Source organism: Buteo buteo, chromosome 13, assembly GCF_964188355.1.
Source record: "Buteo buteo chromosome 13, bButBut1.hap1.1, whole genome shotgun sequence".
NCBI classification, from domain to species: domain Eukaryota; kingdom Metazoa; phylum Chordata; class Aves; order Accipitriformes; family Accipitridae; genus Buteo; species Buteo buteo.
Window position 1 is genome coordinate 11,189,451 of NC_134183.1, and position 69,882 is coordinate 11,259,332.

At 56.9% G+C, this 69,882-nt stretch overlaps 1 protein-coding gene across 7 annotated transcripts; it reads right to left on the bottom strand.

Moving 5' to 3' along the window:
• Positions 1-7,459: 7,459 nt before the first annotated feature.
• On the bottom strand, positions 7,460-37,973 carry TLE3 (TLE family member 3, transcriptional corepressor). Of its 7 annotated transcripts, none has more exons than XM_075044700.1 (21): positions 37,627-37,973; positions 37,011-37,144; positions 36,809-36,909; positions 36,627-36,690; positions 35,565-35,609; positions 27,153-27,215; positions 26,592-26,666; positions 19,508-19,709; positions 18,107-18,123; positions 15,638-15,757; positions 15,312-15,362; positions 14,977-15,132; positions 14,705-14,837; positions 14,247-14,428; positions 13,521-13,597; positions 13,021-13,270; positions 12,598-12,845; positions 12,113-12,260; positions 10,652-10,802; positions 10,099-10,175; positions 7,460-9,843 (listed from the first exon to the last, which is right to left on the bottom strand). In XM_075044700.1, the coding sequence occupies exons 2-21, from the start codon at positions 37,032-37,034 to the stop codon at positions 9,736-9,738; spliced, it is 2,292 nt and encodes a 763-aa protein (XP_074900801.1). In that variant the 5' UTR covers positions 37,035-37,144; positions 37,627-37,973; the 3' UTR covers positions 7,460-9,735. The 7 variants fall into 7 exon arrangements, with proteins under 7 accessions (XP_074900801.1, XP_074900799.1, XP_074900800.1 ...); XM_075044698.1 differs by having other exon boundaries at positions 14,232-14,428; XM_075044699.1 differs by having other exon boundaries at positions 19,508-19,712.
• Positions 37,974-69,882: the final 31,909 nt, after the last annotated feature.

The following is a 69,882-nucleotide window of genomic DNA, read 5'->3' on the forward strand; positions in this document are numbered from 1 at the left end:
TGAGGTTATCCTGGGGGGCCGGCTGGGCTGGGTGGGAGCTCCCCGGCTGGGACAGCAGCATGGGGGAGCTTGCGAGGGAGCACACGGCAGGGACTGCCCCAGATGTTGCTTCCACAGCTGTTTTGAGCTCTCGGATACTGCGCAGAGCAAAGCAGCCGTGGGTGGGATTGAGTCAGCCCCAACGAGGGCTTTGATGCCTACGAACCCGCAGCGCTGCCGGGCCCCGCAGCAGCATGTTCCCCCCTCCCTGGGCAGGGTGCCCGCTGTGTGTGCAGAGCCCAGGGCAGCACTGCTGGCCCCCCCCAGCCTCATCCCCCCCCACCCCAGCCCTCCGTGGCAGCCGTGGGACGGCCACCCCCCACGGCACGAGCCACCCCGGGAGCCGGAGCCGCTGGCCGTCCGGGCTGTGATGCTGCAGTTTGACCTTGCTGGCTCTGATCTTTATCTTTCTTTGAAACTCTTGTGTTTTCAGAAACATACTGACTTTTACAATTTTGCCTCCTACAGAAGAGCAAGCTGAAGGCAGCCGGTTGCTTCGCCGTTTGTCCAGCGGCGATCAGGAGAGCACGACCGCCGCCAGCGTGCGGTGCCGTGCTGTACCGTGCCGTGCCGTGCCGCACCGTGCCGTGCCGTGCCTGCTGGCCTCGCAAGGGCCGGGCAGGGGCTCCCAGACCTGCTCTCGGTGCGTCTGATGAAGCAACATCGCGCTCACACGGTCCCCTCTCCTGCTGACCTCGTGAAGAAGATGGACTCATCCCTGCTTTGAAATTTTGCACTTTTGCATTTATTTCTAATATCCGAACTATCAGAGAAGTGTTACGTGTATGAATTTAGCAGCATCGGTGGAAGACTGCCCCAGCCCATCTCCTCCCCCTCCACTGCACTTGGCAGGAGGGTGGAGGGCTTAAAGCTGTTATTTCACAAAAATGAGTGGTCAAGCACAGAAGAGAGAGACCCATTGCACGTGCGGGACCAGCTACCCCGCGGGGAGGGCAGGGCCAGTGGGAGCAGCTCTGGCCGGTCCCCCTGTGCCTGTGCCCGGCCCCCTCGGCTCCCCACGGTACCCGAGGCTGCGTGACCCTCCGCCAAGGGCGGCTGGGACAGCAAGGATGTGTCCCCACCACACTGGGATCAGAGTAACAAGCATTCATAAATACCGCATCTCTCAGCACGTTGTGGGCTCGCTGGCTCCCCCAGATAGGCTGTACTGGGGGATAATATATTTATCTGCAAGTAAGGTATAAGGCCACAAGTCCAAAGCTACAAATCCTCACAAGTGAGTATTAATGGATTATGCCTCTGCAATCCATTGCATGTTCTAGTTATACAACAAAAATTGGGATAATAAAACAGCTCTTAGTGTCAAAATGTAATTAAACTGCTTCAATACGCCTTGAGAACAGCACAGCTGCTTTGTGCCGCCATAAAGCATTTTAAAACTGCTGGGCCATTTGCTTGGGTGCCTAAATGAGAGCTCCTGGATTCAGCCATGGCTCCTGCACCACGGCATCTGTGGGGAGGCGAACCTCTCCTCCAATAAATCAGCCCTGATGTGCCTGTGCCTGTAAACACGGGTCCCAACGTCCCGCTGATGGATGCGCTCCCCCGCGACCGCTGCAGAGAGCAGGGGCCGAGCCCCGCTGCCGTGTCCCGCCAGCAGCAAAGCTTTGGTCCCTGCCGTGGGGAAGGTGTTGTGTGTGCTGGAGGGGGATCCCCCCCACCCCAAATTGTGCCCAGGAGGGGCTGCTGCTGTTTATCCCTCTGCTGCCAGTGCCGGTCAGAAGGCAAATGCCGAGTGAACAAGACCTGTCGATAGACTCTTGTTTAGTACTTCTGGGGGATAAATGAACCATTAATTAACCTCCCAGCAGAAGCTATCAAACCTGCATGCATGAAATACCAATTATCAGTCAGTCACAGCGTTTATTCTCATCAGCCTCGTTAGTGTCCCAGGTGTGTCCAGGGCCCACGGTGCAGCTCCCAGGGGTAGCACGAGGTGCTGCCCACGCTGCCACACACCCCGGGGGTCCCGCCATGTCCCCGTCCCCGATCCCATCATGGTCACTCATGGGACCAGCCCTGCTAAGCAGCCCCACCTCGGACGGTTCCCGCTCTGCAGACGAGGGCGGTTACTCCAGCAAGCGTGGAAGTTGTGCTCGTCTCGCAGGGCAATGCCAGCCGTCGCACGCAATGCACGGTTCTGCCCGGGGGGGGCTGCAGGCAAAGGGGTAGGGTGCATCCAGCTCCCCAAAATCCCACTGGTTCCCTGGAGACCTCTCCTTGGCAGGTGCACACTGACCTTGTGGGTCCCCAAGGCTGCCCCACACCAGCCACTGATGCTGCAGGGTCCGGTCCCGCTGCCAAACCTGCTCTGGGGGTCTGTATTTGTTTTAAATCTCAAACTCCGTAACACGCGACCTCCCTCCCCAGCGCCCAAGCCACCGCGGGCGGGATGCCCAGGCTGAGCCACCCAGTGCTCCTGCATCCTGCTGAAACTGGGGCATCCCTGCCCCATTGCCTGGGAAAAAAGGGCTTTTCCTCATGGCACGGCCCATCCAGAGTTCAGGAATGACAGGATAATTATACCGGGCTGGGGGGGGCACCTTCCTCAGACAGCCCTGGGGGGGCAGCCGCATCCCAGGGGCTGCAGAGGAGCGTGTATGTGTGTATGTGTGTGCACACACGCACGTGCGCCCGTGCACGCAGTTACCTTTATCATCTCACCCATCTTCTCCCCAGGGGTGCTGGGGGGTTTTGACTTTTATGTGTAACAATAAAAACTTTCATTGTAGCAAAACATTGGCTGGTCAAAATTAGACTAGTTAATTCCAGAGAATTGTTTCATCTCAGCTCAACAGTAATAATGAATCTTTTTTACAAGATGAATTGGTGAACAGCCAACTTCCTCCAGGGCAATTCCTGTGTAGTGTTGATCCCGCTGGAATTTACCTTGGAAAAAAAAAAAAAAAAAAAAAGAAAAGAAAAAAGAAAAGGTTTAAAACTATCAAATGCTACTATTCATAACAACATGTTATTTAGCTCAGTCATTTACTGACAGTGTACAGATGGAGCCAAGTCTTTTACAAAAAACGCTCACACAACACTTTTCTCCTAAGCCAGCCACAGCCTAAAAGAAATATTAGGTGCACACAAGCACGTTATTATCCTCGCAGAAGCCAAGAAGCACGATGGGTGCTTGCAGAATGCAGAGCTGCCTTTAAAAATTAATATGATCTTGGCCTCTACCTCAGAAATAAAAAAGGGTTCGTTCCCACTCGAACGCTGTGTTTTCAGTGGGCTCAATGCTCCCATGTCTCCCTCTGGAGCCGTGCCTCTTGGTCACGGCTTGAGATCCCCAGATTTGCAGGATTGGTCCTTGGGGGCACAGGGCTGGGCTCATCCACGTGGCCAAACACTTGGAAGGTATTTATCAGAAAAGAGATAAATCTCATTAAAGAGGGGTGTCGGTGGTGCAGCAGTGCTTTAATGAGATTTTTGGGACTTTTCATGCTTTAATAAGACTTTCCATGCATTTTAGGGCCAGGAGAGCATGCAGCTGCCACCTCACTCAAGATGTTCACAACAGAGGGGGTGGCACGTCACCTGGCACCGTGTCTCCTTTCGTTTCCCCCTGGGTTGCTTCGCAGGGGACAGGCACGGTACCTGCGGGCACTTGCAGCAAACGGCCGTGAGTGAGGCTGGCAGCTCGCCTCTGCCGGCCCTGCGCCGTGCTGCTGACGGGTCGGCAGGGCCAGAGGTGGTTTGGGGAGGCTGTAAATGGGGCGGCTGGGCGATCAGAAGCACAGAGCTTCCACTTGGGAGCTGGCACCAGCGCCTCGCCGGCACCCATGCACCCTCGGCAGGGCCGGGAGAGAGCATCGCGTCTCGCCCCAGCCTGCTGTCTGCATCCCACCCACGGGAAACATTGGCTGGGAAGGGCCAGAGTGCCCCAGGTGAATAATATCCCTTTCCTAGAGCAGCAGAGCCCCTCGAAGCTATGGTGAGTCTCCAGGCTGAAGCTGGCCCTTCAGGTGCTGCGTAAGCACCAGCACGGAGGAGTCCGGCTGGTTGCAGCGGGGTTTAGCTGTATCGGGGGCTTTGCAAACATCCCAGGTCAGTGTTGAGATGTCACCATCAGAACACAGGCTGGGTTTGGGCTGTCCCCAGGCTGGGGCTGTGACACTTTCTCGTGCCGCTGTCCCCCAGCCCCGCAGCCGCCGCGCCAGGAGCAGCCTCTCCCCCGGCAGCAAAGGCGAGGGCGGCTGCGAGCGTCGTGCACCGGCACCGAACGGTGGGCATGGGCATGGGCAGAGCAGGGCCAGGCGCCTTTCCCAGGGCTCCAGGTGCCCGTGTCACCTGCAGAAGGGACAGGCCGGCAGCCACAAGCCGCCCGGTGCGGCGAGCGGCGGCTGGCAGGGGCGAGCCCCCTCCGGGAGAGGCTCTCGGCAATCCCTCGTGCCGTGGGCGGTGTGTGTCAACCAGTGCTAATGATTTTTTCAGCGGCCAAAAGCTCTGCAGCGTTTTTTTTTTTTGCTGTTGTGGTGTTTTGGTTTTTTGTGTTGGGTTTGTTTTTTGGGTTTTGGTTGTTGTTTTTTTTTTAAGAGGGATTAAGCCAAATTAGTTTTTATCTGTTTCTGCAGTTTTCCGCTGGGATTCAGAGAAGCACCAGTGCCTGAGAACAGAAAAACGATAAACATCTAAACGCAGACACTCTGAGTACTGTTTTATCTCTGCCATTTGAAGTGATGACACCCTTCAACCAGATAAACAAAGCAACGAGGAGGGGCATGTTGTTAGATGGAGTGTGTAACGAACAGAATACTCCCTGCCACATTACAGACAATGGTAATGCACAATCATTCATTATAACTCAATTACAGTAATTAAAACTGGTGGGATGCAGAGGCAGAACAGACGAAGGGAGTAGTGCCAACAGAATTTACACTCCGTGTCATCAGCTAGCGATAACAACAGCTGATGGTGTCCCAGAGCCTCCTCCTGCCATCTGTTCGGAGAGCCGGCGACGAGGGATGGCATTAGGTGCCGCAGCAACCGAGCGGGTGGTGGATGGAAAGGGGGTAGGAAAGGGCTCTCGGCCCTCCCCGGCACGGCACCCGGCCCAGTGGGTGCAATGGGTGCCGTGCTGCGGGGAGGTGCTGCCCCGTGCACCCCGAAGGGTGAGCCACCCCTCCGAACTGCGCGCAGAGCCTGGGAAAACGAAGGGGGGAAGGGTCACCCCGTTATCCCAGCTCCCTGCGGTGCAAATGGCACGGCCGCCTGCCTGGGCAGCCCAGCCTGCAGAAGTCTGCTTCGCTCCTGGGGTGGGCACGGCACGGCACGGCACGGCACGGCACGGCACGGCTCTGCTATGACTGTCGTTTAGGGATGAGACACAGAGCGTGGGAAAAGCTGCTCGGCCAGGTCGGCTCCTCGGGGCAGGCATTCCCGGGGGGTCACCATCCCAATTCTCTGCCTGCTTGGGGCAGGGGACACTCGTGCACCCCACCGACTGCGCAGGACCCCCAAGGTGGCTCTGCCAAAGCCCTCGGTACAGGGAGGGAGTCGGGGCAACCGGCACGGCGGCAGCCGGAGCAGCCACCCTGCACCTTGATCAGTTCAGTTAGTTATTTCATGGCAAGCTCACAACCTCTGCCTCAGCGCCAGGACCTACGCACTGTAATTTGATAATTGTTGGTTACTCAAAGTGCAATTTGGACTGACTGCCGCCTCGGAGAGCTGGGCTGGGAAGGGGGAGAGGTGCCCAGCCCAGGCGGCTGCTGGAGCGGTGACCTGCGTGCCAAACCACCCACCCTCGCGGTGCAACCTTCGCCCTCACCTGCAAGGGCTCCAGGAATGGCACCAGTGCTGAAAACCAGCCAGGAGCAACGTCAGGGTGCAGCCAAAAGGGTAAGGGCTATAGGGTGCACCCAAAAGGGTAACAGCTCAGTTTTGATGCCCAGCAGCTACCAGGATCAAACATCCCGCACGCTTCCATGGGAGCCCTTCCTTGCAGGAGCGCGATGCTCATGGAAGGAAATCACTAATGAAAAGTGGGTAATACAAGCCAAAAGGCACCGTTTGCCGGGTGTGCTGAGCCATGGCCCACCGGCCGCGTGGCGCAGCCTCAGGATGGGCGAGCACCGGCGCGGGTGAATCCTGGTGCCCCCCTGCAACGCCCACCCCATTTGCCAGCTGAAGCGTGAGGTCTCTGCCTTCACGCCCTGCTGTGTCACAGCAGCATCAGCCAAGGCTGAACTAAAAGCATGTTAAAAAAAAAGCCTTTATGAATATATAATAAAAAAAAATTAGCGTATGAGGCTCAGAATACTTTAATTACAAAGTCCAGGCATTCGGCGCCTGGCTGATAGCATAAATGGGAATCAGAGAGACTGCGCGCGGCTCTAACACCTCCTCCATCAGCACTTTCGGAAAGGTTGTAGTCAAACCAAATTAATTGCAAAGGGCAACAGTTTGCTGGGAACTGTTGAAAGCAGAAGCCACAGCAGATCAGGTGCCCAAAGGGGCAGCGCCGGGGGCTGCCGGGGGGGATGCCAAGCCCTGCCGAACCCTTCCGCTCCCCTGCACCGGGCTCTCCAAAATCTTACAACAAAGGATTTCTTGCAATTTTTATCTTTTAATGGTCCCCCGTGTAAGCCCCTCATTCCATCCAGCTTAAAATCAGATTTAAATGCACTCATAACCATTTACCGCTGTACATTATCGGGAAACCAAGCAGTTAGAGTGCTGCTCCTGCTTTTTATTTCTCCCTCGCAGCAGGCTCTGTCATGTTCAATACATCACAGGGAAGCCCCCGTAGGACGGTACATATGTCCTAGTTCAACGAAAGTGCTTTGTCTCTGTCAGGGGCGCTCGGGCTGAGAGCGCAGGAATGCGGGTGCTCACGTCCCGTGGTTTCGGAGCCACCCGACCCCATCCCTGAGCCATGGTGAGCATTCCGCCTGCAGCCACGGGCACCCCGAGGGCTGGCACCCCGCTTCGGCATCCCCCCGAGGTGCAGGGTCCCCTGCTCCCAGCCCTTTCTCTGCATCCCTAAGTCCTCCCTGCAGGCTTGCAGCAGTAGAAACGAAGCAGCTGGGTGATGCCTTCGGAAAGAAAAAAGAACCGATGGGGTCCCGGGTGCCAGTGGGCTCGCTTGCTCCGAGGGTGATGGGGAGACATCCAAGGAGGAAGGAGCACGTCCCGCGGCAGCACATCCTGGGCAGGAGGGCACGGCCAGCCCCCCACAACCAGGGGAACGGGGAGAAGCCGAGGGCTGGGGGCTGCAGTCGGCTGCTCCCATCAGTCCTGCGCGTGGTTCCTCCTCCAGCTGACCTCCGCCGTCATTCCCACGGGTGAAGGGGTCCCTGGGCGAGGGGCGTCCTGTGCCCTCCGGCCCCGCCGCACAGGAACAACGGGCCCTCTCTCGCTTTGCTTGCTTTTATTAACAACTCAGTGCAGGTTTTCAGAGATCAAATGGTTTATAGACACTTTGCTTTCATTTGAGCTTCATTACATTTGCTTTTTATTCTTTTTTTTTCTTTTTTTCTCCCTTTTTTACAAAAACCAGTTGTAGTTATTAACAGCTGTACATATTCTGCTACATACTTTGGTGTAAAGTTGAGAAGTCTGACTCAGTAACCCTCCGCCAGCTCCGGTACATGCAGTTCCTCTATTTTTTTTTAGGGGGGGGGGGGGGGGGGGGGAGGAAAACAAAGCACCGACTTGCAAACCAGTGACCATGCAGGACACGATCTAGGGCTGACCTTACTGCTGGAGGAGTTTGCCATGGGGACAGTTCAAAGCCCCCCAGCCCTTTCCAAGGCACCCCCCCATCAATGCAAAGAGGGGGGATGCTCCAAGCGCCCAGGTCTGGGGGTGCAGGGGGACGGGCAGAGCTGCCCCTGCGCAGATCCGCGCCAGCCCCAGGGACGAGCCCCGAAACACACGCAGGGCATCGCTGAACGCCCCAGCAGGCGCCAGTGTGGGTCCATTGGCACTGGGGGCATTTTCAGAGTCATTTTTCTGAGCCAAACCGCCCTCAGAACCACTCTCCCTAAATGCAGTTTTAAAGAGCTTGCTTTTTCCTTCGCTGGATAATTAGTGCACAAGATCGATCCCATCTCCTCCCTGGCCAAGGCAGCAAGCCGTGAGCACTAACGAGCCGCACAGAACAGACAGCATTTGCCTGGGACATCCCCCTTAATTTTTCTTTTGAACAGAAAAGGGCAAAAATCTCAAAAACCTCTTATTTCAATGGGGAAAAAAAAAAAATCATTTCCCATGAGATCTCCTTCCAACCCCAACTCGTCTCTCCCCGCTCCAGAGCAGCTGCTGAGAAGGATGCGATGCTGACCGTGCGCCCCAGAACAGCCGGGTACCGACCACCTCTGCTTCGTCCTCCTCTCCCCCATCTGTAAACCAGGCAGTTCTCACCTGAACCCTAAGCATTATTATTTTTGACCAGATTAAAATCAAAAATTAAAAAATAATCCATAAAAATGTAGTATAAAAATTCTCTTCCATATGCTACAATACAGGGTGAGCGCTTCTGCTACACAAATACTTTTATTTCCCATTATGTCTTTTTTTTTTCTTTTTTTTCTTTTTTTCCCCTTTAGTACAAAACGCTGAAACGCAGGCCTGTGCGGGGAGGGGGTTTGCTTCATCGGAACCTATATACCAGAAGACACAAGACCATATATAGCCCACAGGACCCTACCAAAGCCAGCCCCTTCCCCCCACCACACACAAACCCTACTTGTTAGTAAACTTTGCTTTTAAAAAAACTGTATTTTAAAGGTTATCAATTCTAATTCTTTACTTTCATTTGAATACAAAACACATAAGTTGCTATTATCTTTCGTGGCTCCCTGAGCTGAATTTACTATGCTTTCTTTGAAATCACTCCTCATTGCTTCTGTCCGAAGACCAAGAAGGGCTTGCGCAGACGATCCCGCAGCGTGGGCTTCCCCTTTTCTTCAAACATACGAGCACAAAAAAATCCATATATAAAAAAAGGTGATTGTGTTGCTGATGTCCCGTCAGTAGCTGAGGATCTGACCGAGTCCCCTGCGGTCCCAGCAGCGTCCCACCATCACTAACACACCGAACAACGCACGGGTACGACAGTAGGAACAACTTTCACCAGTGGACATCTTTGCTCAGCCTGGTTACGCGCTGCACGGCAAAGTCACGTCCCAACGGACGCTTCGGGGGAGGGTAAGGAAAAAAAAAAAATTGCCACCACCAAAACCATCAGTGGAATACAATTACAGCAGACGAAAAATACACAACTAGTGTACCGGGAGGGGTCCCCCACCCTTCCAATGCTATTTACTAGTCCATTATTTACATTTTTCACAAGTCTTATGCAGGATGCACAAAAAAAAAGTCACAATAAAAAATAAGTCCTTTATAGTGCCACCAAAGCGCAGACGGAAAGAACCAGAAAACCAAAAAAAAAAAAAAATCAAAATAAAACCCAAAACCCTAAAACCAAACAAAAATTTGTTTAGGGCTTCAATGTGTGCCATATTTGCAGACCTCCAAATAAATCCGTGTGTGTTGTACGCTGGGCCCTCGAGGCAGAGCCCCGCTGGAGCGTGCCGGTCCGTAGCCGAGCCCCGGGGGCCGCCCCGCAGCAGCCCCCCCGAGCCCCCGGCCACTCCCCGCCGGCCGCCCGAGTCCTGCCACCACCGGTGCTGGGAGTTGCCAGCCCTGCTATAAAATCCGCGGTTAGTAGATGACCTCGTAGACTGTGGCCTTCTTGTCACCAGAGCCCGTGACGATGTACTTGTCATCCGCTGAAATGTCACAACTTAAGACGGACGAGGATTCCTTGGACTGGAAAGTGGGGGGGCGGGGAAGAGAGAAAAATTAAAACCATCAGTTTGGTTTCCCCGATGAGGCTACCACAGCCATGTTTCACCGAGCAGCATCCACGTTGGTGGCATCACCACATCCCACACGCTGGGTACCGAATCCAGCCACCCCAAAATGATTTCCCCCTCCCCAGAGCTGGCAGCCCCCCGGCTGATGCCAAGGGGGGGCTCCAGGCGCTGCCCACCTCCATGCCCTGCCTGAGAAGCAGCCTCCTACCTGGAAGATGCTCGCTCCGTAGGGCGTCCTCCAGGCATTGAGCAGGTTGTCTTTTCCAGTACTCACAAACCATTTACCTGCACCCGGGAAACACGGCGTCAGTAGCCGAAAGCTGCCGCTGCCGACTCCCTGCCCCGTGGCCGGCAGCACCGAAGCCACCGGCCGGACCCTGCAACCGGCCTCTCCCTGGCCCTGGAGGCTTCTGGCTGTTTACCCTCAGAAATTGGAGATTTTGGAGAAACTGGAAAATCTGGAGATTTCCCAGAGATGGCTATCCCAGCCTCTCTCCTGGTGGGACAAGTCCCACCACTGCCCCGCACCCGACCAGGGCCAGGCATCGGGTCGCCTCCTGCGACGCGGCAATTTGCAACCGCAACTAGGATTGTTTTACAGGGATAAACCCCAACGGCACCATCCGCGGGACGGATCCTGCCGGAAGCCTCCCCGCTCAGCCCCCCGCCACCGCGCCACGCATCGTCCCTTCCTGCCGCCGTCCTCGTGCGCGTCCCCAGCTGTCACCGAAGGAGCCGAGTTTAGGGCCGGAGCCGCTTACCGCAGTAGGCAAACTTGAGGGAGAGGACGCAGCTCTCGTGGAGGTGCAGCTGGTACTTGTCGGGTTTCGTGTGGTGCAGCACTTCCACGTTGCTGCTCTCCATTCCCACCGCCAGCCACTCGCCCGTCGGGCAGTATCCCAGCGAGAAGATCTGCGGAGGGGGACGGAGGGGTGCTCAGGGAGGGGGATTTGCACCCACCAGCTCTGCCTGCAGCCCCCTGCCCGAGCAGGCACCAGCCACCTCGGTGTCCCCAGCAATTCCTCATCGCAGAGAGACGCCGATCGCCTGGGCACGAGCTGAGCTGGGGGCGATCCCCTTGGTGATTTTAGTAACGCGATGGCTTTGCCCACAGCACTGGCAGCGAGGCCAGCAATTCAGAAGAGATACAGCCCGACAGGCAGGGAAGGACGCAGCCTGGTCCTCTTAAATCATCGAGTGTCCCCAGCCACTGAAACGTGGGCACGGCAAAGCTGAGAGCCAGCGGACGCGTCTGCCCCTGCAGCACAGCCCCGGCTCTTGCTGGATGAGACACGGCCTCTTCCAGGGCCAGCACTTCTGTCTTTGGACAGAAAGTACCTTCCTGGCATCCTCCAGAAGTGGAAAACTCAGCGTGGAAGGCGGCGAGACTAAATAAGCTTTAAGCCACGGCTATTCATGGGTTGCTAACCGCGGCGGCATGGCTTCTGGATGCCCAGGTCCACGACGGCGAGTGTTAATGCGGTGGGATGTCGTATCCGCCAGTGCCGTGAGGTCAGCAGCAGGGATGCCCTCTTGGCATCAGCCTGGGGGGCTGCCTTTCTGGACCCTGATCACACAAGTCTAGTTTCACCGGCCATACGACATTGGTGGAGGTTGCTGGCCAGCCCTGAGGAGGTGCAGCAGGGTCTGGAGAGGCACATCCATGTACTTGGAGCAGCTGCACGAGACCTACAAATGCCAGGATGGCTCCAGCCCCATGGAGACTGCTGCACTTGCTGAGAGGACACAAGGTCCCAACTTTGCCCCTCTGGACAAGGGCTCTGGGAGGGTCTGCAGGAGGAGGCAGATGCCTGAGCCCTGCAGCCATCCCACCTGTGGGGCACCCAGAGCCAGCCTGTAACACCCATGGGCATCCCTAGGCGAGCACCACTTTCTTAATGGCAGCCTAGTCTTGCAGCAGATGAAAAAGCGATGAAAAAGGAGCTGAAACAAGAGCCAGGGAGCCCCACAGCTCCTACTGTCTTGAACGCTCTTGGGTTACGCCTAGAGCGGTGGGCACAGCCACACACAGAACTAACAGGGGCCTGTGCAGGCTATTTTCCCAGCAGGAAAAGCCCCCTCCAACACCCACGCAGGAGCCAGCGCTGAGCAGGCTGCCCCAGTTTCTGCGGAGGGATAAACCCCTGCGTGGGGTCTCCACGAGGAGCTGCGCGAGGCCAAGCCGTTGCCTGCTCCTGGGGCTGAGGGCACCCCGTTCTTACCTGGGAGGTAAAGTCGTGCTGCTGGAGCTGCCTCCCTTCCCGCAGGTCCCAGGAGCGCACTGTGTTGTCCAGACCCCCTGTCCACAACTTTGTACCGTCATGCGAGATATCTATGCAGCTGGCACCATCTGTGTGGCCTTGGAATTGCCTTCAAACAACAAAAAATAACGCAAATCTTTAAGGGGAACGCTAGCAAAAAGCATGTAGGTTGCTTCAAGGGAGCTGGTGCTCAGGCTACATTTACGAGGCTTCCCTGCACCAAGCACATCTGGAAATCCATCCAGGGAGCATCCTTTGCCAAGGCGCACCAGCCTGGCCGAACCCGCTGGGCTCGCTTAGGGCCAAAGCATCGCCAGATAGCGCTCGTCACCATCCCCAAGGTCCTCACGCCAAGACACGGCCAGGAAGACCCCGATTACGGAGAAGAGCAGCCCTCGGTGCTCCCAGCCCTCCTGCCGCGCTCGAGGGTGCCAAAGCCGGCTCACCTGACGAGCGTCTGGTTGTGCAGGTCCCAGACGGCGATGTTGCCGTCGCTGCAGCAGGAGAAGCAGACTTTGGCGTCGGGGCTGATGGCCAGGGCGTAGCAGGCGGGGGCGGAGGAGGTCAGCTCGGCCTTGATGCGGGGCGTGGGGGAAGCCAGGTCCCAGATGGTGAGCGTGCTCGCCTCCCCTCCCACGATCAGCGTGCGGCCGTCGGGGAGGAGTTTGCAGGAGCGGATGTAGTTATCTCTGTTCTGGAGGGGAAAGAGACGTTAGCAGGAGGACGGAGAATGATTCCCCGCATTAGAAGTGGGGGAAAGCAGGGGGGACGTGCACTTGGGGACCAGCGGCGATCCTGCTGGCTTGCGCACGCATCAGGGAGGCTCCAGCTCCCACGCGAGGCAGCGGCACTGCCCCAAGTCCCCTTACCAGGCAGTCCAGCTGGGAGATGGGGCTCTTGCTGCCTGGCTGGCTGATATCCCAGATCTTCACGCACCCCTTGCCCCCAGTGTAGACGTGCCTGGTGGGGTTGCTGATGGTGACGGCACACACCACCTCCCCGTGGCTCAGCGTGTTGATCTGCCGGGCGTGCCGTGGGATGCCGGGACCCGCCAGGGCATCGTGGGGAAAGGGGACCGGCTGCATCTGCCCGTCGGCGCTCACGTGGAAGGAGTAGGCTCTGCCGGGGAAGGGCGAACGGGAGGGGGTCAGCCCCGGAGACAGAGGTTTGCTGCAAACCCACCGTAAGGGGGGGGGGGCGGGGGTGGCATTGCAACCCGGCTGCCAGGTCGTGCCTTGCTGGGGACCAGAGGCCACAGCTGCTCTCCAGAGGCTTGGCTGGACCCAGCCCCAGGTGAAGCCCCATGCTCATCTCCCTCCCGGGCACACTCATCCTCACGCAGTGCACAAAAAAACCAAGAGGGACTTACGGCTTCCCTCCAGGGATGGACGCCAGGCTCGAGGGCAGGCCGGGGGCTCTCATGGGCGGGTGCGGGTCAAAACCAACCTGCCAAGAGACACGCAGACACAGGTGAAGTTGGACACGAGCAGGGCACGTGAGCAAACAGCTTCCCATCCGTGAGCCTGGACAGGCGTGGGGACACTCGGTGGCTCCTTTTCCCTTGCTGCTCAACAGCTAATTGTTATCTTCCCCGGCAGAAAGGGCTGGAGAATTAGCCAAAGGTTTTGGGTCTGCAAGGACCAGTGTGGGACAGGCTCACCCTCCCCATGCTGCTCCCAAGGCCCCGGGGACAGGAGCAGCCAACCCATACCCAGCACCCCAGCTGCAGAAACCCCCATCTCTGCATTAACGGCAGCACTTCTTGTTTTGACCGTGTTTTGCCTTACAGCATGCAATTGAATGTTTAGCAAGAGTAGTGGGGAGGGGGCTGTACAGTGGGTACTTTCCACGCACAGGGGGAAGGATAAACCCCAGTGTAGTGGCACATGCACTCTACCCCGCAGGGAGGCATCTCCACACCCAGCACCCCTCGACGGTGGCCGATTCAAAATGCAGCTGGTGAGGAGCCCCACTTTCACAGCTGACACAGGGACACCCCTCACCCTCCACCCCCCCGCCGACCCTCCCCGCACCCACCACCCCACCGGGAGCGAGAAAAGGAGCTAAAAGTGCTACGTACAGCTCCAAAGCTCACCATTGGCGACCGGCCATAGGCAGCGGCGGCGGCGGCAGCGGCACTCATCTGCGGGGGGATGTTGTGGAGCCCCGCGTAGGCGCCGGGGCTGGTGAGCGAACCGTTCATCTCATGGTGCCCCATCATGGCGAAGGGAGCCGCGTAGGAGCCCGCAATGGAGATGGGCGTCCGCAGGGCCGAGGCTGTGGGAGGGTTGGGGACACGGTCAGGGGACAGAGCCCACCAGCGTCCAGCCCCACTCGCCCCAGAGGAGAAGATGCAATGGCTGGACCTCCCTCCTCACCCTACCTCTGGCACGGGGACCACCCGAGCTGCTGGCAGCCCTGTCCTGACCTGGATTAGGTCTCCAATAAACCCGACACCCCCCCCCCAAAGCTGCTGTGCCCCCAGTGGAGGGTACGGACTGAAGCTGTGCTGGGGACAGCAGCAGAGAGGTGGCACCAGGGACCGGTACCCACCCAGGGGGTCCATGCCGGTTGGCTTGCCGGGCATCGGCCGCAGCCCCGGGGTGCTGCTCGTCCCTGGGGTCGGAGCATCGTTCCTCGGCGTCGGAGTGTTCGACTTGAGCCCGGGCGTCGATGATTTGTCATTCTGGATGGAGAAGGGATGAAAAACAGAAAGGATGAGGTTCAACCGCCGGCACCTGCAGCCCCTGCTCAGCAAGACCCTAGACCCGGCGAGTACCAGCGGCCGGTGGGCCTGACCCCCCCCGGCAGAGCAAAGGACATACGTGGCCCAGGTCTTTAGTCTTGGAGGAGGGAGTGCTGCTGGAGGAGGCGACCGAGGCCGGGCTGTTTGGTGCGTCCCCCTTCTTCAGCCCACGGGCTTTGTCTATGCCGTTCTCCGGGGGGGAGTGGGCTGGGCTGACCCGGGGGGTGGCGGGGTCCTGTGAGACAGGAGAAAGCATTGGCACCCCCAGCAGCGGGGAGGGCTCCCTCCGGCTCCTCTTTCAGGCAGGAATTGGGCCGGTGCCGGGGGGCCCCTAAGGCATCGCCCCCCACCCCTCAAATCCCCACCGTGCCGCGGGGAGAGGAGCAAACCCGCCGAAACAGCCCCACGGCTCACCTCGTTGGAGACGTCGACCACCAGGTCATCGCTCTTGTCACCATCGCTGTCCTGAAACACAAACCGAGTTAAACCGTGGAGAGGTGCCAAAACCCTGGGGTGGGGGGCAGCCCTGCAGGGAGCCAACCCCCCACCCCCACCCCGCAGCAGGACACATCACCCACACCGCGTTAGGGAAAATATTACCCAAATCCCGCTTTCTCCCACCCAAAGTCCCACCTGAACGCGTGCCGCACGCCCTGTGCCTCATGCTGCTGCGTCCCCCGGCAGCTCTCAGCCCCCCCGGCAGCCGCTGGACCCAGCTGCAGACCGTCCCTGCCACTTACATATCGGCTCATGCTGTCCTTCTCCTCCGCTTTCCGCTTCTTGGAGTCAATGCTGTAGTCCGTGGAGCTCCGGTGCTTCTCGCTGGCTCTCAGGCTCTCCGAGGGTGAAACGGAGTTATTCTGCAATAACAGAAGACACTTTTTAAGTCAGAAACAGAAGGAAACAGGACTTCACGAGCAGCAGCTTAGAAGGTGCCGCAAAGAGTCCTCCAGCCAGCGCTGAGCCTGAAATCCAGCCCTGTCCCAGACTGCAAAGCCCCAGTGGTGGGGTGAGACCCCACAGCCCACCATGCTAGGGAGCAGGGGACAGGGTCCAGCCTGGGCTGGAGGATGGCGACCACCAAACTGGGCATCGCTTTGAGCCCCGGAGATGCTGTCGGGGCAGCCCCCCACGGCTGCTCCATTCCAGCAAGGCTGCTCCTGGACACCTGAGCCCATTTACTGCAAAAGCAGAGCAGAAAAAAGGGAGGAGCTGGTGGTTGTTTAAAAAGGCAAACCCTGGGAAGAAGCTGCGTGCAATTACAGCAGCCCCCGGGATCCACCAGCGGGTGCCGGTGAATGCAGAGAGGGGAAAAGCTGTGCTCCCCTAAACCAGCCCCATCTCCACCTTCCTCTGCCCCCCACGGGGAGCACCACAGCTTCACCCCAGCCCTGGGCAGGGGAAGGGCTTTGCACAAAGGCTAGCACCCACGAGAGCCCACGGGTGCTTCCTCCAGCATCGGCAGAGCTGGGGGGCTCCATTCCCAGCATTCGTTAGGGGAGCAAAGGAATCGCTTCATCCCAGGCCCGGCCAAGCCGCACCAGCAGCTGAGCTCTGCTAAACCAAAGGGCATCCAAAAAAACATTTGTCCAAAAAACGTCTGGAAAAATCCACGTCACCGGGAGGGGCAGAGCCCAGCGCCCTGCGGTGCAGCTCCGCTCGGAGAGGGGGCCTTTCTGTGCTCGCTTCAGGCGGCAAAGCCCAGGAGACACTGGCGTTCCCCGGAAAACCCCTCGCACGCTGGGACTGCGCTGGGAGCAAAAATGGCAGCGCAAAACCACCTCGAGAGCAGCGGAGAAAGCCCGGCCCCGCATCGCCCTGCGGCACAGCCCCGGCCCTGCGCAGATGCCCTTCAATTAGTTTCTCGGAGCAGCAGGAGAAATTACCATCATTTCATGTCTTGTAGAAGAGACTGCCACCCCTGCTAAGCAGAAATGTTCCTAAGCTCCTCTGCCTGCCTTTCTTTCCCAGCTGAAAGGGAGAACTAAAGCAGTTCATGTTTCTCCTCGGTACCCAATAAGCAGCTTTGGATAACACCGGGGTCTTTCTTCTCAGGCAGTCATGCTGAAAAACCTCGCAGCTACCAGAGAATCATGTCAAGCATTTAGAGGCATCGATCCATTCAGCCCGCCGCTGGCCCGCCGCCAAGAAACTAAATATTTTTTATTGCGCAGGCAAGGCTAGGAAAATATGAATGACTAACTCTGATTATCGTGCGCATTAAACCTCCACAGGGAATACCCCGTATTTTATTTTATAGATCGGGAACCTTCCCATCTCTGACGGCCCCCTCCCTGCTGAAGGAGGAGGTTAATGATGCCCAATTCCCCTCTCCCCCCTTAAATGGCACTTTTCTTCCCATCCGCCCCCGGCTCTCAAAAGGCCCATTTGTGGGCTCGGGGATGGCAGGAAATCGCTGCAAAGCCGCAGCTCAGCCGGGCTTTGTCCTGCCAGCTTTTCCCCGAGACAGCAGCATTGTGTACCCCAGGGGTGGGGGGTGCAGGCTGAGCCCCCCCCTCTCCATGGGGAGAGCAGCCCCCCACCAGGCTCCTACCAGCCTGTGCCCACCAAAAAATATATTCACCACCCTCTCCATCCATGCTCAGGCCCTGCACCCAGCCAAAACAAGAACGAAACCACTGCTATTAACACCGAGGTGTCAGGGACACAAATAAAAAGCAGCCGTGCTGGAGGTGACGGTTGCCCTCCACCACGGTTATTTAGCTGGTTAGTTAACTGCTTGACCTTCCAAGTCCTACTTAACACAGCGTAATAGCCAAACCCATCCCAACAGATTAGATGACCCAAGATAATAGAAGAGTGATCAGGAATAAAATAGCTTTCCTAATCGCCAAAGGATTTTTAGCTGCGCAGACTTGACTGCGCTCATTCACAGGGCTTAGTCAATTGAAACTGAATCTCGAAGCTCTGCGGCAATCAAAAAGATTTAAACCAAATCTCATAACCGGCCCGGAGGAGGCGGCTCTACTCGCCCCGGCACAGCCGAGAGCCCAGCAGCTCTTCCAGCCAGGGTTGGTTTTTTTTTGTCCCCCCCCCCCCCTTTTTTTTTTTTTTTTAATTAAATAGGACCTGTGCAAAAGGCATCCCTGGAGCTCACTCCCAGAAGTCTGTTTTTTAAGACAATAGATAAAACAAAAACATGCAGCCACCAGAAACTGAGGGAAAAAAAAGGAGGTAACGGGACTTACTGCACTTGAGTCTCGCTCTTTTAGAAGAAGCCGGTGTCAGAGGCGAGGTCACAGGCAAAGTAAAGAGAAGACAGAAAAATAAAGCAAGTTAGGCTAAGTCTTAAAACAGAAAAATAACTCTAGAAGGTCCTCATTGTATGGTCTCCTGCCTTAACTCAAAACCTATCTGGTCTGTCTTTGGCTTGCTTTAAAATTCCTGTCCCTTGTCCATCCGGCTCCTGCTGCCTCCTGCCCCTTTCTTTTTGTTGATGTGATTTATTTGGCAAAACACATAGAGGAAAGGGGAAATGCCCTGAAATGCAAAAGCAATGACACCAGCCTAAGGCTCTTGTGACCAAAGTCACAAACCCAGGAGAAGGTCCCGACGGCCCGTCTCCACAGCCACGCAGGCAGGATGTGGTTTAGCCATTAATTTGTACACAAACAGCCCCTTTTCCCTGGGACGTCCTGGCAATTTGAATCCATGCAGAAAAATTAATGTAATTGGAAAATTGCTACCAATAGTTTTTTCTCACTGGCTTTCACATGGAGGAAAAACACCCCAAATCCACCGGCAACAGAGCCCAACAACTTTGTGAGGCTGTCGGATAACTGCCATGCAAACCGGTGTATTAAGGGGAAAGATCTCAGATCTTCATGTGTTAATGGGCAGGGGGGTTTGTGAGGAAAATCTTCAACACTGTTGGTTTGCAACCAAACTCATGCATCATTTTATCTTCTAAAACATTGTCTTATCACTAACAATAAGAAAAACCAGCAAGTTTGCTAGTGAATGTTGCTGGTTTCCAGACCATCAAAAGTCTCTGACAGCAATGGAAAGGAGGAGGAGGAGGAAGGCTGCTTTGCCTTTAAGGCACGGCTGAATGGGGACGCAGGATTTGCGGCAAGACTCCATCAAAGCCTGCTAGGACTAAAACCTGCATGCGAACTCAGGGAAAAGTGAGCAACTCAACCCAACAGAGGTCAACCTGCCGGTGTCATTTCTTGGGGTGATTTGCACTCCCTACCCTAAATGAGCAAAGAAAGGAGCAGTCCGGAGGCAGGTCCCCACCTCCCCTGCCACCTGAAGACCCCCACCATCCCTCAGCTGCTCCCAAAGAGCATCTCGACCCCAGCGAACAAGAAAAGGGAAAGCTCTGGGATCGCCTGGAAGCTGCCACTGGGAACATCCCGCAAGAGCGGCAGCATCTCCCTCGGCCACCGAGGCTGATTTAAGGAGCTTGAGCATCATGTAGGGAAAGCCGCATCCCTAAAGGCACAAGCCCACCCCCTGAAGCCCGCTACCCCGAGGGACGGGGCGGTGGGAGCAGAGCCATGCCTGGACCAGGGCATTTCTAGCACCAAGGGATGCAGCGACGGGCAGCCCCCGAGGACTGCATCGACCCGGCCCCTCGCTCTCACCTCTGTGGTCCAGGTCGTGATGGTTTTTCTCATCCTTGACGGCGAGGTGTGCCTGGCTCCCCAGGGCACCGAGAGCCAGCAGCCCTGAGCTGCTGCCGGTGACCGGCGGGATGCCCGGCGGCTGGAGGCCCGAGGGGTGCGGCGGCAGCTGGACCGGGGGTCCATGGGCGGCGTGGGAGAGGTGCTGAGCCTGGAGCTGCTGCTGCTGCAATGAAACCACCAGTGAGCCGGGGAGGGGGCAGCGGGACCAGGGGGGGCATTTCGAGGCATCGAGCGGTGGGAGCAGTGCCGGGAAGGGGCATGCCCCGCTTCATGCCGGGAGGGCGGCGAGGTGATGCCCTGGGGAGCTGCCCCGCTCGGCTGCCTGGAAGGAGAAGCCCCAGTTAGCAGGAGAGACGGAGGGTGTCCTGTGTATGGCCCTGGGGGTGATCCCCGCCGCAGCCGTCTACGACACGGCTGGGTGGCACGAGTGCATGCATGGCACACACACCTTGGGCCAGACTGTGAGCGTCATCCATAATTCCAGGTAATTCACATCATCGCTGCAGGCTTAGCAAGTTTTGCTTTTCAGTAGATATAAGAAAAAAAAAAAAATAAAAAAAAATACCAGGACGCAGAAAACGGCTCTGGCTAGAGTGCCAGCTGCTAAACCAGATCAGAGAGAGAGAAAATTCAAGCATCCAGGATCCTCCCAGGACACCTCAGAAAAAAGAAGTTTTGCTTATTTGCTCAGGACCAGCTTTAAGGTGCTTGAATGTGAGAAGAAAACCGCCCACACAGCACTTTGGCCCCATCCTGCCACCCCACTGCTCCCAGCCCCCTCCGACATCAGCTGGATGTCCCCTGCACTGGGGATAGGGCTGGCCGAACCGCGGGTGCACCCTCTCCCCAAGCCGTGGGGCCGGGCATCACCACCCACACCCCCAGCGGGCAAGGCAGGCAGCTCCAGCCCGGCCGGGGGGGATGCACAGCCCCCCAGCTGCTCCCCACCTCCCCAGGGCTTCGGGGAGCCGTGAGCCTTGGCCATCCCAACACGCACGCATCCACCCGTGGGGGAATTGCCCGCTTGTCTTTAGCTGGAAAAAAACCTGAACTACAGCTTTGGGGAGAGGAAGGGAAAACCAAACACATCCCCTGCATTTCTATTTCAAGTACAAACTTGAAGAAAACAAGTCGAGATCCGAGTTGCTATCAGTCAACAGTCTGTCCTCGGTGGTGTCACTTCCAAGAGCCCCAGGCCACCACTCCTGCGGCTCCTCCGCCCCAAGGACAGCAGCGGTCCAGCCAGGAGGGTCTCGGAGCTGGCGCTCGCGTTTCCGACCCTCCTGCCTGCACCCGTGGCCGCCTCCAGCAACACCCTATTAGCTGCCAGTGAAAGCTGCATTTGGGCAACTGCCTTCCAGTAGGAATCACGGGCTGGGGTGGGGGGACACCTGAGCCGCAGCGGAGCCCCCCACACCTCCTCCGGGTGCCTGCATCAAGCTCGGATCAGATTTTCTCCCTCTCTGGTGCCACCAAGCACAACAGAAGCTGTCACCAGAGCGGGCAGCTTTCTAGCAAGCCGGGCTGTGCGTGGAGGAGGATCCCACGGCACGGTGAGCGGACATACCACCGACCCACACCCCATCCGAGGGGCACAGATGGAAAGCAGGCGAGGACCCTTCCTGCAAGGTTCAGAGGGGCTCAGTCCCAGCCCTGCACGGTGACAGCCAGGGGCTGCATCGCAGCACAGCTCAGCTCAATTCCCAGCAGCAGGAACACACCAAAAATACCTCCCAGGTACGGGGGACCCTACCTTTCCAACACTTCCATCAAGGAAATTTCCAGCACATCTCCCCCAGCACTGCAAGGGGATGCACCCGGCTGCCCCCGAACCAGGCTCATGCTCTGCAGCACTTGGGGGACCCCAACACAGCCCGAATTGGGGGGGGGGGTGTGTGACACCCTGGGACAGCCCAACAGGGCAGCACCGGTCACTGTGATACAGCCCACAGCTCACAAAACACACCGGGAAAGCAGAAGTGGGTTTAACCTAAGGGGTCCTGCACTCAGCTCCACAGAGGGCACCGTTCGACCCCGCTGCGCACGGGAGGTGCACTTGAAAAGTTTTTCTCCTGCCCTCAAGCAAGGCTGGTGCCCTCCAGCCTGCAGCCCCCCCCTCCCCGTGCTGCCAGCTCCCCCACGCAGCTCTGCTGCAAAGCCGTGCATACAGCCCCACAGCCCCAGCGAGGCTGAGGGCACCCTGCAAACACCCCCCCCCAGCCCCTGCAGCAGGAGCCAGGATGCAGCTTTTCGGAACAACCCCCCCCCCCACCGAGGCCATGTCTTCAGGGGAAACACAGGTTCCACCCACGTCCCGACTGAAGGACCTATTTTAGGGGGTAGCAGGAAGGGGTGACTTGCTGTCACATGCCGATGGGCACAGCGGGACGGAGCAGCCTCTCGCTGCCCGGGGCAGAGCTGGGTGCGGGGAAAACGGGTGGGCGACCCACACCTGCCAGGCTCTGGTTTCTAAGCCTTGTGCGAGGGGAGAGGGAAATCCCCAACCCAGGATGCAAGCTGGGGTCAGATCTGAAAGGCGGTGGCCGCAGTTTCAGGCAGAGGAGATGCATTATCTTAAAACGCAGCTTCTTCCAGGCAGCGCAGAGGTCTCAGCTGTGGCAGAAGCCAAATCGAGAAGGCAATTAGGCCTCTGCAGTGCTGTTATAGGAAAAGCATAAATCATTGTGTCCTCAAAAGAAGGAGCTTTTGGCTTCTGCTGGGCTGCTCCATCCACGGGGCAGAGAGGGGGAAGCATCCTCAGGACCACCATTTGAGGAGGCATCCTCAAACCCACGCATGCAAGGCAGTAGTGCAAGGAGAGCTTGCCGGCAGGACGAAGGGGGGTCCCCAGCGCCAGGGGCTCTGCCGGATGGTGCCAGCACCGTGCTGGTGTGTCCCTCGGCAGCACGGAGCACAGTCCCTGCCTCCTCGCCACACACACGTACAGAGATCAATTCCTCCGACACCAAAGCAAGGGGAACAGAGCCTCAGCTCTTGCTGAAATCAATGAGGCTCTTTACAGTCCCAGTCTCATGTGATTTCCACCCATTTAAGTGAGAGGCAGAGCTGGCCATTATATCAGAGCATCACCCTGGAGAACAGCCCCTGATGGTTTTCCAGCACAGTAGACTCCTCTCCTACAAGCTTTCCAGCAGGGCCCATGACCATGGGGCTGGGATGAACAAAGATCCGATGCTTTATCCTCAGCAATCTCTGACTTCCAGAAATATCTGCGCTGCATAATGCTCCTCCTGGTAGCTTTCCACTCCGGGGTGACAATCCCCTGCAGCAGCACGAGCCCCAGAGAAGCGGGGGCACGGTCTCATGGGCAACCTGGGTCCACGCAGCAACACTCCAGCCCAGTGGCATCGATAGGGGTCACAGCCTTGGCACGGTCCCAGGAAAAAACATAGCTCTACCATGAGCAACTGTAGCAGCACCCAGTCAGGGCAGAGCAGGGAAGGCAGGAAGAATCACCACCCTGAGCCTCACCCTCCAGTGGAGCAGAAGACTGCTGGTTTCTTCCTTTTTTTTTTTTTTTTTTTGGTTGGTTGGGTTTTTTTAAACACTGCCAGCAAATACATCCATCCAACGCCCCAGTGAGCTGCAGGGGACTGGCCCCGCAGGGTCTGAGCCCCCCTGCAGCAGCCCTGCTCCAGCACAGGGCAGGTGGAAACAAACGTCAAGACAAAACATCCCACTGTGGCCCGAGATAACATTTAAAGGTGGTTTTCTCCCCTTTGGCAGGCAGGAACCGGTGAGCAGAATCCATTTGGAAAGTCTCCTCGCCAGGCAGCTCTGGTTTGGAGCCTCGTGCCTCTGTCCAGCTCGGCTGCCCATAGCTCCACAGGGCAACGAAGATCACACCTCGGGGCTGCAGACCTCTATCCTGGCACGGCTGGAAGGAGCCATGCCCCAGGCAGGTCACTCCTGTGGCAAGACGATGACAAGCCAACGAGCCCAGCACCCGTCCCCGCTGCAGGTGAGGGCGCCCGCGTGGGTGCTGGAGGATCCCCAGGCTCTGCTAGCAGCTCCCACGGCCGTCTCCGCCGTCCGTCCTGGCCGTATCGCTCCACCATGCTTGTGCGTGTCGGCCCAGGGAGTGGTCGATGCAGGTCCCTCCTGCGCAGCGCTCGGGAATCACATCCTGGAGACTCCACGGAGAGGGATAAAACCCACCTGGGACTCCACAGCACAGAGGGATGCAGCAGAGCTCAGCAATGCCGCTCACTTGGCATCTTCTCCGCTGAAAAGCCCACCTTCCCTCCCCTGCCCCTTATTCCCTTCCCTGAAAAAGGTTGTTTTTCAAAAATACATCACGTGGAGACTTGTTGCAAATAACCTGGGGGAGGGCAAGCCGCAGGAGCTCTTTTGCCACCTTCACCACCCAAAAAACACCCCTGCGCCTGCAGCCAGGTGCCCCACGCCTCCGCCGGCAGCAAGGACGAGACGGGGTGCTCGCCTCTGAGCGGGATCAGGGTCCTGCCCGCCAAAGCCACGCACACAGTGCGGTACGTGCGAGGACTTGGGGCAGCCTTCCAGGGCCAGGGACTCTCCCGACACCTCCCCAGCGTGCCCAAGCTAAAGGGCAAGATCAGACCCGCTCAGGATTCTGCACTGGGGCTTCTCATCTGCTGGCAAGACTCCAAACCGGACCGACTTCCCTGCAGAGCCCAGGACACCAGCCTGCAGCACGGGGCTGCGGACAAAGGCACTGCAAACCCAGCCCCGGGTGACGGCGGGGACATCAGCGTCGCCCAGCCCGCAGGTCTGAGCCAGGCGAGAGGAGCTGGTTGGAGATGTGCAGACACAGAGATGTTTTCCTTCTGGGGTCCCTCAGCATGTGCCAGACAAATATGGTTAAGATATGAAGGAGGTTACAATTTATGAGAAAGGCTGGCAAGGAATATCTCGTATGTAGAGTGTTTTTAATTGGATTATGTACATCATGCTTCATGCCTTTGTTAACCGATTTAATGGTTCACCACTTAAGTTCACCACTTGCGTTAAATTTAGTAAAGTAGTCTAATCATTTCCAGAGCTATAACCAAATCAAGGGCTCAATTTCACAGAAGCCTGAAGCAGAGGAACTGTGAGACAATGGCCTAGATGCATAAAATTAACAGTTCTTGACCTCAAAAGGGGCAAAAAAGAAGGTTTTAATGATTTGGTGCGGGTTTTTTGTGTGTGTTGATTTTGTTTGTGGCACCTGCACCAAGACGCTGGTGCAGTTTATAAATAGCATCTCCCTCTCTCACTGCAAGGCATCGCAGGGGACAGCAGAGCCACGCGGGCCCCCCGCCCCAGCAGTGCATCCCCGTGGGACACAGAGGGTGGGGGTCCGCGCACGCCCCACTGCGCTGCCCTCTTCCACTCGAGAAGAGCAAACAAACACAAGCGATCTGCCCCACATGAGCAACCCTACAATAACAAACCGCTGCATGCAAAGGGGAGAAATCCTGTTTGCTGGGGAAACAAAAAAAACCCCAACAAAACAAAAAAAAAAACCCAACAAAACCCTCTCGGTTTCATGTCTCGGGGGGGCACCGGGGCAGGTGCAGCAGCCACCAAGCAGCACGGACCCGCGACCCAAAACAGCTCCACATCTGCCCAGAGCGTCGGAGACAAGCTCTACCCTCCTCTTCAGCCATGGAAGCGCAGGGCATCGCTCCCCACCCTCCCGCCGGCTGCCGCCCCGGGTCCCCTCCCTCGACGAGGCGCACTGGGAGGAGATGGTCCCCGCCGCCCGCCCAGATGAGCCCCACGCTCCCCCGGCTGCCCATAACTCCTGCCTCCTGAAAGTTCGTCAGGCAAAGCGATTAAATGCCTGGCTGCCTAACGACGGGATGACACTCGCTCTGATCCGAGGAAGCAATTACCTTGAAAATGGGGGTCACGGGCCCCGCTCATTTACCTTAATTGAATTCCGATATCTGCCTCTAGCTGCCTGGGCTCCTGGCTGTGACTTAAAGCAGCTCATCAAAGCCGAGCATCTCCCTCACTTTCTGTCTCTGACACGGATCCACCAGCTCACCTCCCAGCCCGCTGGGAAGGTGCGAGGTGCAGGCAGCGGCAGGCAGGAGGCCAGGCAGCTGCATGCCGCTGCTGCCTGCCACCCCGGCACGGACCCAACGAGACGCGGTCCCGTGGCCAGACCCCTTCCCGAGTGCCACCGCCGCACCAGCCCCACCACGAGGGATCCTGCTGCAGCCGAGGCTTTCCTAAGTCCCAAGGGCTGCAGGAGCCTGGAGCACATTTCTACACTTAGTGCTACCCATAAAACCAGAAAAATGTATATAAAAGCAAGTTAAACACAGAGAATCGCAAAGATCCTTGTAGCTTAAGAAAGAAGTGGAAATAGTTACTCAAAAAATAAAATAAATTAAAAATCAGTATTTTTTGGAAAACAAACACCAAAACCCAGAAGAGCTCTGGAGCCACCTCCCCGGGACACTGGTTGGGGATGCCGATGTTCCAGGGTTAAGGAAGCTCCAACAGAGAGCAGGTTTGCTGCAGGACTGAGACCGTTACATCAATTAAAGAGACAATAAAAAAACGTTAAGTCTTAAAAAACACCCAAGATCTGAGAGAGAGAGCCTGGTAAGACGGGAGCGGGTAAGTCAATGCATGGAACAACAACTCCGTCAAGTTTACAGCACATTTCACATCAACAGCACACGCAGAGACATGCCTGGGCTCAGGGGGCTCCAGGAGGGCTGCCGGGCACCCGGCCCCGCTCCGCTCCCCAAACACTCCCCAGTCTCATGGAAAACATCCAATTTGGCTGGCAGAGGCTCCTAGTGGTGCATTAGTGCCCAAGGAGGGGGACTGGGCTGCCCAAGCAGTGGCTGCCACCCCCCCGTCTCGCTCAATGCCAGATTGGGGGAGTTTTGGTGGTTTGGGGGGGCCGCAGGATGGCCGGGGGGCTGCGAGTCGCCCTTCTTTAACCCCGGCTGAGCGCAGGATTGCCTCTGGTTATGGTAAATGATAGGAATAAAAGGGGTATACACACGGTGAGAGGCAGATTGGGAAGTCCACGTACCCCGATGATAGCATTCAACTCCGTCATTGTCACTTGCTTGGCACGCTCAACAGCCTGTGCGACTTGCTGTTGGTGCTGCAGGGACAGAGGGGCATGGCCAGGTCAGAGCCGGGCACGGGGGCACCGAGCCAAGTTGGGACCCCCCTCCCTGGAGCTGGTCACCCCTAGTTTTTTTATCTATATTTTGCTCATGGGAGCAGCAGCCTGGGCACACGTCCCTGCTCTATGGACCACGGCGTGCAGGGGAAGCTGGAGCAGCCCCTCACAGCCTTTTTTGCTTCACAGGCTCGGCACAGACTTCTACAGCTGAGCAAAGCCCCTCATGGGGTCTGGCTCTCCCCCACCCCAAGGGTTTTGCAATGCGCACACAGGATCTGAGCCTCATTTCTCACAGGGCACCCCAAAGCAGCCCCACTCCCCCTAAATATGGGTTTGGTGGGACCAGGTCTGTGCCCCTCTCATGGGACATCCCCCTCCCCGCCAAGGGGCACAGCACTACCTTCCTGGGGAGACCCCCAGGAGAAGCAGCATCTCCCATCTGGGGCGTTAAAAAGTCCTTACCTCTTGTGACAGAAAAGGCATGATCTGGGCTAAAATCGTATTCAGTCTTTTAGCAATTTCTGTCTGAAAAAAAGGAAGAAGAAAAAGCAACAGTCAGCACCAAGCAACCTCCTGTGGACTGCACAAGGCTTCCCAGCAGCAGTGCCATGCATCCCCCTCCCCATCCCCTTCTGTGCATCCCCCCCTCTCCGTCCCCTCCCATGCATCCCCCTTCCCCACCTGGCCACGCAAGAGGAAGCGGCAACTCCCAAAAGAGGCAATGAAAGTGCCTTCGTGCACGCTCTGCGCTCACCAGCACTCTCGGGACACTTTGGTCCCCTTCCCATCATGGGACCGAGTGTCACGAGCCAGCCCCAGCAGCTTTGCACCAGCCTGGACTCCCCTGGCTTCAGGAAAACTTAGCCAGGCACTAGCACAGCTCTCCATCCTTAGAACAGCCACTCCTCTCCAAAGAGGCCAGATCATGTAAAATCAATTTTGCATGTCCAGCACACAAGGGACAGCCCCTCGCCATCGCTTTCCACTCGCGGTGCTTATTTGCGGGCGTTGAGTTTCTTCAGAAGAAACCTCGGCAAACACACACCACCCCGTGCAGCGAGTGTTTAGCCAACAGCAAGGGCTGGTGGGTGCTTGCTCTGATCTCAGCACTGTTCGGGTTCCTTCCGCCATCCTCGCACTGTGCTCAAAAAACTTAACCCGTAACCATTTACACCCATCAGTTCGACCACATTATTTAGGAGCTTAACAACAAACCTATGCTGTCAAACTGTGGTTTCTGCAACATCTCCATTAACCGGGAATAATGTTTTCCTTGAGTGATAACCCCAGCACATGTTTGGGAAGAGCCAGGAGGTGCCGTCCTACCGCGCACCCCACAGATGCTCCCGCTCGGCACTCGGAGCTGCCCGCATCGCCGCTGCCCGGCTCCCAAGAGTTAACGCCGGCTGCTCGGCCGGCCGAGGCAGCTGTTAAAACAGATTTTGGTCCAACTCAAACACAGCCCGAGCAGCCGCGAGGATTCAGCGCCGCAACAATGGCCAGAGCCGAGCCCTGGCGCAGAATCAAACACCCAGAAATTCCTTCCGACAGCCCTGAGCAGCTCGTTATCAATAACACAAGTGATTAACTGGGTCTCGCTCCAGCCTCCCCACCGGCAAGGTGCCTCCTCCCCAAGACGGCCAGCATCCACCCCCGCCTCAGAGAGTCCCTGCGTGCTCCCCAAATCACCGCCCCCATCCCTGGCACCCCGAGGCTTCACCCTCCCTGATCCCCACTGCTCGGCCCCGAGGCATCCCCAGGATGCACCCTACAGCAGCTCTGATTTTTAATCCCAGCCCCAGCGGGATGCCGACCCAGAGAGGAGCTCTCAGCTCCACCTGCTCTCACATACTGCAAGAAAAAAAATCTAAATGTCATAGTTCGGAGGAAGAAAACCAACAGACACTCAACCCTTGCTTTGAGGAGTTGGGCAGTGGCTGGGGCACGCCGGTGTTACTACAAGACTAACCTAACAAGCACAACCAACGTGCCCCAAGATGACCATAAGCAAGGAGATGCCAGGAGAACCCCAATCTCCCCCAGCCTCGACTCACTCCCACCGAGGGAACCACCCTGTAGAGACCACAGGGCTACTGGAGCTCAGGGACCTGCTGCAAGGGGTCCCTACAAACCACCCGCTCCTTGCTCCGGCAGCACCTTTGCGCCGGCATCGCCAGTTGCAGCTTCAAAGCGACGGGGATATTTCTGGCCATCGTCTTTTCCGAAAGCGCCCCAGCGATCGCGTTACACCTGATGCTTTTATTAGCCTTTCCAGAGGTCAGCGGAACGTGCTGGCACGCCGTGTCAAGGCGGAGGCATCTGGAAGTGGCTATGGTTTGGACTCAGGTACCTTGGCTGGTACAGCGATGCAAGCGCTGCAGCTGCCAGGATTATCATGGACCCGAAAGCAAGGATGTGGGGCTCATCAGGCGGCTGCCAAAGGCGTGATACTCCCTGCCCAGAGGAAAGGGCTCTGGCCAGTGCAAGTTTTTAAACACCCAACACGCGTGCATCGCCCGCCGACCACTCTGCGCCCACAAAATTGGGCTGCAAGCTAAAACTGCAAAAATCAAGCCCGGCCACGGTGCCGTGTCCGAAGGAGCGTGGTGCAGGAGCGCGGGCTGGCACCATGCGTGCCGCCAGCCGCCCCAGCAAAGCTGCCCTGGCAAAGCAGTGCCACTTCAAAGTGGCAGCAACGCCACCGATAACCACCCCAGTGCTCACAACAGGCATTGCTCAGCGATAGGTAAACCTCTTTAAAGGCCTTTTTGGCACTGACGCATCGATTAGATTATATATAAACTGCAGCTCCATTAAATATTTATTCCTTCAGATGAAACCTATTGGATTCTGGACGCAACAAGCACTCGGCACATTGCTCCTCCAGCACGGTTGCTTCTCCTGTAAGCTCTTTCTTGCCAGCCCCCAACAAATTCTAGAACAAATTCAATCCTTATTTGAGGTGAAAACAGCGGTGCCAGCACAAGCAGCCCCTCCGGCTTCGTGTCGCAAAGGTCGTTTAGGTGTAAAGGAAAAAATGCAGCATCCAAACAGGCCGCCTCCGTGGAGGAGGGAGGGAAGGTGCTGGGTTTTCCCCAGGCGTCATCAAGCACTAACACAGTCCAGAAAAACAAGACGCACAATGACCCATTGCCTCCACGTTTAAATCCAATTCTGCCCAAACTTCCAACAAAGATTTGAAGAAAAACTTCACGGTCTGCAAAGAGAGAGGCTTCCCACGTGGGATTCAGCAAGCAAGAAGATATTAGATGTCCAAAATATTATGTTTACAACTGTGAGGCTTCCTGTTAACATGAGATTCAATAATCTTTAAATATTTGCTCACTTTAACTTTTCCCATTGCCCAGCATATTAAACTCTAGTTGTCCCCATTAAATTTTAATCGGGAGCAAAAGGGGATCCTCCAGCGCGCCAGGAACAGGGGAGGGTTTCATGTCTGACACCTTCCCCGTAACAGGGCTCATTCATCACCTTGCCCCAGAGCGGCGGAGCCCCCCGAGCCCCCCTGCCCCCCCCAGTTGCTCCTGCCAAGAAAAACCTCCATTCCCCCGCCGCGGGTTGCCATGGCAATCCCAGTCTCCGCATCCCCTCCCAACGCCCTGCATCTTCGCCAGACCACGGTGTATGTACATCACCGAGATGGGGGCTGCAAACGAGCGGTGGATAAAAGACCGGGGGCTCCACAGGGCACCTGAGGAGAGGCACCCACCCTTGCAGCCCAGCATCGGCACCCACGGGATCGCCTCCCGAGACGCTCACCCCGAGCAGCAGGATGCTGACGGCGGCTCCATGCCGCTCGTTAAAAAGAGCAAGGAGTCAGGAGAACCTGAAATCCCAACTAATCCCCCACCGCCCCCGCCAGGAATCTGACCTGCTGTTAGACAAGAAACACTTCTGGGGTGCTGTTTCGCAAGCGGGGAGCGGGGAAATCAGAGAAAACATTTGCACTGGTTATAAATCAAGAGACAGACCGCTTGGCCACAGGCTGCGAGTCCTGTCACTTGCTCTTAAAATGGCCAGAGCCGCTACCAGCACCCAAAGTACTTAAGGGCACCGAGGGCCGCTGCTGGAGCCGAGTCAAGAGCCAGGCAGGGGCTCCGGCTACCACAGCGCGCAGCGGCATGGTGTTAAATAGCTGCGGGGCTGTCTCTCCACAGCAGCCCTGTCCCCCTGTCCCCTCGTCTTTACACCTGGACATGGCAGAGGGAAGTTTAAAAATAACGCTGCCAGCTGTCAGTCACGGGATACAGAGAGCGGAGTTGGAAGGAGCAACCTTAAAAATCGCCCGACGCACATGAATGCAAGCAGAGCCCCCCAGCCTTGAACTGGGGTAAGGAGGTGTGGGAGGGAGCCTGCACCCCAGCGCAACACCCTGCAGACATTGCTCTGGGCAACAGAGATGCTCGCTGTGCCAAAGTATATTAGCCTTGTCCTTAGCTGACCAGGTGAACGGGAGCTGCAGGGCTGCCCTGGGCTGATCGCAGCACCCTCGGGCAGGACCCCGAAGCACAGGACCGGACCCAAACGCCTCCTGGGTTCCCAGCGCTCAGCAGTACTTTTGGGGCCAGCGCTCAGCCACGCTCTGGGGATGGAGGTGCTTGCAGAAACCCACCCCGCAGCGCCGCTCTGCAGGGAGCACCCCCAGCCTTCCCAAACGCCCTGCACAAAGCATACGCGCCCCGAGCCAGGGAGATCCTCCACGAACCTATGTGGTTTTGAAGTGAATCACACCAGTACGCCACACCAGACCAAACTCCAACCTGCCCTTGCTTATTGAACTAAACGGTGGGATGCAGGCTGGAGACAAGGGGCTGAACGCATAGCATCGCTCAGCTGACCCTTCCTCCTCTTGAAAAACATAGCAAAACTTTATAAAGACTTTCCACCGCAAGCTTAAACCCTTGGAGCAATGAGGTTGGTACGGCTGCCGAAGGCAACAGTCTATGGGATGCAGGAATGCGCCACCAGCATCATCCCATGGTTCACTAACAATTCCCAGGGATAAGCACCCACTCGCAAGCCCCCAGCTTTCTCCTTGGCTCCAAAACCACAAGTCCCTCCACACACACACATTCCAAATGATGTTTCCCGAGATGGGTCCGGACCGCCACAACCCTCCTTCAGCCACCCCAGGTCTCCCCGCACGCTGCGCACGCTCCCCCCCAAACCTCAGCCCTGGAAGAGGGTGGCAGAGGCGGTCGCAGAAAGGCAAGGAGTAAATCACACCACCGGTGAAGCACCAGAAGCATTTGTTGAAACCAGGATATTGTCTCTTTAAGCACATGAAAATAAGGCCCTTGAGCAGTGTGGTTCTCACTCCGGCGCACAATTATGGGTACTTTCAGCTGTCTACCACTATTTCAAGTGCTCTCTCCAACCAGGCTGTCAATGGCATGTTGAAAGCTATTTGTGGCTGCTATCGTTATTAGCAAAGTGGAGAGCTTCACTGATGAGAATTAAATTCAGGGAGGGGGTGTGGAGGGGCGGGCCACAACCCCTCATTACAGAATTACCACCGGCACCAGGGCTTCGGGGGGGCAGAGCTCATTCTGGACCCCCAAAACCCACCCGGGACCCCCACAAAGCCAAGGGGAGGAGGGAGAGGTTAAGCTGGCTGACAGCTATTCCCTTCTACCTTAGGAGACCTGACAGTATCACACTAACAAATTACTTGGCTTCTGAAGTATTTAGCAAATTATTACCTGGCACTCCTTGCTAACAAGCATGACAGAAAGTATATTGTGTTCTTGGAATATTCTAGAAAAAAAAAAAAGCATGCCTCTCTTCCCCTGAAGTGTCAGGAGGGTTTAGGTTTGTTCCAAGCATTAAGTGTTTAAGCATGAAAACAAGAAGTGCTTATGTGGAGAGTTCTCAGCCATAAAGAAAAAAAAAAAATCAGCACAAAGGTTCCCCCCTCCGAGGTGTCTCGTTTCCCCACGCAAAATTAGTTTTTCTTTTGGAATCGTGATTCCCTCCGACTGCACTCGGTGATTATCTTCAGAGATCTGAACAAAAACAATGCAAAAACAACAGGGGAACGAAAGTTTCTTTTGTAAAAATCAATTAACCTTAAAGAAAGAGTTTCGCTCAGGTTTAAAAAGAAAACTCCCGACCGGCCTCAGGTTTAAGAAAGCTGAGCCCGGATAAGAGCGCTTCATTCAGCAGGAAGACTGATGTAAGGAGCAATTCACTGCGTTATATGCAACAAAGTGGGTAGTCACTTCCTAAATATTTCCTTGCATATGGAGTTGTTTATGAAACTACATTTTTTTCTTAACAAGAAACAAAACGAGAAGAAAGGAAAAAAAACCACACGCGGCCACATATGCACACACTTAATATTCAGCGTAGAAGAGATAATCTGTTATATAAGCCCACAGACAGACAATCCCCTTTTGCTTAAAGATGAAGTATCCATCAATGTTTGTCTCAAGCAGATGTAATCACAAGCAGTCAAGTCTGGAGGGCAGGACACTGCATGAATAATTCAAGCACTTCAGTCTACTTGATTGTGTGCAGATAAACACAAGTCAACCGCTAAACAGGTCAGCTGATAAACTTGTTTGTTCAGGACTAGCCACCCTCAACCAGCTGCAGGCAGGACCACGCTGCAATTAGCGGCGGGATGCCTTTCGGGGGGGATGCTGCAGCCCAGAAGAGGGGCAAACCCTCCCCGGGCACCCGCTCGGGCCGAGCTCTCCCGGCCCTCCGCTCCCTCTCGCCCCATTTTCGCCTGGAAGCGCGCTCCGAGCGGCTCGGGCTGCTTTGTTTTCCTCCAGCACCATGCACATTGCTGTCAATTAAATAACAAGACAGCTTCACCTCCCCAAACTTCCCTCATCAGCCCAGCACTAGGCACGCAGCATATGTCACCAGGAACAACTAAAGCAGGCGGGGGATGCTCGGCGCAGGCTGGAATCATCCGGCAAAGATTTATCTGCTGAGTTGCAAGGCAGCGAAGCTCCCAGCAAGGCACACCGACCACGCAGGGCCTCCCCGGGCTGCGAACGCCACGGCGTGGGAATTGCCACCCTGCAAAATCCGGGTCAGGGAGGGCAGCGGCGGCTCTGCCTGCACCAGCCCCACGGAAAACCGCCCCTGGGCGTTTTGAGGCTCCTCAGTTACCCTCCGAAACCATCCCAGACGCTCTGCCTCGCCAAACACCACGGGGAAGACACGCTACGTGGTCACACCGCAAGACGGAGCGGATGGCGGAGCGCTCCATCCACACGCCGACGAAGGCAGAGCCCGTGAGGGGCTCTCACCCCCCAGCCCTGACGCTCATCCCATAGTGCAAAACCTCTCAGATCAATTTTTGGTTGCAACTGTGCACCGGTGGAAAACACACCGCACGTTTCGGGAAACAGCAACCGCTTCCAAAGCTTCAACAAGAGAAAAAGCTCGATATCTTGCTGCATTATTTCAGCATCTCCCAGTGTTTGCACAGAGTGAAGCCGTTCAACACCGAGCAACCAGGTGGTAAGAGGCATTCCCCCTCCCGAAAGCAGCCTGCACTTGTGTTACTCCAGTCCTTTGAGCGTTTCGGAAGAGGCCACGGGGTCCGTGTCCCTCTGGACGGACGCAAAACAGGCACGGGGTCCTTGCAGGAGGCCACCACAGGCCTAAGCAAAAATTCTGCATTCAGGGGCATTTCTGACTGCACCAAGGCAAACGGTGCCCGAGGTTTCCCCAAGCCGTACACCAGCCCCACGTGCCCCCGCTTACCCCGGGCATGGGGGACCCGGGGCTCCTGGGCAGCCCCCCCGGGGCTCCCTGCAAGCAGTGCTGCCTCACGAGGACGCTTTTGTCCAGGCAGAAGCAATGAAGAGAAAGAAGTTGGGATTATCTGTATGGAAGAAGATATTTTTAAAAAAATGAAGACTAAGCAGTAATTATTTTCGTTACCCTGTGACTACGTACCAGAAAGCTACAGGGAAGCGTGTGCGAAGAAGAAGAGAGGCAGATTCACAGACACGCTGCTTTGAATTTCATCAGTCAGCTAACAACACTTTCTTACTAAGGAGGGCGATGCTGCTATTAAGCAAAACCACTTTGGAGTTGAATGGGGCTGATTTGCGAATGGCAAAGTTGATGTCAACTTATATCTGCCTTAAGTTCTTAATTAGAACTACTTCTAAAACCAGTAAGCAGCAGCAGCACAAATAATCAGGTCTAATCTCAATAATAACTTTATTCCTTTAAGTTTTACCATCATGTGCCCAGCCTTTAGGCTCTTTAACTATAATCTTATCAAGGTGGCACACCACATTCTGCTATGGCCTTCTATATTTTTCCTCCAGGCAAGTTACATATTAGAGGAGACTGAAAAAAAAAAAAAAAAAAAAAAAGGACCAAACATTGCTTCATTTTCCAGATGCAAAGACAAATCCGTGACATTGAGCAACACACCATAAGATATCAGTATCCCTGAAGATAATTCCCTTCTAAGTCTCACGCTACAGCACGGCGAGTATGACCTTAGAAACGGTCGTGTTGTACCAACAACAAAACCAGAGGAAAACACAGGAGATAACAGCATTTTCCGAGTGCCGGGAACGCGCTATTCCAGGTACCGACCTCCCAGCATGGAAGGCAAGGCTATTTTCACCTCTTCTCATAAACACTCTTTCCAAAGCCTGAGTTTCTCCTGAATATAGGCAAAAAACCCACCAGCCTGCCATCAACGTGCAGCTCCCGATATAACTGCCGGGCCACGAGATCTCACCTGGAGTCACATCCCTGACTTCAGCACTTATTCCCCATTTAGTGCAATCAGGGCCTATTTTATCTCAGGTTGAGAAAAGGGCAACAGGAGATCAATCAATCACAATTTCCCCCCTTTAAATTACTCACCTGTTTGTGCATTTCAATATTCAAACCATACGACATTTCATAGTACTGGGGAATAAAGAGAGCCAAGAAGAATTTGAATTAATTTAACGTAAGATATTTGCATAAGGTCATTACCAGAAAGCATCCCGGTCAAAACTGCGCTTAAAGCACTCGTAGCCAAGGAAATTATACCTTATAATAAGCAGATGTTTATAGGGTTTAACTGGCATGCATTTAACAAGAGGACACTCCTTTTTACTCCTGTTTTCTCCTCCTAAGCTACTTAGAAAAACAAAGAGGCGCAGAGCTGTGTGACAGGCGTCTGCACAGCCCTGGCAGAACAGGTACAGCCCGTAGTCTGGCCAAAAACCGAGTTTCTCACCGGGGGGGTGGATTTATTCCCCCCCCAGGGTCCAGCACTGCTGCTGGGAGCCCAGGGAGCCCCCTGGCCCCTTCCTACCCCCCAGGAAGGGCCGGTGCTGGGTCCTGCCGAACCCATTCCAGACACAACCCATCCCACCTTGGGGCCCTGCGGTGCAAATTTCGCAAAAAAAAAAAAGAGGCAACAAAAGAGCCCGCTTTGCCCGGGAAGTGGGGGGGGGGGGTGAGGGGGCGGGGGTGTGCCCTGGGAAGGCACCGGGGTGGCCTCCCCCCTCCCCCCGCGCTCCACCAAGGGCCCCGGGGCAACAAGGGGGGGGCAGCTCCGACCCCCCCCCCCCCCCCCCCCAGCTCGGGGCCGCTCCTCCCGCCCCCCCCCGCCGCAACCCCCGGGGCCGCAGGCGCCGGCAGAAGAGGGTTAACAGGAAACTTGCTATTGCACTTCCAGCCGCCTCGGTCTCTGCTGCGCCCTGGCACCAGCCGAGTGCGGCGGGCGAGGGCAGGGCGGGCAGGGCAGGCGGGCGGGCCCCCCCTCCCTGCCCACAGCGGGGGCACCGCGGCGGGCTGGCAGGGTCCCCGGGCAGGCAGCTGCCCGTTCCGGGGAGGTGGTCCCCGTCCCCGTCCCCCCCTCTTCCCCAACGCACGGCTGGGCTACCAGCTAATGACATTTACAGCCTGATCCGAAATCTGATTAAAGTCTCTTACCATAACGTAATGGCGCTGCATTTCTGTCTTCTCGTTCGCCAGCTTATCATACTCCACTTTCAGACTGGGGGGGGGGGTGTAAGAGCAGAGGGGTGAGACCCCGCGGGCAGGGAGAGCGAGGGAAGGCAGGGGAGGGGAGCGGCGCTGCCCGCAGCCGCGCCCCGGCCCCCCCCCGGGCTCACCTGTGGTACTGGGCTTGCAGGAACTGGAACTCGTCCTTGATCCGGTCGCAGGATTCGGCCACGGTGAATTTGAAGCCCGGCTGGCCCGGCTGGTGCGGAGCCTGCGGGGAAGAGGAGCTCAGCGCCGGGAACCGGGGGGGGGGGGGGGGGGGGTATGGTGGGGAAGGGAGGGGGGGGGCGTCGGGGGGGGCCCAGGACTCACCGGGTGCCGGCCCTGGGGGTACATGGCAGGGCTGGGGCGCGGTCACTGGAGCCAGCCGCGCCGTGCCTCGCTACGGCGATCGCGACGTGCGCTGCTGCCCGCCGGCCACGGAGCGCTCCCGGAGAGGCCGAGAACTGGAACAAAGAGACGAGAGGAAAGTCCGTGCGGGGGGCGGAGGAGGGAGGGCGGGGGGGGGGGGGGTGGATGGGGGGGGGGGGAGAGCGGGCCCGGCCGGCCCGGCTCGTTGCGCGCCCCCCCTCCCTCCCCCCCACTCCCCCACCCCCCCCCGCGCAAAGCACCGCACCGCCGGGGAGGCGCTGCGCGCCCGCGGAGCCGAGCCCAGCCCGCAACCGCCGCTCCGCGCACCGCCGGGGCCAGGTGCCGAACACCCCCCCCGCCTCGCTCCGCGGTCCTCCGCTTCCTCACCGCCTCCCCCCCCCGCCTTTCCGGCACTCGCTCTCGGAAAAAAGAAAAATTCCCCCCCCCCCAAAAAAAAAAAAAATTAAAAAAAGCAGCAACAACAACAACAAAACCCAACCAAAACAGCCCCGGAGGAAGGAGGATCCCGCGGTATTCCTGCTGCGAGAAGAAGGGGGAAGCAAAGCCAGGAACTAACGCCGGAGCACGACGGCCATGGAGGAGAGGAGGAGGGGGGAGAAGGCCGTACACATCCGACTTCCCGGGCGCCGCGGACATGCGAAGTGCGAGCGGTGCCTCCGCCGCGGCTCCCCCGCCCCGAGGGGCGGCCGTTCAGCTCCGTCCGGCCGGCATCGCCGTAACTCCACAAGCCATGCTGCCGCTGCCTGGGGGTGGCGGGGGGGGGTCCCCGGTCGTGGGGCGGGGCGCCCTGCGGAGAGCGAGGCCGGTGCCGCCGAGCGGAGCCCCCCGCGATCGCGGTGGCGGAGTGAGGCAGCGCCGGAGCACGCGGTCCGCGCCGCCGCCGGAGCGCTCGGGCGAAGCGGGGCGGCGGGGAGGGGGAACAAAACCCGGGCGGCCTGCTCCGCCGCCGACCAATGGCGGCGCGGCGAACCCACGTGGGGGAGCGGGGAAGGGGGCGGGGGGAGAGAGAGAAGCGAAAAGCGGACGCTGACTGGGCGGCGACGTCACAATGCCAGCTTGTGTCTGAAACGACGGAGCGAGAGCGGCGGCGGGGATCCTCCCTCCCCGCCCCGCCCCCTTCACTCCCAAGCTCCGCCCGCTCCCGAAGCTCCGCCCACCCACCCCGCCCCGCCCAACCGGCGGGGCCCCGCCGCGGCCGCTCCGTTTCCCCCCGTTCCCCCCCCCCCCCGCCCGCCGCCGGCGGGAGCCCTCGGCCCCGCAGCCGGTGAAGGATAGCTCTGCCGGTAATCTCGTTAGATCGGCAAAGCAGCCCCAATTAGGTGCTATAAAACAAACAGAACCGCTTTGTCACTTTAATGTTTTCACTTCGCCAGCCGCCATACCGATAAAACGGTCGGTAATGGCGAGCCTCCCGCACCCAGCGGAGGACGGCGGCCCTCCCCGCTCCCGGAGCCCCTTTGATGTGCCGGGCCCGGCGGAGGCCGCGGCCCTGCCCGGTACTGGCGACGGGGGGGGGCTTTCTGCTCCCCCCCCAGCGCCTCCTTTCAAGTCTGAGCGGCTTTAACGAGGAACACGGGTAATGTCATTAACGTTACAGGCTCCCGCCAAGCGCTTCGGCTCTGCACAGCCGGGGCGGGGGGAGCGGGCGGACCGACACACCCGAGGAGCCGCCTGCTCCCCCCGGCGGGCCCGGCATGGGGGTCACTCCGTCGTGTCCCCCCCCCCCCCTGCCCCGCAGTTCTGAACGCCGGGAGGGGGAGGGGAGCCGCGACCCCACGGGTGGGCCCGACCGAACGCGGCTCCGCGGCACAAAATGGCTCCTCTCCCCTCACGTCACACGGAGCCTCCCCGCCCCACGTGGGAGCCCTCCAGCCAGCCCCACCCCTTGACCAATAAAAAAAAAGCCGAGCGGCCTTTTTCTCGAACACCATTGGTTGAGCCGCGCCGGGCTGCCGCTCTGGGAAGGGAGCTGTCAATCAAAACCACGCGGGGCCGTGAGCGCTGACAAATGCCGCTGCTGTTCAGCCCCCCGCTTGCAAATACCGCCCGGCATGGCGGCTTAATTAGCTCGGAATGGCTTTTCCTCCCAGCTCAAACAATCTGTCACTGCCGCGCGGCGGAGGCAGCCATGCATAAAAAAGTAAGCAGAGGCTAAATATCAATTTGATTTTGTGTATCAAAGGAATATTTTAGGTTTTCTCCCCAGTAATGAAACGTATCCATTTAAATAATAAAAGGGGGGGGGGGGGAACACAAAACACAAACCCCAAACCCCAACATCCCCCCCCGAAGCCGCCCCCTCTGGCACGCAGGGGGCAGGTAATGTGTGTGTCGTGCTCCCCACCCCACGCCCCTGGGGTGGGGGCCGGGGTCCCCCCCCGCGGGTGGGGGTTGGGGGCGGAGCGGAGCCTCCCCGCTGAACCCCCGGGGAGCGGGGTGCCGGGGGGGGGGGGGCGGGGTGGCCCAGCCCGGAGCCCCCCCCCCCCCGCCCCCCTCCGCGGCCCCACCGCTAATTGGGTGCGTTCCGGCTGTTGACGTGAGAAGAAGTGTCAGGGCCGGGCGATGCCCATTGGTCGTCGCGGCCGGCCCCGCCCTGCCCCCACGTGGGGCCCGGACCGACGCGGCGGGAGCGACGCGAAACCCGGCGCGGCACTGAACGCGCGGAGCCGGAGCCACCGCGCTCCCCCCTCCCACCTCCTCGTCCTTTCGGCCTCCTATCAGCATCTCCCCCCCTCTCCCCCTCGTTTGTTTAATTTGCCTCCCTTTTGCTTTTCTTTGCTTTTCCTCCATGGAGGCAGCAGCTCCCGGCCAAGCCCCCGCACTGCAAGGGGCCCACATCGGGGTGCACATCGGGGTGCACATCGGGGTGCACATTGGGGTGCAGAACCCCCCTGGGAAACCCAGTCAGCCCAGCAGACACTGGGAGAGCACCGGTGCAAGTCAGCGTGGGAAAACGTGGGCCCACGGTGCTTCGAGCCACACGGGGAGGGGAGCGCCTGAGACCGCCTGTGCCTGGAGAAACAGCAAAAATTAATGGCAACTAGTAACCCTGGAAATATTAGTGGTGAAATCGGGACTTATTTTTCCTGTAAAGTGCTCTCTCTGACAGTTCCTTCTGCCAAGTACATCCAAGGCGACATCCATTTAGTGGAGAAACGTGACCGGTGCTCCCAGCGCCACACGCTCACGTCGGTCCCAGGAGGATCGCAAAGCGAAGGCAGCGGTACCTGAAAAATCCTGCCCTGCGCGAGGCCCTCGGGGACAGGACACGCGTTGCCCTTCCTCGCCGTGCTGCCCCTCCTCGCCGCCCAGCACGGCGGCAGGCTGCCGAAGCTGCCGAGGCTTCCTGCGGGCTGGGGGAGGATGGAGTGATCTGTGATAATTCTCCAAATTGCTGCACTTTGGCCTCAGCGCTCGCTCTTGGGTTTGCAGATATTTGTTAATTTTTCATGGCTGGGGAAAGTTAATTGATTCCCCCCCCCCCCCCGGCAGGTTCATGCTAACCCTGTAGCTGCAGCGGTGCGGGTCCGGGGTTGGTGCTGCTGGGTGCTGAGCCTCTGTAAGCCCGCGCCGGCTGCTGAGCACTCGCATTCCCCGTTGAGCCTCGCTCTGTGCCTAACTGAGCTGGAAAAGTGCAAAAAAAGGAGCAATTCCAGCGGTGGGGCTGAGCCAGACCCTCTGCCCGAGGGGCTTTCTGGGGCCTAATTCAGTGGACACGGGGACATGGGGAGAGGAAAGCAGTGGTTTTACACTGAAAATTCATTTCAATGCTCAAAATAGAACACATTAGATGAGCTGCTTCCCTCCCCCAGTGGTACTTATGGACAAATTCTGATTTTTATTTAATGGTTTCCCCGAAAAGGTTGTAATTTTCTTCACAGTCCCATCTAGCTATAGCTCCAGCGCTGTTGTGGTGAACTCAAACGACCGAGAATGCCTCTCGTTAATTGATATTCCTCACGCTAGGACTGTACTGAAATAGCAGATGTTTTATTTTAGCTTATTAAAACTCACCTGGTTGAAAAAAAAAAAAAAGAACTATTAGGGGTGAAAGGAAACATTCTGCTTCATATTGATTTAAAATCTACTTAAATTGATATTTGCACATCCCAATTATAAACCGTGATCTTTTCCCATAAGTTATTTTTCTTTTTCTGAGTTTTTTTTCTTAACGATCTTAGAAAAAGCCTCAGTGGGAGAAGCCACCATCTCTTCTCCCAGCCAGCCCGTGTTGCCACGAGATGCCTTTGTCACCGCAGGCCAGGGACATTGCATCCCTCCTCGGTGGGCGATGCAGGGCAGGAGGTGGCCACCTTGTCTTCTCCCCAGTGTGTTGCTGCCTGACCTGAGGCAGCCAACACCACCAAGTGAGGATGAAGATGAGGATGAGGGCTCTGGGGATGCTCAGCGAACACCAGTGGCCCCGTGGACCCCATTTGGGTGCCTTGCAAAGGGCAGCTCCCCACAGGGAAGTGGCAGTGGAGCACCCCAGGGTGAGCAGAGCGCTGGAGCGGTTGGGGTCCCTCGGGGCGATGCGGTGATCCTTGCCTTCGGAGGTCACTGGTCCCAAGAGCAGTTTTTGGCCGAGATGTGCCTCATGCTGCGGTGCCGGGGTGCCCGGGCGTGCTGCCCTGGCTCCCTGCGAGGTCTCACAGCGGGGAAAGGAAACAGGAGATGTCCTCATCCACCCTATATGGGGAGAAACCTCGAGCTCAGCTTCTGGGCACGGGGTGTTGTGACACCGTCCCTTCCCCACCGCGATGCCGCCTTTTGGGGAAACCAACCGTCTGAGCTGCCCTTCCTCTTCCCAAGCGGCCTCCACGGGGGAAGAGCTGCCGCACCCCATCCTCCCACCGTCGATGCTCCCGCATCGGCCACCCCTGGCTGGCCCCAACGGCCTCAGTGTTCCCGGGTCCTGGGTCCCAGGTCCCGGCCCCTTGGAGCCCCCCCACAGCCCTGGTCCCGGGGGCCAGGCCATCCCGGGGGTCGTGGTACAGACGGCTGTAGGAAATAGGGGAGAAAGAAACCCACAGGATAAGGTTTGTTGCAGCTGGCCGGGTCCGAACGCCTGCACAGCCACAGTCGCCCTGCTTCCCTCCCTGCAAAATGCCAGTGAGGAGAGGAAATGCGGGTTTTTTCCCCATACTTTTTGTCTCCCCTTCATATGTTGTGTGTCCCGTGAATCCCGTAAGAGGCTGACTACGGCTTTAGCACAGCTTCGTCAGGCCATGTGGACTTGCTGTTAGGGTACAGAGGAGGCGGCAGGGGAAAGAGGAGAAGCCTGCGTGTGCACGCGCACGTGCACACACGCACCCACTCGTGCACTCACACGCACACCCTCCGGTCACCGAGTCGCCTCTGTCCCCGGCCGCCGTGACCAGCCGAACTCGCCCAACGTGCAAGCGGTGCTCCCTGTGCGTGGCCGTGTGACGGCAGCCGCCCCGAGAGGTGGCTTTATCGTTGACAAGCCGGTCCCAGCCCCAGTCAATAGCGTGTGTTTACATTTCAGGTGACACTATCTGCCCTCCGCGCAGGGCAGGACCCTGCCTGCCAAATTTCCTTTAGCTTTCAAGTTTATCTAAACAAGGATTTCAGAGCTGGGAAGGCAGTGAAACGCATACTAATGACTGACCAGGGAGAGCCAGGAGAGCTATCAGCAAGTTTATTTTGCTTTGTGGGGAAGCTCAGTTTTATCTGCTCTTGGCAGTAAGGTTTTACAGCCCCCCCCCCCCCCCCCGGGCAAGAGAGGGCTCAATCCTGCAACTGCTTCTCCCACCAGCATCCCCCGCAGGGCTGGGGACACCAAAAGCCTCTTTTAGTTTTGGGTGTTCCCACTAGTGATGCCCCAGTGAATACCTGCACAACAGACCATGCTCTGGCTTCGAGCTTTTCCAGTTTCCCCTTTTTTCCTTTTCAGAGCAAATGTGGGGCTCCAGGTGGAAAAATGCACCCGCACAAACCTGCAAAACGGCAGAGGACTGGGGGTCCCTCCTGCAGGAAGGGGCCTGAATTCCTGATACGGGTCAGACCCTCGACCCGAGCCTGCAAACGCAGCACTCCTCCTCAAACACCTCAGCAGAACTCCTGAGCTATGACTTTTCTCTCTGCTCCACAGCAATTAAAGAAAACTGAAAGCACCGTGCTGGGGTCCCTTTGGGCCAGTGGCAGGAGCAGGCAGCGGTGGGGATGGCTGTTGCCCTCCACGGCCACCAGCATCTGCTCTGCACATCGGCAGCCAGCACCACCGAGAAGCCGCCGGGAGGTTTCCGGCAGCCCGGCACGCAAGCGGACGGGGAAGAGCGTCGGTTGCTGGTGTTGCCACAACAGGCCCCGATTACCCCGTCCTTTCACAAGCAAAACTCCCATTGACCTCACCCTCATCCGCGGGATTTGCTTGAGCAATCCCTGCGTCCGCCCAGCCCAGCGCCTGCGGGCTGCAGCCGCCGAGCCGGGGGCTGCCCAGGCAGGGGGGCCCAGGAGGCAGCAAACCTGCCGCCAACTCCTCCTGGCACCGAACAAGGGCCCGAGCCTCAAAAGCAAAAATTTTCTCCCCTGTCCCCCTGCGGTCAGGATGGGAGGTGTGAGGGGGTGGGTAAGGGATACAGATGGGTGCAAATGGGGCCAGAGGGAGGGAGGGAGGGAGGGAAAGAGAGAGCCCCAGGACCCTCCCAGCAGCAGAGGCAGCTCAGAAGAGTCTGCCAGGAAAGCCCTGGCCCATCCGCTCCTTTGCAAAATTTTGGCCAAGAAGTTGGGACGAACAGGAGGAGCTGGTGGATGGATCGGGCCCAGGACTCCCTAACAGGACTCGGCTGCAGCTCAGGTCCGAACCCAGCAGCTCCAGCGCTGCCGGCTCCATCAAACAACGCGCCGGCGTCCAAACCCAGATGGGGAAAACAGGGCATCGGAGAGCTTTTGCAGGCAGGGAAGTGGGGTTCCCTGACCCCTGCTGCCTCCCTGACCGCTGCTCGCACCCAGCCCCAGCACTGCCCCAGTTCCCCGGCACGCAGGGACCCCACGGGTGAGAGCAGCCCAGAGCTGGTGCTGTGCTTCGGCAGAGGATGGGTGCAGAGCCCCCGCACCGGAGCAGCGCTGGCCTTGCACGCTCAACCAGCACTGGTTGCACTGGGGCTCTGACACTGCAGCAGCTCCTGGGATAGCAACACCATGGGCTTATATATGTTTAATGCCAGGCTGCACCCCAGATGGTGAGGGAGAGGAGAGCCTGGCTGCTCTCGGCAGGGAGAGCGGGTTCAGCTGTGCCCGCGGAGCCTCCCGGGCACCAGAGCCGGGGCCAGCCCCTCGCCAGCCTCCCCGGTCCCCGCAGCCGGAGCCAGGTCGCTCGTGGGTGCCGGCGGGTGCCGGCGGGTGCTCGCCGCCTCCGGAGCCTGTGCCGCGGGCACTCTGCTCCCCATGCTCACCTGCCCTCCCTTCCCGGGGCGAGCAGCTCAGCCCAGGCTTTTGCTGTATACTGTCTAATTATAGATATTATATTGCAAATGGCTTTTGGGCCTGCTAATGGTATTACTGGTGTTATTCTTCTACTTGTTAATTATAACCAATTTGTTTGGGATGCCTTCCCAGTTTTCGTCTGTAATTGCTCTCCCCATTCCCTGATGACTGTGACTCAGCAGAAACTCTGCAGTTTCGCTCAGGGATGATATTACTCTTTGTCTCTCCTGCCAAGCGTGGCTGCAGACGGCTGCCTGCGCAGCACGGCTACCGCTCCCACCCTGCCAGTGGCCACACTCCAGGCCGGAGCGAGCGGCTCGGGGACCGGGAGGGATGCGGGACGGTGGCGGTGCGGGGCTGGCGTCCGCGCCGGGTTGGAAGCAGGGCGATGGCAGCCTTGCAACAAGGCTCCGTGGCCCCAGATGCGGATGCGGCATCGCCTGCGAGAGATGTTGGGCTCAGGCCTGGGGATGCTCATAAGCGACTTGCTGAATCAGGGCTGCGGCCCATAAACCATTATAGGATTCTGCCTGTGAAAACCCAGCAAGGCTCGGTATGACTAAAGGCTTAGCCAAGGAAAGAGGAAAATATTAAACTGATTGTTTTCTTTTTATTATTGCTAAATTCTAAAGAAGTTTGCTCTTCTCCTCTCCCCAGCATTAACTGCAGGTAAGTTATTTGGAAAGCGAGTATTTCACCAGAACAGCCATTCAAGTAGCCTAATACACACATTAGAGTCTATTTGCACTTAAAAGAAGTGGGAGGTATTAAATCAGCCTCTGGCCAGATAGTCATTGTATAAACAAGAGCTGTTAACTCCTACTTGATAGCAGTGATAGCAAGGGAAAGGAAAACAGCCCTGCAGTGTCATGACCAACCTGACACAACATGTTTTAGGTCTGGGGAAAAAAAAAAAAACCAAACCAAAAAAACCCCAAACCCCTGCGAGTTCATGACTGCCTGGGCTGCCGGAGAGCGGCTGCCAGCGTCAGGCCCGGCCTGGCTCTGCAGGCAGGGATGCTCCTCCTGCCCGCCCAGCACCCCCCGAACCCTGTCCCGCTGCTCTGCCCGCACCTTCCCCGCATGCCCTGGGCCCTGGAGCAGCTCCCGCACCCCGGGGCTCCAGCAACAGCATCGCACCAGCACCAACAAGACAAGCAGCGTGGCACCGTTGCCTGTTCGCGGACCTGCTCGGGCCACTGGCAGCCAGGGTCAGGGGGGTTATTTGCAGCCAAAATGCTCGCCGACGGCGGATCTCCAGTCTCCTGGGTCCTGCGCAGGCAGAGTCCCCCTCCAGCAGAGCATGGCTCCGCACGGCGCCCGGGAGACAGAGGTCTGCAGAGCTCCGCTCGCTCCCCAGCAAACCCGGGTATTAATGAAATTTATGAGTCAGAGCGAGCAAAAGAAACTGTTTTCAGCTGACTTCACTCACCACTTCCTCTCCTCGCGTTCGTCTCTCCCAGCAGCCCACTTATCTTCCCCCTGGAGCCGTGCCCACCCTCCCCTGCCCGATACGCCTCTATCGCTAACAGGCCGGAGCGTTCAGCACCAGGATTGCTTCTGAGTTTGCTCACTCACTCACTCAAGCACTCTCAAGTTGTTCTCTGTGGCTAATCAAATGTCAAAACAAGCTACCCCTGTGATTTTGAGAGCTTTTAAACAGGAAGACATTTACCACTGATACATGAGAGCCGCGCACATTTGTCTGGGGCTCAGCCTAGAACGGGTTTCAGCGATAGCTCAGGACTGGTTTCAGTTGCAGCAAGTATCTGCTGGGCAGGAGCTATTTTGTGGTCTCTCTTTGGAGGAATAATGACTGTACGAGCCCGTGGCAGCGGTCCCACCGCTTGCCCAAAGCCAGCACGGCTGTCTCCCACAGGGACCGGGCTCTTTCCCTCCCGCTGACGGGCAGGAGATGGCTGCCAGCGCGGGCGGGCAGCACCCCTCCATCCCAGTGCGCCCAGCTCCTCGGTTAATTAAACCATGGTTTACAGCCCAACTCTAAATCATGTGCTTCAGGACTAAAGCAGTGAGCTTTCAGCATTGAGAAGCGATAACTTCCAAGCCGTCCAGAAGCCCAGGAGTCCCCAGGAAAGGCATCGGAGACCTTTCGGTTCCTATGCAGCCCGCAGCGAGGTGCAGCATCTGCAGCGCCCTCCGACCCACCACAGGCCGGGTTGAGCCGACGGCTGCAGAAGAGCAAGACCCAGTGTAAGGGACAATTTTGATTTCAGAGCCGCTTGACCTGTCTCTGTGCAGCTCTGACATCAAAACTGTCCTTTACGCAGGTACCCGCTCTTCCGCAGCCAACGCTGGCCGAGACCCGGCGTGTGACTCTGCAAAGGGCCCCGCACAGCCTGGGTACCCCCCGCCTCCCTCCCTGGAGCATCCCCTGCCCAAGGGAAGGGGTCAAAGCCCCCGGCCCCGGGGCGGGGGGCTGTCAGCAGGGCCCCCCCCATCCCCGACATGCCCCTGCTCAGCAGGGGGATCTCGTCTCCCCATACCACCCACGTGGGATGAAAGGCGCAGCGTGGGGTTTGGGATGCCCCGACGCGCTGGCGGGGCTCCAGCATTGTGCAGCCGGGCTGCCTTGTGCTCTCCAGCCCCGGGAAGGAGCCGGCTGGGAGCCGGAGGTTTGACAAAGGGCTTGTTTTTGCCCTGGCAAGGCACAGCGTTGGGCTCTCAGCAAAGGGGCCAACAATTACGTGCTGCCTGCGAGGACATGTGAGAAGTGCCATCGAAGCAAGAAGAAAATGGAAGAGGGGGAAGAAGAAGAGGCCCACCCATCGTCCCCAATAAACCACGACATTTGTCTGCAGAGGGTTTGTTCCAAAAGCTGCCCGGGCACTGCAGGTCTGAGGGATGCTCCCTTCCCTGGGAGCACATCGGCAATTTCCCTCTTGCGGCATTAACCCTTCCATAGAGGCTGCCTTAGGTGACAAGGCAGCAGCACCTACCCCAGGGCTGTGCCCAGCTCCGGCCGAGGGCACCCGGATCCAAGCGGCTCCAGGAACAGCAGCGCTCACACCCGGCCTTCAAAGCCGTCACTTATCCCAGTTGAACGCTGAGCACAAGCTGCTCACGGGAGCTGCCAGGTTTGCACAACGCTCGCCCTGTGTTTTCCACTTTCCTCCCAGCACATCTCCAATGTCTTTCAAAAAAAAAATACCCACAGCTTCCTGAAGGCTCTACAACAGAGAGAGATGCTTCTGTTGCTCAAGCTGTTGCTGGTCTGGAAATGAAGCATCTCCCTCCTCAGAAGCATTTAATCAAACACGAAGAGTGCACGCACGCACGTCAATCCGAGCGGTGAGCCCTGATGCTGCCGTCAGCCAGAAACACAGCGGTCCACGCAGAGTCGGCCAAGCCGCTCGCTGCCACGCGCTGTGGCTGGGGAGAACGAAGCTTCCCGGGGTCCGTGGGGGCAGAGGGGAGTTCTGGGGACGGAGACATCGCACTGGGGCTGCAGTGCTGGAGGATGGAGGGGACCAAGCCTTGTGCCCGCAGCTGAGCCCAGCTAGAGCATCACCCTCGCCGCCTCCCACTTCAAATAACTCCCAAGCTTTAGGTTTCCTGCTTTGCTAGGGATCTTGCTTAAGCCTCCCGCGCCAAGCACTGGCTGGGGGGGCAGGGTTGCGTCTGTGCCACCCCGCAGAGCCCATCCTCACGCTGGCTGCGGGGTTAGGAGGGGGTGATGCCCGCTGCCATCAGAGGAAGGGTGTTGGGAGCAGACAGGCACAGACTTTGTCCCAGCCCGAGACAAGGAGAATGCTGTGGGTTTGTTTTTAGACAAATGAATGGATTTTACTGTTTGACCAACACTCATGAGAATGCCAGTCAGTGCGAATTTGGCAGGAGGTCTGACACTTGTCAGCTTTGGTTTATAACAGGAGAAAAGCAGCCAGCTCTCCGGAGGAGAATGACGTGCGCGCGTTGCTGTGCGGGTTTGTTCTCGGAAGAATGTGTGGCAACAGAAGATCAAGCAAATACTTGGGACTGCTACATCACGGAGGACTTTGTCAGCTAGCCGGAAAGTTTTAGAAGGGCTTCACACTCTTTAGAGACAGCCAGGCCACTGCTTGGAGCCGGGGCGAAAATACAACAGCGTGGGGTTTGTGAATAACAGAAGCATTACTGTGGCATCCCTAACGAGCGCGGCCTCGCCAGCACGCCCTCGGAATGGCGCTTGGGGAGCTCTGTCAGTAAGCAGCCATGTCGGCCCCACGCGGGCAAGCTGCCCGTCCGTGGAGGAGAAGTGGGAGCTGGCAGCGTTTTCCCTGGGGGGGCTTTGCTACAGGCACCTGCGTGCCAGCCTGCTGCCGGACCCAGGGGAGGGGGCAGGTGCCGGGCGCAGGCAGCTCACCCCACTGCGGAGGCGGTCTGGGGGGGTGCTTCGATTCCCGAGGGAAAAGCCACGGGCATGACCGCAGCCCTGCGCCAACCCCAGCTTGCACCTGCACCCCAGAAGGACCTCGGCCTCGGTGCGTGAGTCAAGGTGGGCAGGAGCCCATTTCCCCCTTCCCTCGCCAAAGCGGGGCGGCTCGGCCGAGACCTGGGGGCGGTGGGGGGAAGCTGGTGTTCTCCCCGCCCGGCTCTGGGCTGAGGTCAGATGGGATTTCCAGCCTGGCTAGTGGCAGTGTGGTGTTTCGAGCCGGCAGGCCGGCCAGCAGCCAGGACAGAATGCCCTCCCGCAGCCAGGAACAGCATCTCTTTTTATTTAAAGCCATCGTCTCAGCCACATTTCCCGTGCAAAAGCCAGAAGCTGGTGCAAGAGACACATATGCAATTTACTTTGTTTTGTTTTTTAAAGGCTCTCCAGCCTGCAAAAGGGAATGAGGGTTTCTCCGCCTCAGACAGCTCACCAGAACAGCTTATTCTGCAACATCTATTCCAGGCAGTCTCTCCATGTTGACAAAGCCTTTGGACAGGGAAGGTCAAATGTCTGTTGGGATCATTGCCTCCTCCTTGTCTCTCTCGCTTGCCCAGGGATGCAGGGACGCTGGAGGGTCTCCGGCACGGGAGACGGACAGTCCCTCCGGCACCCACCGCACACCCGTATCGGAAACCCGGTGCTGCCGTGTCCAGTGATGCTGCACCAGGAACTGACAGCCCAGCCTGTAAAACGGCCCTGACCAAACAGACCAGACCAACTCTGAATGAATCATTACAGGCAATGGAGTAAATCATCCACAGCTCTAAAAGGGCAGCAGCTGCCTTTCCCTGGGTTGCTTTGGAGCAGGTCTTTAGGAGACAGGACTTTCTAGTGAGCATTAGACAAGAGCATTATGACTTGCCGTGGTGGGAAGGGTGCGTTGCATGCATGGCTGCAGGGCAGGTGCTTGCTTTTCTCCCGGCAAGAGATTTTCTCCAAGGCATGGCAAAGCTCTGACTTCGACCTGTGGTAATGCAGCTCCTTCTGCTTCGTGCTGACAGCTCAGACTGATGCTGCAGCCCGGCTTTGCTGTGGTCTAGGTGGCCCTTGAGTATGGGTTTGGTAGGCTCCACCTAGCACCTAATGAGTGTTTGCCTGCTTCACTGTGCAATTTGGCACGATGGGCAGCCTTTGCTCAGGAGCTGCCCCAGTCTGGGAAAGATAAGGGTGTTGCAGGCCAGCTCCGAGGCAGGATGACAGAGCTGTTTGCAGGCAGCTCCTCTGATCTGCCCAGCTCTGCTATTACTCCCCGAGCAACCATTAATAACCCGAGCCATTACGGGGTGCTTTTCCATTCAGAGACTTAACAGCTCTCTAAAAGTCAAACGAGCGAGGCAGGAGGTTACGTGCTTCACCCCAGTTGCGCAACGGGTCCGCAGCTGAGCCAGGAACCAAACCCACACCTAATCACCGGGACACAGCTCGCCCGGTGCCCGTGCTCAGCCCCTGGCCCAGGGCCCGGCTGGGACTCCTCTGCGAGACCACAGCAGTGTGGTGCTCGCAGGCTGGGGCACGCTCATCTCTGAGCCGGTGGGGTGTTTCCCCGCACAGGGACTGCATCCCCAGAGGTCTCGATCCGCTTTGGACAGCTTTGATCTGGGCATCGTGGTCTGCCTGGCTCCTTGCAGTGGATGCACGGAGCGGGAGGAGGATCAAGCTCTGCCTGCCTGGTCCTGACCCAAACTCCTGGCTCCAAAGACTTGTTTGGCACTCGGTTCTGCAGCATCCCCACACATCTGCTCAGGCTCCGCTAGGAAAGGAGGTCCCCGGTTCCTCATACATACCTTCCTGTCCCCTTCCCCATCACAATGTCATTCACCTGCAGCCCCCATCATGTTGTCGTGGACCCCCAGGACAAAGCCCATGAGCCGTTGCCCTCCTCTGTCCCACTCTCACCTGCACGCCTCAGCCCTCCCTTGCCCAGGTAGCTGCAGGGCAGACGTGGTCCATGACGTTCCCATGATGTCTGCATTACAAATAAGCCTCTGAGGTGAAGGGATTGCTGTGATGAGCAACGTCGGCCTGGCACCTACGAGCTGGTTCTCGAATAGGAGAGAAACGTGGTTCTCGGGTACTGAGCAACCTTCTCCTGGGTTTGCCTGCATGAGCCCACCGACCGCCTGGGAGGAAGGAGGAAGGGGGACCTCACAGGTTCTGGGGGGTTTCATGATTTCCCAAGCGCAGGGTGAGCCCCCTGTGCCATGCAAGGTTGCAGCCCCGTGTCCTGGCAGCCCTCGCTGGGGAAGGGGCAGCCCAGCAGCCCGGGGAGGCTGGCGGTGGCTTGTCAGGTAAGGGAGGCCTGATCATCCCCCTGCTCCTAACCGGGGTCAGAGGTGGCCGCTCCAAGGGCTGTGCCGGTCGCCGCAACCTCCTGCTATAAGAGATCATCGGTCCTTAAAATAGCTCTGTATCATTAGCTACATCTAATTGAAGGTGTTTTGAATGCAACCTCCACAACACACAAACCAAATGGGAAATGACATACCATCAAATTAATGCCCCCAAACCATGATAAATGACTGGTTAGATGATTAATGTTTCTATTTCTTGGTTTAAGAGAGAACAATGCCGCCTGGCCTAGCATTTATCTGCGTTGCCTGCGAAAGGTCACCAGGCATCCTCAAAATAAATAGGACTATCGCCCCGCTGTTATGCCTTCAGAGGCACCGCGGCTCTCTTGTCTCTACACACGCTGCAGCCTGCACGCTCGGGGATGGAGCAGGGCGAGCTTCGACCATTGCCATGCTGAGCGAGCGAGGACGGGCGGCCGCCCCAGCCGGAGCCAGAGAGCAGCGATGATCCTTCTTGGGTCCCTTTCAGCTCCATCGCTATGGACATCCCAGGCTGCCTCGGAAAATCATTCCCTGATGATGCATCTGAGGAAGCCGGTCGTCAGAGGAATGGTTTATTGCATTGGGGTTTTGACATCTGAGAGGACTCGTTGCTACGCTGGCTGTTTTATTAAATCATTAAAAGACACTTCTTTAATAGTTCCAGAAATATCAACTTTTCATGTGGCTGGGGCGGCTTGCTGCTCTGCACCTGGAAACGGCACAAATTCTCTTTCAGGTTCAAAGCAGTCTGGCTTCTGATACACCACGTGTAATTAGAGATAATTGAAGCGAGCACGTTCAAAGGAGCCCAAGGACCGGCGGGGCGCAGGAGCTGGCTGCGCTGTTGCGCAGCACTGTCTGCACCGCGCCGTCCGACCCGCCACGCCGGGGCCGTGCCGAGCCCCGTCGGCCCCTCGACACCGGCACTGGCTGAACCCAGGCGTGCGGGGCTGATGCTGCAGGTCTTGGAGATGCTGCTGTAATTTATGGCAAAACCCCACAGAGGGACAGCAGGCTGGGGCGAGGACGGCTGCACCGCAGCCCGGAGATACCGCAGCTTGTCCCGACAAGACGCTGTTTGTGTGTGGAGATTAAAGTCTCCTGTTCAGTAGCAGGAAAATGCAAATACTGTTTAAACAAGCTGTTAATTGTTAAACCACATTATTTAGGGGTAATAATCACTGGAACACTTTGTACTGCTAAAATGAGGCCAAGAGCTCTCTGGTCATGGGCTCCACCAGAGGAGGATGTGTCTTGTTTATGGGCTGTGCCTGATGAAAATGAGCAGGCAGAGAAGTGGGAATTGGGGGAAGGAAGGAAATTGGGAAAGGACACTGTGAAAGGAGAGGGTCCAGGGAAACAGCTCTGGTGGCCGTGGCTCGGGTCCCATGGGGATCCCATGGGAAAGGAGACCGACGGATGGAGAGGGAGATGGTGGGGATGGAGAGGGAGATCCCGCTGATGGAAAAGGCTGATCCCGCTGGCTCGGCCACACGCTGGGAGTTGCCCCGGCTGATGGCATCGAGGCTGTGGCAGGCGCCAGCACCTCTTTGTGAGGCCGGGGTGTTCTCAGCTGGTTGCCACCATGGGAGCAAGCGCCCTGCCCTTGCTTTGCACCAAGACCCCTCTGGTCCTGCTGCGTTTTACATTTGTTTGCCACGGGCCCAGGCCTGGAGGCATTTGTTGGAAGGAGGGTTTGCTTGTGGGATGGGTGCTGTTGGGATCCTGGGTGAGCTGGTCTCCTTCAGAGCCCTGGTGATGGCATCAAGGCTGGCATGATCCTCGGCAGCTGGAAGCCCCAGGAAATCCCAGCACAAAGGCTGAGGAGCAAAGCTGGCTGCAGATGGGAGATGTTCAGAGACTCCCGGCAGAGCGGCTTGCAACTCCTCCCAGTGGGTCCATGGGTTCAGCTGCAAGTGGAGGCTTCGGGCATCCCCATGCAGATGCTGCCGGTCCCACCTCACCCTGCCAGGACATCACTGAGGGGGGTCCGGCCAAGCACAGACCCCACCTGAGCTGGGAAATGGAGCAATGCTGCAGGGCACGGTCCCCAAGGACCAGCACCCACTGTCTTCGCTGCAGATGGGAGGGTGGGATGCATCCAGCCCTTTGGCTGTCGGTGCACCGGGACACGCGCACTGGGCTTCAAGATCCACCACGGCAGAGCCAAGCCGTGCCAGGCCCGTATCTCCCCATCTCCCTGCTGGGAGGAAGTTTTGGTAGGAGCTGCTCTCTCCTCATTCCACCCGGCTGGGGCCTGAGCTGCGGAAGATGTTTCCTACCTGGCTGCAGCAGGAAGGAAGGTGGGGGAGCGGTTGCCAGACCCAGCCAGAAAGAGACCCCCAGCTCCTTTGCACCAGGGCAGAATCAGTGCAAAACACCCCAAAGGGCAGCCGCGACCCTCGCACCCCGCAGCGTGGGGCAGCCCCGTGCCCCAGCACCACAGCACCCGTCGGCACCCGGAGGTCCCTGCGTGGGGAACCCGTTCCAGCGTGCCGGGATTTTTTTCCCCTGGGTTTGGGGAAGACAGAGAAACCCCCGGGCGGAAAGCGGCTTGCTTCAGAGCTGGGTTTCGACAACCAGGAACTCATGTATATTTTGGATTTTAATCCAATGCGGCTGGGGCCATGTGCAAGATGTAATTTAAGCTCCAACTCAGGGTCCAAATGTTCTCCAAGTGCGGAGGTTTTGGCACTGAGGTTTTGGTTTGGTCCCAGCTTTCATGGCAAATTGAATAATCGTATGAGGGAGAGGAAAGGAGAAAGAGCAAGAGAAAAAAAACAAAACAAAACTATCGACAGATCTTCCAAAAGTGGAAAGAACCAAAACACATTTTGGCTTCATCAGCTCTGAAACAGAGTTATTTCCCTCTAGATCTGGAACAGCCTTTCAAACAACGTTTTTCAATTTAGCTTTTTATTAAAATAAAGCCGTGCCCCGGCAAATCTGCGCAGATCTGCCGCCTGCGACCGTCGAGGTTCCCCGCGTGCCGCCACGACCGTACCCGGCTTTATAGCTCCTACTTGTGCTGCTGGCATCCAAACAAACATTTCCTTCACCGTTTCAGAGGCCTCTGGGAGTGGCTGGCTAGGAAGTATGGAGAGAGATCCCTGTGCACATATTTAAATCACCTACTGTTGTGCTAACTTTCTGGCCTTGTATATCTTTTAATTATTCCCATGTTTATAGTTTTCTGCGGCTTAAAGGATTTTTTCCCCTTAAATGCATGTTTTCCTGACAATTAGCCCTGCTGGCTGTAAAAGTGCAGATGAAGAGCTGGAGACGGAGACGAGCCCAGCCCCGAAATCCAAACCTCCCTCCTCGCTGCAGTGCCGGCGGCCAGCCCCGGCTCAGCACCGTCCCGGCTCAGCCCCATCCTGGCTCGGCACCGGGACCAGCGCTGGCTCGGCGTCAACCCCCCGCCCAGTGCATGCCCTGGAGCGGGAGCCCTCCGCCAAGCGAGCCAGGATGCGGCCAGCCCGGCCGGTGGTGCAGCAGCACGGTGCAGCCAGAGGTTGGGAGATGCCAGGGTTTGCCGCGGAGCAAAGGATGGGCTGCCGGCCAGCTGCGGGGCACGCGTCCCGTGGGCTCACGCGAGCCCACAGCCTCCCGTGCAAGCTCAGCTCCAACGCTTGCACGCAAGCGAGCAAATTAAAAACACGGCTGGGTGCGCTCCCCCCGCCGCCGGCTCTCCGTGCCGCCGGCCGAGGCTCACGCGGACCCGCTCGGCGGTGGCCGCGTCCTCGCCCTCCCCGGGGGCCCAGCCTGTTCTCCCCGCCGGACCCAGGGCCCGCACAGCAGCCGGGCGCTGCTCTCTGGGGGCACCCGGGGGGGCCGTGCGTGCTCGCCGTGCTCTCCCGCCGCAGCAGCCGGGCAGGGGGTCCGCTTTGCTTGGCTGCATTGTTGCCTATAACAGAGAAGCAAACCGCAGCACCGCCGCCGCCGCCCCTCGCCGAGCCTTTCTGGCATGCGATGGCTCGAGAAGGAGGGTGCCGGTGCCCGAGGGGACCCCTGAGCCCAATCCGGTTTTCCCTGGGCGCGCAGGAGGGGTCTGGCGAGGGTCATGCGCAGAAGCAATGCTTAACATCCTCAGGTCCTGCTGCCCAACCCCGGTTTGGCGCAGGATACGTCCCCAGTGCCCCTGTGACTGAGGCCTCAAAGCATCCCAAGCTTGGCTGGAAACCTTGGGGAGTTTGCCGAAGCCCAGCTCGGCCGGGAGCACGCACCCCACGCACCAGCCAGCAGCAAGCCAGCCCTGGCGCATCCCACGGCTCACCCGTGGGTTTTATTTTCCTTGGAGCCCCGCGCGGCAGCAGAGGGAGGGGAACCCCAGGCCTCCCTCCCAGCCAACCCCGCTGTTTCTCGCTCTGACTCATCCCGCATCCTGCACGGTGCCCGGCTGCGTGGCTGGAAACTCCCGTGGCACACGTGTGCGGGCACGGGGTGGAAAGGTCCTTCGCCGGAGGCAGAGGTGTGGGCAGACTGCCAGTCCCGGCCCCGCTGCACCCCTGGCCATGGGTCCCAGCCCCACTGAGCGGTTATCCTCTGCGCTTTTGCACCTGAGGAAACCCCCAAAATAATCCCGAGCTCGGATGAACCGGTGGGGGTTCACACACATGCGAACAACCCCGGACCTGGCTGCTGGCTGGGATGAGGGCACACGGAAGGTGTCCCGGAGGGTGACAGACATACACAGGGCACCGGGGAGCAGGAACACACGGCAGGTTGCAGACCCCGCAAGCATCCACCCCCTGCCCCGTGCCGTGGGACCCAAGCTGGGAGCATTGCCTGGGATGCTCGTCGCCTCCTCCGGTGCCCCGGGCTCCCGAGGAGCCTTTGGCTCTGCACCAGCCCCTGTGCACCGCAAGCCCCATAACCACTGAAGGCAACAGGGAGGTGTAATCTCATGATTACCAGGATACGGAACGTGCAACCACGCTCTGGTAACCCTGCCCGGTGCTCAGCCCACCGGCCCTGCTCCGAGGCAGAGCCCGTCTGCCTTCCTGCCACAGCCAGGGGATTCCCAGGGGTTTGCAATAACCTCTCTGCCAAATTTCACCCCAGGTTAAAACACAGCAGGAACGACCCCCTGGGCGGCAGGGACATTATGACACGGTCTCTGACCATCACCCACCGGCCAGAGGTCCTCGTCTTTCTGGGAGAACCCACATCCGAAGAGGGACCCCCCTGGAAACGAGACGGGCTTGCCTGTCACCGCTGCTTGCTCGTCCTCTGGCTTCAGGCTGGTCTCCTTCCCCAGCACGCCCGAAAACACTCGGGGCCAGAGACATCCCAGTTTTAAACAGCCCACTTGTAAAGCTGCACCTGAGCCTCTGCACCCATGCAAAGAGCGGCTTCGGGATGCAGCGGGGTGTCGGGGCCAGGTACCAGCTCCTGCAGAGCCCCCTCCATCCCTGCACTGCATCTGGCCCCTCATTAACCAGCACTTCCCTGAAATTAGATGGGAGGTTTCTGTTAATCAGCTACAAACTATTAAGTCATTGGCCAAACTACTCTCCTGCTACTTTTGCAAGGAATTAGGCCTCTATAAAATCAAACAGCATGAATCTTAAAGATTTACACAGTGCTTTTTTAACAGTTTTCAGTATATTTCAATAGTTAATAAAACTAAATGCTGCTTTGTGTAAAAGGTAATAGATTACAATCTAGTGTATTTTACTAGCACTCAGTGTGTTCATCTAACACCTAATACGTTAAAGTTGGAATCTATGAAAAGCACTTTGTGAAGATTAAAAGCAGATTTATCACAGATGTGCCTCAACATTATGCTTGGCTTGAACCATTAGACTCCTGGAGTTTAAAGGTTAGACTTTAATGACTTCAAGGAAGTCGGTTACTTTTTAAAGCTTTAAATAAGCAGCTAAGATACTAATGCCATTTACAAAACAGGGAAGACTGGTTAAGAGCTGTTCAGAGGATGCAGGAGTTACCACTTCAATGTCTGCTCTTTAAATCGCTTTGAAGCAGATACATCTCAGCACAGTAGTTTAACCCTCATGCAAATTAATAATATGTTATTTACTAGATGAAAGTGTTTCCCTGAAAACTTTGGTGGCAGAGCTTTGCTTCCACGTCTGCGCTCCCCAGCTCTCTGAAGGATGGGAGCGATTAGCTGCAAATTCCGCTGCCTGATTGCAGAGGGCAGGAGGAGGGAAGGGCAGCCCAGGGCCCAGCTGTGGTTCGTGGCCGGCCGGTGGCCACGTTATATATTCACGCAGAGAAAATGCTACGTACGGAGGAGTATCAGCTTTAGCCTCTGCGTGCTCCTGCGGTGTTCACCTCCCGTTGCAGAGGAGATCCAAACCTCAGCCCCGACGCAGCAGTTGCCAGCGGAGGAATTTGCTGCCTCTCCGACTGCGTATGAAGCTGCTGTGGCTCCTCGTTGAGGTTCTGCTGCCTGCTAATGGCGCAGGTCCCTGCAGGCAGGTCTCTGGCACGGCCGGCGGCTTTCCGTGCCCACATCCCTGCCCTTGCAGACGTGACGGCAGAGCGGAGAGCACGGCCATGGCGTGGTGGTAACCTCTGCGCCCAGGCCAGGTGGCACAAGCCCCAGGGACATTCTGCTCCTGTCCCCAACCATCCCCCAACAGGCACCATTTACAGCTCCTGGGGAGCTGGTGGGTCCTGGGAGGTTCCTCTTAGGGCATCCACGGGCTGATGACCTACAGATGCCCTGGATGTGTCTGCTCCTCCACTGGGGAATCAAATCAGGCTAAAATACATTTTGCAGAGCTGGGATGATTAACATCGGAGATGATGGGAGTCCAGTCCCTGCGTGGGGTAACTCAGCCTGGATGCTACGAACGGAGGGATGGAGCAGCACCAGGCACATCGCTGATGGCCCAGGAAAGGCATCCTCATCACTACACTCATTTTTGGTACTTTCTATGGTCTGGCGCGTTTTTCTGCCCTAAGGACAGCTGCCACGGCAGTATTACAGTACTGGCAGAGCATCATCTGCACTGGGGACATATTTTCCAGCAGCAGATCAATGAACCCTTGTCCTTGCACTCCACAAAATGACTCAACTTGTCCTTTGACTGGCTCAGATGATGCTGGTGAGCATTTCCCCCAGTTTTCATGTATTCCCAGTTTCGTGCCTAGTGCAGGCAATCAGGACGAAGCCCCAGCTCGCAGCCCCCCCGCAACTCGCTGCCACAGGACAGGCTCACTCTTTCTGCTTTTCCCCGGCCACCACTCGCACGCATGGGCATCTCACTGAAATCCTTCACAAAGATTTTCCCGGCCAAATTGCTGGAATCATTAAGATGACTGCAGAAGATTATCCTGATAATGACTTAAAACCCAACTATTGATCTTAATAAATACTTTACATATATACAATGTACATATATACAACAAATACTTTACAACAAGGTATGTATTGTAATTGCTTCTGTCCTGAGGGCAATGACTCTCATTAAACACTTACAGATACGATTAAAATTTAACCCCAGTGACACTAACTAAACATTAAAGGATGTACTTAACGTATTTAGGAAAGTACCTATATGTATGGTGATTGGTGGATAAGTGACATTATACATATGACTTAAAGCGCCCTCATTGCCCCCTCTGTGCTCGGACAAAGGGGGTGCGACTGGCTCGTTTCAAGGCTCGCGGCTGAGTACATTATACCTGCAGGGCTTCAGACCTTATTAGCACAAGTTTCTATCGATGTTTAAACAAGCGAATAATTATGCTGCCATTCAAATCTCCTTTTTTTTAATAAAAAAACCCTCAAAACCACACACCCTTCCTATGATTTAGTTTGGATTTCACTGTTGAGGATGTAAGTCCTGATGGCGATGGTGTTTGATATCAAGCTGGGCAGCGGCGGAACGCTCGGTGCCGATGCCTGCGTGCCGTGCCGTGGCTGGGCAGGCAGCACTGCGGGCAGCCACGTGAGCAGCACTGGGAGGAAGCAGGTTTGGAGCAGTAAGTTCCATATGCAGGGAAGAGGGGGAGCAGCTCAGTGGGCGGTGAAGGTCAAGGAGAAGGCGTATGGGCTTGGACTGTGTCAGGGTGAATTTTGCCTCACGCCACCGGGTTGTTTGGGTTTGGGGTTTTTTTGCATCCTTTAGTCTAAAAAGATAAAAATAATGTAATAGTTAATAATTTACAAGGTCGTAAGGAGGCCAGTCGCTTCCAGGTGGGATCAGGGCACTTGGGTGATCACTCCCTATACACTTGGAGAGGTCCCACCTTACCAGAGGGGCTGAGCAGGTCTGAGGCAGGACACAGAGCACCCAAATTCAGCAGCAAGCAGATTTTCATGATCAAAACCCCAAAATGAACCAGAAGCCTATTCTTCAAATGACTGTTGACACATTATTTTTTGACAATTGCAGTAATTTGTCTGGTATGCTTGTTCTTTTTCATCTTCCTCGTTTTCAAAGTGATATTACAGAAATATAGGGAGAGAAATTATCGCTCTGGTATGCTGGTTGCAGCCTGGCCAGCGCTCAGCCCTGCTCGGCGGGGAGGTTAGTGGGTGCTCTGCAAGTGCAAACAGCCTGACCCGCTGTTGCAGCCCATATTAAACTTTCTGTTCTTTGATGGGGATCTTTGAGTCACTCCGAGATGCTGCAATTAGCAAGAAATAACATGCAGTGTACAAACTTCATATTTGAAATTCTTCCCAACCAGCATTAACCAGTTGCTAAACGTTTTCCATTTTGCAACGGCTTCGCCTAGATTGCAATTGCAAAATGTTTATCTGCTGTAACACCGCGATTTCAGAAAATTAAGGAAACCGTAAGATTTCTCCAGAAACTGTATAAAAAGTAAGACCTCTAAAAGGGAGATGCTCCCAATGTGAATGGGTTATTTGCTGTATATGTACCTGTTACTAATTCAATGTCTTGAGCTGTAAGAGGCTGCATAGCTCTTCCCAGGTGCTGCTTCTCTGTAGCTGCCAGTGGCATTACGGGCCATCAGAAAGGCTCATGCCCGACGGGGACATTCTCAGAGGACAAGCAGAAATGGGACTTTAAAAATTGACCTGGGCAGCCCCCGCCTGTGCAGAGCCATTAAACAGCACCTCGAGTGCATCTGCAACTTGTATGGGGCCTCTGGGATGATGCTGATGTTTCAGAGTGAGGCAGGTGTTTGGGGGTGATGCCGGTGTTTGGGGGTGATGCCGGTGTTTGAGGGTGATGCTGGTATTTGGGGCTGATGCTGATATTTGGGAGTGATGCCAGTGTTTGAGGGTGATGCTGGTATTTGGAGGTGATGCCAGAGTTTGGGGGTGGCACAGGTGTGGGCGTAGTGTGCTGGTAGTGTCGGTAGCAGAGACGGTCCAGTCTCCAGCAGGGACAGTAGCAGAGACAGCAGAGACACGGGGTGAGGTGTGAGCCATCCCAGTTGGTAAAGGCTCTGTGAGCGGTTGGAATGGGGACATTAGACCAGGATTTGGCCCCGCTGGCTGGGATCAGCCTGCTTGCAGGTGGCCCAGAAGCCTTGCATGCTGGGCAAGGCACAGCCCCGATCCCACCATGAGAGTCTCGCTTTTGGGAAGAATGAGCCAAACCCAGGGTCATGCTGCTGCCCCACAGAGCTGCCTGATGTGCGGGACCGGGGGCAGCCAGCACCAAAACCCCCTCTTGCCCCACGCACAGCACCGGAGAGCCATCTCCAGGGGCTCAGACAAGGCCCCTTATTTCTCTGTTCCCGCAGGAGCGGGTTCCCTCCTGCTAGGACGCGGTGCTGGGCAGGGAAGGACCAGGCTGGGAGTCCATCCCCTGCGCCTGGCGTTCGCCAGCAGCACCTCCCTGCCCTCTGCTGTGGGAACTAGCCCTTTGGCTCAGGTATGCAGATGGAAATTTGCATCGGTCCATCATTGGGCGGTAGCTCCCATTTAAGGCAATAAAGGTGCATAATTTCATAGGGAAAACTTAATGGAGCACTTAGTTCCCATGCACTGCTTCCCTGACATTTTATAGTCTTTGAAAGTACAACTTAATAACGGCCAGAAGCCTGAATCCCCAGGTTCTCCTGACCCCCTCAGGAAACAAAATAAAGCCGTTTGGAAAAAAAAGAGCAGGTGTTGTGGAAAAGTCAGAAGATGCAAATTCTTCCTTCTCATTAATTATTGTATTTATTCCACGATTCCACCTGTTCATATGACGTCTCTCCCTCACGGAGACTTCTCACAGCAGATTAAAGTGCACTTTTATCATTATTCTGAAAGGCATTTCATAAGGGAACATTAGTTCTCCTACATTATTCTCGCATGTTATAAAAAGTGTCTTTTTAAAATATTAGACAGCAATCGAGATTAATTTAAACCACATCAAACATGCACGGCTGGTTTGCTGGAATATTCCCCCCCACCAACACATGCTCCTCAATGCACCGGCCGCAGGCAGAGCTAAACTTTGCTTTCCGGCACGGTAAGCAGCCCAACCTCTGGGCTCTTCTCCCCAGCAATGATGGAGCTGCAAGGAGCTGCTGGCGGTCTGGGCTCTGTTCTGCAAACTCCAGCCAGAGAAGCGCAGAAAAATTTTGACCATCGGAGCAAGTCTTGGGGCCCAGGTTGCATGCCCTAGAGAGGTAATGGTCCTCAGCTGGGCATCTCCTCCAAGCAATGAAACACCTCTGGACGACGCTAAGGCAGAGCTGAGGGTAGCATCGGGGCAGGGCGAGGAGGTCTGTCACCCACCCCCAGGAAAGACAAATCATTTTGCTGGCATGACTTCCATCACTACTGCTGCTTCTGCAGCCCAGGCCTGTGTCCCACCACGGGAGATGCTCGGACCTCGCTGGTGTTCATCTACCAGTGGCCAGATCCTGGCCCCATGTGTCACAGCCCAGCAGGGCAGGACTTGGGCAGGGCCGTTGTTTCCAGGGGAACTAGGACCATGGAAAACCCAGAGTCACAACCGTTTCCCCAGAGCAACGGAAACTTTTAATCCTCATTCATTTTTGGCTGAAACCATTCCTCTAGGAGCAAAACTTTTATAGTGCTTTTAAATATAAATAGTGCCTTCTTTATCAACTTGGCGAACAAGGACTTCGCACTCAGATCTTGTGGTCATTTTGAGCTGCAGCATTTTATCGCCGCACATTGGAGCAGAGCAATCTCCCCTTCTCGCTGCCTGAGGGGCCGGATTCAGCACTGCGTCACTTAGCATTCAAGCCACATCCTCCTCATGGAGGACCTATCAGCCAGATACCTGAAAACACATTTTCAACTCCAGTGAGCAATTGACTTTCAAAGCTTGTGATGCTTGTCAGCGTGTCTCCTAGGGCAACAAACAAACTCCGGAGAGCAGCGAGCCGGGCTTCCCACAGAAAAAAAAGAGCACGAAGGTAGAAGAAGATTCTGCTTGTATTTTAACACTATTTAGGGACTGTGCAGTACTGGGAGGAGAAAAAAAGCCTGCAGAAACTTTGGTCTGGTTTGCTTGGTGGTGCCTTGTCATAGGAGCATCTTCCTGGCTCTGTGCCTGTGGGTACCGGGGAGATGCTGGTCCCCACACCTGGGCAGCAGCGGGGGCTGTGCGGGATCAGTCCTGGCACTGCAGCCCACACAAAACACACATCTGGAAGTTCAACAGCTGGAAGGAAAGCTGACCTGAGCCGGAGGGGCGATGACCGACTAGGGATGCTTTTGGGCCTCTCTTCAACTTTGCACGGCTCTGTGAGTGCAGGGGCGAGGCTCCCCGGGGATGCAGGGCGCAGGCAGCGGGACGTGCTCATGCAAAGGGCCAGGTAAAGGGCCGGCATCACGGGGGGGCAGCCGCAGGCAGCCCGTGCCTCCAGGGCAGCGATGCAGGATTGCTGCTGCAGCGGGAGCGAGGCAGCACTCAGATATCTGCCCTGTGTGTAGCAGTGAAGCCAGGGGCCAAACCCCTCGAAAGTCTCGCCCCAAGTTACTTATTTGAAGAGCAAAAGACAAGGGGGGCTGCAATATGGGGCTGCCTTTGTGCATTTATTCCTGCAGCCGAAACCTGCCCGTTCAAGTTGGGCTGTGCCTAAAGCAGTGCCTCTGTCCCCAGTTCATGGGTGTGCTCTGGTCCCACCAACCCAGGACCCCCCTCTCCTGGCCTGGGGCTCTGCAGGGCTCCCCCAGGGTGCTGGGGGGACCGGAGGACGGCCGGGGTGGAGGTGACGGCGGAGGCCACTCCGGTCTCGGCTGCCAGAGAAGCGCTGCCGATGCTCCCGATTCCTTGTGCAATTCCCTCGCAGCTTCTTCCCCCCCTTACATGCTCAATTTATAGAACGTATGAGAAGTGTCTTCTTCCCAACGTCAGGCGCGGGATGAACACTCCTGTTTGCCACATGTTTTGTTAGATCGTTAAGACATCAAACAGGCACCTAAAGGAGCTGCAGTTCGGCAGCTGCCTCCCTGGCACGGGGTGCTGAGGGCTGGGGGGAGGCACAGCGGGAGCCGAGGGAGGGCTGAATCCGGGGGAACCCCCCCCTTCCCACCACCTGGCCATGCCAGCAGTGAGCCCACAGACTTCCACAGTGCTCCGTGCCACGGGTGTGAGCTCCCGGGACTAATGAGGACCATTTATGTGTCAACATTCCTACCTGATTCATTGCTGAGTGACACACATTCTCCGAGAAGTTCCTGTTATTATTAAGATCTCCATTACTGGACTAACCAGGCATGAATCTGCCTGAAACTCCTGAGCACAGGATGAAGACCAATACCCACATTTCTCAGCCGGCTTTTGCAGGATAGCGTGCGATGCTGCCCTCCCTTCCACGCCTGCATGAACTTTCCTACCATGTGCTTTCCATCGAGGTTGCAGGATTTTGTCTAGGAGCCACCTGTGCAGCAAGAGGACACTTGCCATGGGGGCTGCCACGTGTGCAGCCTCAAAAGTGTCCATAGGTGCCGCTTTCCGTGGTGCAAAGGTGGTTTAATGAGAGCAGAGGAAAGGCAAGAGACACAGCCAGTCCCACAGGTCTGGCAGGAGAGAGGAGGATGGTGCCAAGGAGCAAGGGGAAGGGGACAGGAGAGGGGACAAAGCCAGGCATCGGCAAGGCAAGAGGAGGCAGGCTGGTGTCTGTTTCAGGACACAGAGAGGGCAGAGAAGGATCAGGGCGGTGACTGCACCTTTTACAGGCCATGGGGTCCCTGGGGATGAGCACGCCCGGACCGAGGGTCCCACTTCTGCCCCCGAGCCCCCACTGGGCAGCGGGATCCTCCCAGCAGGACAGAGGGATGTGGGACCCGGGATGGGGCTGGGTGCAGGATGGAGGGACATGGAGGGGTCCCAGGTCCTGGGCAGGGGTCCCAGCGTGGCTTTTCCAGTACACAGGAGACCACGGACAGCAAAAACCCAGCGTGGAGAAAAGACCAGCGTGGCCCTCAGCTGTGCGGGTGAGCCAGCGGGGTCGGCTGATGCTCACTAAATGTTTCGTTAACTCGACGGGTTATAAAAAAAACAGGAGAAAAACTGAACAATAAAAAAAGCAGAGGTTTGCCTTAGCGATGCTGCTGGGAACTGCTGACAAAGCTGCTCCTGACAAAGCCCCAGCAGGAGGGGGGGAACTGTCTCTTTGCTCTGCCTGTCTCCTGCTGAACAAGGATCACTTTTAATGGGCTGAATACATACAACATACAGCTGACAACAAAGATGTTAGACTAACCTAACAAGAGAGTGAAACAGAAACAGCACACAGTGAGTAATTAGAATCTAATTAATTTGCATTTCACAAGAGAGTCAGAGATGTCAGAGGGAAAAAAAAAAAATTCCCCAAGATTAAAGGGCTGGCGGAGAAGAGCAAGGGGGTGAGTGGAAACACTCGGCGCAGCCGGGATCGACACGCAGCAGCCCGCAGAGCCGGTCGGGATGGGCAGGATTAAATGGTAGCAGGTGGGAAGATGACAGGTCTGGGAGCAGCGGCCAACAAAGGTGTCTGCGGGTCAGCAAAATTACACTGAAAATATCCAAACAGCAACTTTTTCTGTTGAACAGCATCCCTTACTTTGCAGTATTCTTCCCCCTGCTGCTCGGCGGCTCTGCCAGAGGAAGTGAAGGGGGGGTGGGAAAAAAAAGGCGATGGTGTGGTAAGAGCATCCAGCTCTCAGAGCTGCTGGGAAGGCGGCGGCAGACACGGCGCAGAGCTCAGCAGAGCCGCTAACAGCGTTACCGACCACAGCTCTCCTCGCAAAGGCAGTTCCTTCCCAAAATTAGTGCTTGCAATATGTTAATCTTTATGTTCAACACCCTATTTCTTAACGCTGGCTGTTCCCGTGAGGCAAGCCATCCCGGATCTACATAACATCAAGGGAAGATTTACAGCTTGTTTCCATAATGATGACACCAGGCAGAAGATTATGCTGTCAGAGATGCCAGCGCATCCACACAAGCCCTAGGGAAGAAAAACAACCGTCACCCCCCATAGTGCTTTGTGATTATCATCCTTGCCTATCGACAGCTGCCAGGCCAGCCCCACGCCCCTGCCTGTACCCCTGCCTGTACCCCTGCCTGCCTGCCCGCCCCGTGGCTCTGCTCCCTTGTGGGAGTGGGTGTGAGGGAAGGGGTGGCATGGAATGGGGAAATTTGGCCAGCTGAATTCAAAGGGCACTAACCCAGGCTGCAGGCAGTTGCCTGCCTAGTGAAGAGGATGAGGGTTTGGAGACAAGGGTCTGCTGAGCCTTCACATATGAAGTGCCTTCGGGTTTTCATGGAATCACAGAATGGTTTGGTCTGGAAGGCACCTTCAAAGGTCCAGCTCCCCTGCAATGAGCAGGGACATCTTCAGCTAGACCAGGTTGCTCAGAGCCCTGTCCAACCCGACCTTGAATGTTTCCAGGGATGGGGCATCTCCCACTTCCCTGGGAAGCCTGGGCCAGTGCCTCACCACTCTCATCATAACAAATGTCTTCCTTATATCTAGTCTGAATCTGCCTTCTTTAAACTGAAGTTTAAAGTCATTACCCCTTGTCCTATTGCAACAGTCTCTATAAAATAGCCTGTTCCCGTCTTTCTTATAAGCTCCCTTTAAGTACTGAAAGGCTGCAATAAGGTCTCCCCCGAGCCTTCTCTTCTCCAGGCTGAACAACCCCAGTTCTCTCGAATTTGGGGGATTTGGTGGAAAGAGGGGCAGGTGCTGCTCCCAGTGTTCCCTGGTCTGGGCCAAGGGCATCTGTGGGCCGGAGCTCCCCCGGGCCGGGGAGGGCAATGAGGAGCGAGCAGCAGCGGTACGTTCTTCCACGCCAGCCCCGGCGCTTTCCTAACCCGGGTCCTGGGCTCTGCCTTCACTGTTGCTTTTGCAAGGCCCACATCCAACGCAGGGGAGGAACATCTGGCACATCTGCATGCATTGCAGCGACGGATGGCAACACGGGGTTGGCTCGCCGCTCCTTGCACCCACGGCTGCAGCCCAGGGATGTGGCAGCAGCAGATGCAAACGAAAATCAGATGCAAACAAAATGCAAATCTCAAACTTTGCTGGAGGCAGACGGGGCTGGGGGCAGCCTGGGGAGAGGAGACATGGGACAGAGGGAGGAGTGGGGTCCCCCCAACCCAGCTCTGCCCCCAGAGCAGCAGTGCTGGGGCCTGAGGAAAGAGCGAGCGGCATTTCAGCTTGAGAGGAGCCGGCTGCAGCATGCAAATGGGGGAAATCACCCAGGGCAGAGCTGCTTCAGGAGTCACGATGCCGAGGTGGCAACCGAAAGCCCATGAGCCAGGGGAAGCCCCGGGATGGGAGACGAGAAGGGGTGCGGGCCCTGCGGAAGGAGAGGGGCTGGGGGAGCAGATCTCCAAACTCAGCCGGAGGTTTCCTTCCCGCAGAGCAGGGGACCGGCTCCTGCCCCACTGCAGGGGCATTCCGGCACGGAGAGCCAGCTCCCGAGATTGTCTTCACTCTTCTTCTTGAAATGCCTTGCCCTCCAATTTAGGCTTGTGTTTGCCATACCAAATCAGCACTGTAAACACGCCGAGGGGGTATTTATTTTTCTTGAAAGCAAAATAACAAAACAGCACATCAGAAGAGAGGCATTTAATGCAGTCGGCTCCTTTCTTTTGTTGGGAATCAAAGTGATGATTATTTGAGCAGGTTTCTTCCAGGCAACCCACCACAGCAGTGGAAAATGTGCTGCAAACATTGCTCAAGTTACGTCAGCTCGTGGAGAGCCAAGATTTTGGGCAGTGGTACTTGGGATGTGCAGGCAAGCGGGGATAAGGCTCCTGCTCTCGTTGCCATACCCACAACCCGCTAACAAGAGCTGTATGGAGGCATTGCAGGCAGCACACAGCTGACTTAATGAAATGGAGATGCACGTCCTCTGCAAAGGATCCCTTTGGGAAGGATCGTGAGCCTGGCGCAGACTGAGGACAGCCCAGCCCAGCGCGAGAGTAGAGCATCTCCAGCAGCACAGCTCCTTCCATTTTTAAGGCCCCATCCTTTCTTTGTTCCTCAGGAAAAAAAAAAACACAAACCCAAACAAAAAACAAAACACAAAAACAAACCCCTCCTACTGAAGTCAAAGCTTTTCAGAAAACAAACACACGCACTGCTATATCTGAAGTCACCGGGCACCCAGCCACCGTCGGGGCGGCGGGATCCAGCCCATAATTTGTAGTGTGAGTGCTATAGCAGCATTGCCACAATATGATGAGGTCATGAGTCATCTAACCACTGAAACCATCTAACCAGTCCCTGTATAACTCAGAGGCTGGGAAGGGAACACACATGCACTTACGGTTTGGGGTAACTCTTTTCCCCGTGCTGCCCGGAGAGCAGGCAGCTCACGGGAGCGCAGCCTCAGCAAAGCTGGCTGCCAGCACAAAACCTTCTGCCCCGGAGACAGCAGAGGGGCTGCAGCGGGGCACCTTTCCCTTGCCAGCCCGTGCAAGCAGCAAATGCATCTCCCACTCCGGGGCAAAAGGGGAGATGCCTCTCTGGGAAGCATCGCATTCGGCAGGGGAGAAGCGTGGCCTTAGCGTGGGTTTGCAGCGATGCTTTGCCGGTGGGTTCCTGCGCTGCCAGCCCCAGTGTGGCACAGCTCCGGGCAGCGTGTCCTGGGGATCTGGGCATGGGCGAGCAGCGCAGGCATCACCTCCAGCTTGTGCCATGCTCAAAACGAGCTCCTCAGAAAGTTGTCAGAGGTGGCAGCTGGAAAACACGCCAGAGAAATCCCGCTGCCAGTTCTGCCACTGGCCTAATTACAGCCCCGTCCTTCGGGGACATTTGCAAACAAAACAAAGATGATGAAAAATTAATGCACCGCTCTCCTGACAGCCACGAGTTAGGCTGTGATACATCCCCACCTCTGGGATACGTGGCAGATATTATTCATTGTTCCCATCTCGCTTGTCACCATTCAGCTCTCGAGCAATCAGAGCTGAGAACCAGTGGAAGTTCACAACTCTCCGCTGCGACTCGCCTGCAGATTTGTCAGTTCACTAAAGACCCAAATTACACACATTTACGAAGCCCGATCCACTGTTAAAACCTGAACGCGTTACTGCCGAGATTAGAGATTCACTGTGGTAATTATGTTAATGTTGATGTGTAGACGGATAACTGGCAGCAAGAAGTTGTTCTGAAATGTCTATTTATAGTTCAGGGGAAAAAAAAAAAATAAACCTTGCCATCTCCAGGCAAACATATGGGCTACTGAGGCAGACAAATTAAGTGGGAGATAAAAGGGATAGAAGAAAAAGAAATTGGAGTCAGGCAAGCCCTGGGAGCCAGTGCCCACTCACCTGGTTCCTGTGGCCCAACGCTTGCAGGGAGGATGGTTTTGGGGGTTGGCACCTCGGTGGCACCCGGTGCCCCTGGTGCCACTACCTCCCGGGGTTGCCCGTGCCCTGAGGGAGGCCAGGCTGGGCGCCTTGACCCGAGCTCATGCTGCCAAGCAGCCTTGTTCTGCCCCAAAACCAGCCCCCGGGCTGCAGGGAGGCACTCGGGCTGGGGCTGGGGCAGTCGAGCGCAGGGAGCTCGCAGGGAGCTCGCCAGGAGCTCACCGGGCCGTCCTGGAGCTCCGGAGCACCCTGACCCCGCACGCCTGCGCATCGTGCCTTAATCCCCCCTTGCGTAAGGGGAGATGGCAGCACGGCCACGGCAGCGCTGCGGGGAGGGTCACGAACCCTCAGGCTGCCCTGTGGCTGCGAGCCCCACGCTGAGCATTGCCGAGCTCCGTCGTGCCACCCCTCATGCTGGGCAATGCCTCCATCCCATGGGGAAAACCAGAGGGTGCCATCCGGGGGGGGTTAGCAGTGCCCCTGCTCTATCGCGGGCAGCTCCCAAAATATAATCCTGGCACCCGCTTCCCACAGCACGATGCTGAGCGCGGCACAGACGATACTGTATTCTCCAGCTCTCGGCAGGATGCAAGATTTAAATTTTTAGCTGTGTGCTAAATTACATGGGCCGTCAGTCAACTCTTTGAGATGTTTTGAGCAGACAGATTTATACAAACACTCAAAGCTCAGTAGACCCAGCGCAGTATCTTTTATACCAGGCAAGAAGGAAATAAATCACCGCTCCCCTTCCCCCTCTTCCACCACGCTGAAATTTCTCCCAGACATCTTTCAAGCAGGATCACAGAAATTTTTATTTACTGTGGAAAAAAACAAAAGCCCCAGAGCACCAGGGGATTGTGCCT

Excerpts from the sequence above, each read along its gene's own strand:
- TLE3 (XM_075044694.1), bottom strand. The coding sequence starts at position 37,034 with ATGTACCCCCAGGGCCGGCACCCG. Across the intron at positions 14,429-14,704 it reads AACCGGCATGGACCCCCTGG|CCTCGGCCCTGCGGACGCCC; the intron begins GTGGGTACCGGT and ends ACCCTCCCACAG. Across the intron at positions 10,803-12,112 it reads AGCACGACTTTACCTCCCAG|ATCTTCTCGCTGGGATACTG; the intron begins GTAAGAACGGGG and ends CCCCCTCCGCAG.